This window comes from Mobula birostris, chromosome 15, assembly GCF_030028105.1.
Source record: "Mobula birostris isolate sMobBir1 chromosome 15, sMobBir1.hap1, whole genome shotgun sequence".
In the NCBI taxonomy this organism is placed as follows: domain Eukaryota; kingdom Metazoa; phylum Chordata; class Chondrichthyes; order Myliobatiformes; family Myliobatidae; genus Mobula; species Mobula birostris.
The window spans coordinates 62,728,990-62,801,078 of NC_092384.1; the positions used below are offsets into that span (position 1 = coordinate 62,728,990).

Genomic DNA, 72,089 nt, shown 5'->3' on the forward strand with positions numbered 1-72,089 from the left:
ATTGATTATGTAAAGGAGCACTGTGGAAATATTAAGGTGAAGTTATTTATGTAGAAATTGTATTTCATAGCATTTATCATTCATGGACCGATCATCACCCAGCTGAAATGTTTGATTGATTTGATATATCCAGACTTCTGTCACTCCTGCGAGCCCAACAGAATTTCAGTGCCAGGGATGCATGTAACCTCTTAATTTTTCATACGGTTATTTTTGACGCATTGCTGGGGATCTTAGACTCAACTGTTCTGAGACTACCTTCACTTGCTTGCCAACAAAAAAACATGGGTTTTAATCCCAAAGTGTTAGTTTAAAAAAAACTGTGAGGCAGTTGAGCTTCTCCTTCAGAACACCCACAATTTATAATCTGATCACTGATTTCTTCAAATCTGCACCACCATGACTCACCCCCTTCCTAGTCACCATCCTCCCCCCCACATCAATTATTTTTCTGCATATGAGCATATTCCCAGCCATATAAGCTCAGCTCCCTTATCGTGATAGTAGTGCTCCCCATTCCGTATCTGCCCACCACCTCGCTACAGTGATGACATTATCAACTCCTCTTCTACAACATTCCGGAATCCCTCACCTCATAAGTCCAGAAGACTATAAGACATAGGAGCAAAATTAGGGAATAAGGCCCATCAACTCTGCTCCACCAATCAATCAAGGCAGATTTATCTTCCCTCTCAACCTCATTTTCTTGCCTTCTTGCTTTGATGCCCCTACTAATCAAGAACCTAACAACTTCCACTTTAAGTATGCCCATTGATTTGGCCTCCACAGCCATCTGTGGCAATGAATTCCATAGCTTCACCACACCTTGACTGAAGAAATTCCTTCTTATCTCTGCTCTTCTATTCTGAGGCTGTACCCTCTGCTCCTAGACTCTCTCACTGTTGAAAATGTCCTTACTACGTCCACTCTATGTAGGGCTTTCAATATTTGATAGGTTTCAATGAGATTGAAACCTATCTTACTTCTAAACTCCAGTGAGTACAGCTCCAGGGACATTAAACACACCTCGTAGATTAACTTTTTCATTCCTGGGATCATTTTCATAAACCTCCCCTGAACCCTCTCCAATGTCAGCAAATCTGCTCACAGTACTCCAAATGTGGTCTGACCAATGTCTTATAAATTCTCAACATTACACCCTTGCTTTTATATTCTAGGCCTCCTGAATGAATGCTAACATTGTGCTTGCCGTCCTTACTAATGACTCAATTTTTCTAATTATAGAGACCTATTTCTGAGACAGTGTTAATTCAAGAGATACACAAAAATTGATATAAGCATTAAATCTTGTCATACCAGAGCTTCACAGAATAATAACTAGCAAAATAAATAGATTACCAAACAATGTACCCATAACAATGGACACTCAGTTTGGGATCATCATCATGAAGCTCTATAATGTTGGCCATTGCTGGAGTGGGCCAGTGTTAGAGTGCTCAGGCTTTGGCTCAACAGGCTTGGATAAGCACAGACACAGGCTAGAATGTAAGCTTGAGAAGTTAGAGGTATAACAAGCGTAGGCAGGATGGTAGTGAAATGCTCCTCCTGTGAGGTGTGGGATTTCAGGGTACCTATTCCTCCGCCTGATAACTACATCAGCAGGAAGTGCACCCAAATTCAGCTCCTGATTGACAAGATCAGGGAACTGGAGGTGGATTTAGATGTAGGCAGCATCATCCGGGAGGCAGAAAACTTCATAAATGAGAGTTTTACACAACCAGAGTGCAGGCTTCAGATTGTCAGTGGGTGACCACCAGGAGAAACAAAGGGAGTAAGCAGTCAGTGCAGGGTTCTCTGTGGTCATTCCCCTCAGCAACAAGTATACCTCTGGGGGAGGTGGACAGCGGCAGCAGCAGCCAGGCCAGTGGCACTCTGGCTGGCTCTCAGCCTCAGCAGAGAAGGATAGGATTCGGAAATCAAGATTTGAATAGCTCAGACTCAGCAGAAAGCAGCTGATTGGGCAATCGAGGTCAGGTGACCAAGCAGTTTGATTGGGCAATCGAGAATTGAAAAGCTCAGACAAATAAAAAGAGGGGTAAGCTCAAGCAGAGCAGCCAGTGGAGAGCGGCCAGTGAGTGAGTGGGCCAGTGAAGGAGTGGAGCTTTGAGGCTTTGGCGAGAAGAGGTGGAGGATGAGCTTGCTCCCAGAGAGGTAAGGCCGGGTAGGTTTCTTTAATTAATTCGGAAAATCGGACCATCAGGCCGTACTCCTCCTCCCGGCTTACAAACAGAAACTGAAGCGGGAGGTCACGGTGTCAAAAGTGGTGTCACGTTGGACAGAGGAAATGGATGAGGTCCTCCGTGACTGCTTTGAATCGGTGGACTGGTTAGTATTCAAGGACTCGGCAGCTAACCTCGATGAGTATGCCTCAGCTGTCACGAACTTTATTTGGAAATGCACGGAAGACTGTGAGTCTCGCAAGACGATCTGGGTATTTCCTAACCGGAAATCTTGGATGAATTATGAGGTCAAGTCCCTTTTGAAGGCTAGAGCTGCGGCTTTTAGGTCCGGGGATACCAGTCGCTACACGGAATCCAGGCGTGAACTCCGGAAAGCCATTAAGGGCGCCAAGAGGCAATATCAAGCCAAGTTGGAAACCCAGGCTAACCAGAGGGATGCTGGTAGACTATGACAGGGTCTAAGTGAGATCACTGGGCACAAAGAAAAGGCTGGGAATATCAATAACTGTGGCACTTCTCTTCCTGACGAACTTAACATATTCTACGCAAGATTTGAACAGAAGAGGAGTGTCCCGCTCCCTCTGGATGAACCGGACCTGGTGGCATCGAGATTCATCGTCACCAAGGAGGACGTTAGAAGGGCCTTCCTGAAGATAAATCCAAGGAAGGCGAAGGGCCCAGATGGCATCCCGGGATGGGTTCTCCGGGCCTGTGCAAGCGAGCTAGCTGGAGTGTTTGCTGACATCTTCAACTGCTCCTTGCTTCAGTCTAAGATCCCTTTGTGTTTTAAGAAGGCAACAATAATCTCAGTGCCGAAGAAGAACAAGGTGGCATGCCTGAATGACTATCGACCTGTGGCTCTGACATCAATTGCTATGAAGTGCTTCGAGAGATTGGTTATGGCACACAACAACCACAGCCTACCGGTCAACCTCTCTGGCCCTACATTCCTCTTTAGAACACCTGGAGAATAAAGATGCATACTTAAGGCTCCTTTTCATTGACTACAGCTCTGCCTTTAATACCATTATTCCAAATAAACTGATTCCTAAGCTCTGGAACCTGGGCCTTAGCACTCAGATCTACAGCTGGATCTTCAACTTCCAGACAGGACCCTGACTGTAAAAATAGGGGACAAGCTCTCCTCTACAATCACTCTGAGCACCAGTGCCCCACAAGGCTGTGTACTCAGCCCCCTGCTGTACTCACTGTACACCCATGATTGTGTAGCCAAGTTTCCATCAAACTCAGTATATAAGTTTGCTGATGACACAACAATTGTAGGCCGTATCTCAGGTAATGATGAATTTGAGTACAGAGAGGAAATTAAGAACCTGGTGGCATGGTGCGAAGACAATAACATATCCCTCAACATTAGCAAGACGAAGGAATTGGTTGTTGCTTCAGAAGGAGTAGCGGACCGCACAACCCAATTTACATCGGTGGTGCGCAAGTGGAACAGGTCAAAAACTTTAAGTTCCTCGGGGTCAATATCACAAATGACCTCACTTGGTCCAACCAAGCAGAGTTCACTGCCAAGAAGGCCCACCAGTGCCTTTACTTCCTGAGAAAACTAAAGAAATTTGGCCTGTCCCCTAAAACCCTCACTAATTTTTATAGAAGCACCCTAGAAATCATTCTTCTAGGGTGCATCACAACCTGGTATGGAAGTTGTCCTGTCCAAGACCGGAAGAAGCTGCAGAAGATCGTGAACACGGTGCAGCACATCACACAAACCAATCTTCCGTCCTTGGACTCACTTTACACCGCACGCTGTCGGAGCAGTGCTGCCAGGATAATCAAGGACACGACCCACCCAGCCAACACACTTTTCGTCCCTCTTCCCTCCGGGAGAAGGCTCAGGAGCTTGAAGACTCATATGGCCAGATTTGAGAACAGTTTCTTTCCAACTGTGATAAGACCGCTGAACGGATCCTGACCCGGATCTGGGCCGTTCCCTCCAAATATCCAGACCTGCCGCTCGGTTTTTTTGTACTACCTTACTTTCCATTTTTCTATTTTCTATTTATGATTTATAATTTAAATTTTTAATATTTACTATCGATTTGTAATCCAGGGAGCGGGAAGCGCAGAATCAAATATCACTGTGATGAACGTACGTTCTAGTATCAATTGTTTGGCGACAATAAACTATAAAGTATAACTTGGGAGTTGGTAATGGTGGCAGTAGATAGGGCAGTCCCGTGCGATTGTAGGATGTGGGAAGTCCGGGACAGCATAATTGTCCCTGATGACTACACCTGTAAAAGGTGCATCCAGTTGCAGCTCCTGACGAACCGAGTTAGGGAACTGGAGCTGGAGCTGGATGAGCTTCAGATCATTTGGGAGGCAGAGGCAGTAATAGTTCGGAGTTTCAGGGAGACAGTCACCCCAAAAAGTCAGGAGACAGGTAACTGTCAGGAGAGGGAAGGGGAATAGACAGAATGAGCAGAACATCCCAGTGGCCGTTCCCATCAACAATAAGTATACAGTTTTGGATACTGTTGGTGGGGACAACCTACCAGGGACAAGTCATTGTGGTCAAGCCTCTGGCACCGGTGCTGGACCCTCAGCTCAGAAAGGAAGGAGGGGAAAGAGGAGAGCAGTAGTGATAGGGGATTTGATAGTCGCCTCTGATCTGGGCCAATATTTACATGCCGGGTGGCACCTAATTAATTAGCTTGTTTATTTCAGCTTTTTTCCTTAAAGATTTGCTGGGTACGTCCCGGCTACCGCTGCACTTCTGCATGCTTTGCGGATCGGTATCGGTCTGCGGCCTGGAGGCTGGGGACCACTGCACCACCCCAACATCCGACAACTCAGCCTAACACACCATCATCAGTGTGCTCAGCGCTGTCTTCCCAATTCTGGTAAGTGATACTACATTGTACATATATTATCTCTACTTTATATAGGCTGTGTATTTTTATGTTTTATTTGGTATGATTTGGCAGCTTCATAGCTTAAAGGTTACTGGAGAGAGTGTTTCTGCCAAGAACGCTTGCGTGAGATTTTCGCTACGGTGGACAGTGCGGCAATGATTGTAGAAAAGTATTTCTACTTTATATGGGCTGTGTATTTATCACATGGTTCCTGCTTTTACTATATGTTACTGTTATTTTAGGATTTATGTGTTATTTGGCATGAATTGGTAGGTTATTTTTTGGGTCTGCGAACGCTCACAAATTTTTCCCATATAATTAAATGGTAATTGCTTCTTCACTTTACGACATTCTGGCTTACGAACCGTTTCAGAGGAACGCTCTACCTTCAGATGGCGGGGGAAACCTGTACAGGGTTAATGGTAGGTTACTTAAGAGTGTGGATGAACAGCGGGATCTTGGGGTTCAAATCCATACATCCCTTAAGGTCGCTGCACAGGTTGATAGGATAGTTAAGAAAGCCTATGGGATGCTAGGCTTCATTAATAGGGGGATTGAGTTGAAGAGTAGAGAGGTCATGTTGCAACTCTACAAATATCTGGTGAGACCACACTTAGAGTATTATGTTCAGTTCTGGTCACCTCATTATAGGAACGATGTGGAAGCTATGGAGAAGGTGCAGAGGAGATTTACCAGGATGTTGCCTGGATTGGAAAACAAGTCTTATGAGGCAAGGTTAGCAGAGCTGGGACTTCTCTCTTTGGAGCGTAGAAGGATGAGAAGGGACTTGATAGAGGTTTACAAGATTATGAGAGGCATAGATAGGGTGGATAGCCAGTACCCTTTTCCCAGGGCATGAATAGCAAACACCAGAGGGCATATGTACAAAGTTAAGGGAGGGAAGTTTAGGGGAGACATCAGGGGTACGTTTTTTACACAGAGGGTTGTGGGTGCCTGGAATGACTTGCCAGGGATGGTGGTGGAGGCTAACACATTAGGGGTATTTCAAATAAAGTGTTACGGGGTAGTGTGTGTTTAGTACGATTTTTTAAAGGAATATATGGGTCAGCACAACATCTAGGTGCCGAAGGGCCTGTACTGTGCTGTAGTATTCTAGTGTCTAGTGTATAGGAGTGTGATAGTGATAGGAGACTCAATAGTTAGGGGGATAGACTGGAGATTCTGTGCCTCTGAAAGAGAAGCCAGGGTGGTGTGTTGCTTTTCAGGTGCTAGGGTCCAAGATGGCTCAGAGCAACTGCAGAAGATTCTCAAGAGGGAGGGTAAGCAGCCAGAAGTCTTGGCACAATTGGCTCTAATGACATAGGTAGAAGGGGGGAAGAGGTCCTGCACAGTGAGTATAGGGAGTTATAGAAGAGGCTGAAGATCAGGACCTTCAATGTAGTATTCTCTTGGTTACTCCCAATACCATGTGTGAGACAGGGTAGGAATAGGATGATAGCAGAGATGAAAGAATGGTTGAGAGAGTGGTTCAGGGGGCAGGGTTTCAGATCTCAGCATCTTTGGGATCTCTTCTGCAGAAGATATGACCAGTACAAAAAGGATGCATTAAACGTGAACCTGAGTGAGGGATCAATATCCTTTAGGGCAGGTTTGCTAAAGCAGTTGGGGAGAGTTTAAACTAACTTTGCAGGGTGATGGGAACTGGAGTGATTGGGCTGAGGATGGTGTAGTTGGTATACATGTCATTGAATTGTGTAGTAAAACCGTGAGGAAGGAAAGGCAGATGATAGGGCAGAATTGCTGTCAGTGGGATGAGTTGAAGTGTAACATGGGGCCAAAGTTGAAAAGGGTGATGTATACAGGACTAAAGGTGATATACTTGAATGCACGTAGTATATGGAATAAGATAGATGAACTTGTAACACAGCTGGAGATTGGCAGTTCTGGCATTGTTTGCATCACTGAGTCATGGTTGAAATAAGATCATATTAGGAGCTCAAGATCCAAGGATACACATTGTATCAGAAGGACAGACAGGTTATCAGAGGGGTTGGGGTAGTAGTCTTGTAACATCTGACCGTAGCATCAGAATAGCGACTGTTGTCTCCCCTGTCACAGTGGAAGGAGCAATATCTGTTTTCCCCTTGTTAGTAAAAGAAGTTGCCTGTGGAATGTCAAAATGTTAGAGAGAACAGTTAGTTTTTGATGTCAAAGAACTCTCTGGGGGCTTTGCTGCTGCTTGCCTGGTGGGTGGTGGGAATTCTGAAGCTTGAGAGTGTCGGGGGGCAGAAGAGAGTATGGTTACTATTACCAAGGAGAAGGTGCTTGGGAAGCTGAAAGGTCTGAAGGTAGGTTTGTCACCTGGGCCAGATGAACTACACCCCAGGATTCTGAAAGAGGTAGCTGAAAAGATTATGGAGGCATTAGTAATCTTTCAAGAATCACGAGATTCTGGAATGGTTCCAGAGGACAGGAAAACTGGAAATGTCACTTCATTCCTTAAAAAGATAGGGAGGCAGAAGACAGGAAATTATGGGCCAATTAGCCTGACTTCAATGATTGGGAAGATGTTGGAGTGCATTATTAAGGATGAGGCTTCAGGACACTTGGAGGCGCATGACAAAGTAGGCCAAAGTCAGCATGGTTTCCTTGAGGGGAAATCTTGCCTGGCAGATCTGTTGAAATTCTTCGAAGAAATAGCTGGCAGGATAGATAAAAGAAAGTCAGTGGATGTTGTTTACTTGGATTTTCAGAAGGCCATTGACAAGGTGTCACTCATGAATCCACTTAACAAGATAAGCGCTCAGGATATCTCAGGGAAGACCCCAGCATAGATAGAGGTTTGGCTGACTGACAGGAGGCAAAGAGTGGGAATAAAGGGGCCCTCTTCTGGTTGGCTGCCTGTGACTAGTGGCATTTTGCAGGGGCCTGTATTGGGACCACTGATTTTGATGCTGGAACTAATGCAAACAATACAAAGATAGCTGGAGGGACAAGTAGTGTTGAGGAAACAAAGAATCTGTAGAATGACTTAGACAGATTAGGAAAATGGGAAGAGAAGTGGCAGATGGAATGTAATGCAGGGAAGTGTATGATCATGCACTTTGTAGAAAGAGTAAAGTTGTAGACTATTTTCTGAGCAGAGAAAAATTCAAAAACCAGTGGTGAAAATAGACTTGGGGGTCCTTGTGCAGGATTCCCTAAAGGTTAACTTGCAGGTTAAGTCAGTGGTAAAGAAGGCAAATGCAATGTTAACAACACACATGGAATGCTGGAGGAACTCAGGAGGCCAGGCAACGTTTTTATGGAGAAAAGTACAGTCGACTTTTCAGGCCGCGATCCTTCAGCAGAACTGGTGAAAAAAAGATGAGGAGTAGATTTAAAAGGTAGGCGAGGGAGAGAGAAACACAAGGTGATAGGTGAAACTGGGAAGAGGAGGGATGAAGTAAATAGCTGGGAAGTTGAGAGAGGATTAGAATATAAGAGAATGGATGCATTGCTGAGGCCTTATAAAGCATTGTTCAGACCACACTTGGAGTACTGTGAACATTTTTGGACCCCTTATCTAAAAAAAGATATACTGGCATTGGATAGTGTCCAGTAGATGTTCACCAGAATGATTCTGTGAATGATAGGAATGAAAGTGTTAACATATGTGGAGGGTTTGATGGCTTTGGGCTTGTACTCACTGGAGTTTACAAGAATGAGGGGGGGATCTCATTGAAATCTATCGAACATTGAAAGTCTTAGACAGAGTGGATGTGGAGAGTATGTTTTTTGTAGTGGGTGATTCTAGGATCAGAGGTCACTGCCACAGAATAGAGGGATGTCCATTTAGAACAGAGCTGAGGAGGAATTTCTTTAACTAAAGGGTGATGAATCTGTGGAACTCATTGCCACATTCAGCTGTGGAGGCCAAGTCATTTGGTATATTTAAAGCAGAGGTTGATAGTTTGTTAATTAGTCAGTGCCAAAGGTTATGAAGAGAAGGCAGGAGAATGAGGTTGAGAGGAACAATAAGTCAGCCATGATGGAATGGCCAAATGGCCTAATTCTGCTCCTTTTTCATATAGTCTTATTGTTTTGTGTTTTATTCAGGCTCTTCACTGAGTACTGCAGTCAGTTTTGGGTACTGTGTCATAAACGAAGCATTGCACAAGAGGTGAGATTATTCCATAATAATGCAAAAGGCACGTATTTTCATTCTCTACTTTCCAGTGCAGGGGAAGATAATATGTTCACCCTTGTTGTCAGATATTGAAAAAAGAGAAATAAAATGGAAGTTTTACCTTTAAAGCAGAACAAGTTACTGTCTAACAGGGAAGACGAGGATAAAAAGTTTCATGTCATGGTCCGGTCTGTGAAATCCGCATTCCGGTTCATGGTCCAGTCGATGTTCCTTATTCCAGGTTTTCTGGTTTTCACCAGTTTCTGTTGAGGTAGCTGATTCTTGTTTGGGCTGGCTTCATAAATAGCTTCAGGATTCAGCCTCTGGCTGCTGGATTGTTCCTGTCCATACCTCCTGTCTGAATCCCTTCCCTTCCCCTGCCTTCTGTTGCCTTGCCTCGTCTGAAGCCTTGCCTCAAGCCTTGCCTTGTCTGAAGACTCACCTGAAGCCTTGCCTTGCCTCGCCTGTAACCCTCGCTGGCACCACTGTCAAGTTCAATCGCCGAAGCAAGATAAGGAACTGTCTATAGTCAAAGCACTCAATAGGGGCTGCTGTCAGAAAGAGACCTAACCTTAGAAAGGGCATTGACCTTTGCAATATCATTGGAGACAGCAGCAAAGGATGTGTCGGACTACAGAAAAAGTGCTTAGAATATGAAACGCACAAAATGCCCCTGAGTGGTGCAAAAATCCAAATATGTTATTGAGGTGGCAAATCTTCCCATGAAGCAAATGATTGTTGGTTTAAAGAAAAAGTTTGCAGAAGGTGTCACAGGCAAGGTCACATAGAGAGAATGTGCAAATCAGGCAAAAAGCACAACCAGAGAGAAAAAACTAAACAAGTACATAAAGTGACTGAATGTGAAACTGAATCAGACAACATTGAGTCTGACAAAGGTGAGCTGTCATGCCTAGAACTGCAGAGCATTACTGAAGCAGATTGCAAAATCACAGGGATCACAAAACATATGCCTGGTGTAAAAATTAAAATGGGACTGTCTACAGGGTCATTTATGTCTGTAAATTCCGAGACTGACTACAACAGACTGTTTTCTAAGCTACCATTAGAAAAGACCTTGGTAATGCTAAGGACCTACACAGGTGAAAAAGTGTCTCCCAACTGCAAACTGAAAGTGAGTGTGATGTATGGAGGCAAAACATAGCAGTTAGAGCTTTATGTATTGGAAAGTGGAGGGCCAGCACTTTTTGGACATGTATGGTTGAGAACAATCCAACTAGACTGGCACTCAATCAAAGCTCTCAGTGTGTCATCAACAGGCAACTGCAGCCCAAATGGTGGCACTACCCAGAGACAGTCACTGTTGCTTATTGCTAATGCAATGTTGTTTGAGAAGGGTATTGGTAAACTCAAAGGCATGAAGGCCAGAATTGAACTGGATGAAGAAGCTACTCCAAGATTCCATAAAGTGTGTTCCTCCAGTGCCTTGAACACTACACCCTAAAGTGAATGCTGAACTTCAGAGCTCGGAAGCATCTGGCATTCTCTCCAAGGTTGAGTGGAGTGATTGGGCCATGCCTGTTTTTACCCGCGATCAAGAAAGGGAAGGCCAGACCTGTTCGCATATGTGGGGACTTCAAAGGAAGTATCAGTCCTGTGCTATGTACTGTGTAGCAGACCCTGATGCAAATAGAAGGCATTTTTGTGGCTTTTGCAGGTGGGGATATGTTTTCAAAGATTGACATGTCACAAACTTATCAGCAAATGAAGACTGAGGCATCAAGCAGGAAGTTCCTCACGATGGACTGTTCCAGTATAATTGTCCAGCAATTTGGCAAAGAGCAATGGACCAAGTGCTCCAAGATATCCCAGGAACACAATGTGACCTTGATGACATCATTGTGACTGGTAAGAATGATGAAGAGCACCTCCAGAACCTCGGTAAGGTTCTTACCAGGCTGTGTGAGTACAGTCCGCATACAAAAAGAGAGAAATGTGAGTTTTTTGAGAATAGAATTTCATATTATGGGCATGTCATTGTCAAGTAGGGCTTACATAAATTACAAGAGAAGATTGAAGCAGTGCTGCAAGCAACCAAACTGGAAAATGTGTCACAACTCAGGTCATACATGGCCTTGTAAACGATTACCACAGGTTTCTCCCAAATCTTGATACAGTGCTGCACCCTTTAAATGCACTGTTACAGACAGAACCAAAGTGAGAATATTCAGAAAGGTGTGCAAGAGCATTCAAAGAAACAAAGAGATTAACATCAGATGAACAACTCACCTATTATAACCCATCTTTGCCTACCAGACTGGCATGTGATGTGTCACCTTATGGCAACGGGGCCATTTTGACTATGAAAAATGGATCTGCAAGTCTGATTTCAATTTTTTCCTGATCGCTGATGAACACAGAACGCAACTATGCACAGATTGACCTCGAGGTCCTTAGTCTGGTATGTGGAAGTTCCACTTCTACCTCTATAAACAAAAGTTTACTCCAGTGACAGACCACCAGCCTCTTGTGTCCACTTTCGATCCCAGAATGGGAATCTCAGTGATGTCTGCTACCCGTTTGCAACATTGGGCACTGTTCCTAGGAGCCCACTTTCATGACATAGAGTTCAAGGGTAGGAAACAACACAACTCTGATGGCTTGTCATGTCTTCCACTGTTGACAATGAAAGAAGAAAGTCTTCATTCTGTGACCCAGTAAGAGGTGTTCCACACAGCACTGGTGGACCAGCTCCCGATAATAAATTCTGAAATACACAGAGAAGCAAAGAATGGCCCAACATTGTCAAAAGTCTATGACATCACCATGCAAGGATGACCAGCTCATGGTAATCCTATGTTTCCAGAGTTCTCACTGAGACAAGACCAACTGTCAATATGTCAAAGAACTCTGATGTGTGAATCTCTGTTGTGGTTCCCTCTAAACTGCACACCAGAGTGTTAAAGAATCTGCATGAAGGGCACCTGGGGACAGACAAGATGAAGAATTTTACCTGGAGCTACATGTGGTGGCTGGGAATAGATAGACAGATTGATTACTTGACCAAAAGATATTTGGGATGCCACAAAGTTCAAAATGCAACCCCACAGGCATCTTTACACCTGTAGGAGTGGCTTTCTTCACCGTGAAAAAGAGTGCATGTTGATTTTGGTGGGCCATTCATGAACTCCATGTTTCTGATTGCTGTGGATACTCATTCGAAGTGGTCTGAGGTCATACCAATGTAGTCAATCATCTCAGAAAGATAGTTTCCACTTTTAGGACTATCTTCTCCAGAAATGGATTATCTGAACAAATTGAGTGATAACAAATTATAATACACATCAGAAGAATTCAGACTGTTTATGGAAAATTGCATCAAACATTTCAAGCCAGCTCCTCAACACCTAGCAACAAATGAGTTAGCTGAGAGGTTTGCCAAACCTTCAAGAAATCCATTAAAACTATGGAGAAGGAGGACATTTCTCTTCCACACAAGGTGGACAACTTCCTTTTTGTGTATCAGAACTTTTCATGTGACCACAAATCAAACACCTGCAATACTGCTCCTGAGCAGGAATCTAAAATCTCGCATAGACCTCCTGAAACAACATCTACGGAGGGAAGTGCAGAATAAACAGTTCAGCCAGTTGCCAAGTAAATCAACAAGGAGTTTCAAGGTTGGACAGGAAGTCCTTGCGGATGTTGGCATTATGCATGAGGACATCATGTGGACCTGATAACAGATGCTCAGCCGAAGAACACACCTGGATCATCTGCATCCAACAACATGGACACGTTGCATCCACCAGACTTATGATCATGTCACTAACAGCAACGTGACACCTGCAACCGAGAAAGTTGTCAATGAAAAGACATCTGCCAAACCTGATGCCACTCCGCAGGTCCCGAGAGGCTATTCTGAAAGAAACGGAGTGCCACTCAAAAGACTGGGTCTTCAGTGTAGTGAAGTTAGATACAAACTGTTATTTTAAAAAAATCGAGCAAACACTGTTATTGTGAAAGCATGTTTATTGAACGTGGTCTGTAAAGGGAAATTGAATGTTTTGTTACATATACAGTTTTATATTACATTAATCTAAAGGTGAGGAAGTGTAACAAACAGATTCATTTTTTGAGCACAATGACTCCCTTTAGATTGATAACTTACCCATGTGCATTGATTTGTTGTTCTCTCTACAAAGTGAATATACAAGTTAAATTCACCTCCGAGTGCGTTTTCTTATTTATTTTATATGTAGTCGTATGGACACAACAAATACCCTTTTCTTAGACGATGTAGCCCCTTTTTCATACTGTAATGCACTGGATTGCTGGAAAGGTTTTGCTTTGTACCTGTATGCTGCAAACTATAGTTGAGGAAAAAATTTGTCATTGGATACTAGTGCTAAACAGATACAAGAATATTGGTCATCAGTTTTACTTGGAACTGAATTTGCGGAGGGAAATACCACTGGAAACTAAAGGCTAATTTCTGTCCACTGAAATATTCTCTGGAGAACGAGAGAATTGTTAGCCACTCCTTTTGTGCACAAAAATTTCACTTATCTTGTTCTTTTGCAGTTAATCCTGTATTGATCCACAATAAATTGGATCCATTACTAGAGTCACAGAGCCATAGAACATGGAAACTGGCCCTTTGTGCCACTGAGTCCACAGTGAACATTAATCATCCATCTTCACTAATTCTATATTAATCTCATATTTTATTGCCTTTATTTTCTTAATTCACTCCTTTTAGATTGTACAATCACCTACTGTGCATACCAATTGTGGGAGGAAATTTGAGTACTCAAGGGAAACCTGTGTAGTGACAGCATAGAAGCTCCAAGCAGACTGCACCAAAGGTCAGGATTGTACCCATGTCTCAGGGATGACGAGGAGATGACCTTACTACCTCCACAGCTGTGCCAACAATGAACCTCTCTCCCTGTCAGGCAATAGAACAGCGGTCTCCCATTTGACAAGCAGGAATACTATCCCCTGTACTAACAAGGAACCAAAATATTCTTTAGCAGTCCCATAAGACCATAAGATATAGGAGCAGAATACTGATATTTGACCCATCAAATCTACTCTGCTATTTCATCATGGCCAATCCATTTCCCACTCAACCCCAATCTCTTGCTGTCTCTCTATATCCCTTCATGCCTCGACCAATAAAGAATCTATCAGCCTCTGTCTTAAATATACCCAATAACCTGATCTCCCCAGGTGCCTGTGGCAACAAAGTCCACAGATTCACCACTCTCTAGCTAAAGAAATTCCTCTTCACCTCTGTCATTTAATTAAGTTCTGTCTTTATGATTACAGGCAATTTCTCCTTTACTAAATGCTCATAAAATAATGTAACCAATGATTTATAAAATACCACTATAAACAATTTCCTAGATGTTATTTGTGAAGAGTATTTGCAGATAATCAAGCTGTTTAAAATTACTGTTTCTGCTTCCTAACAGAGTGCTGATTAATTAATATTGTATTTAGGTTCAAGTATTTGGCCAATTTTCAATACGTTAATTTTACATTATTCCAGATCCCTATTCATAAGATTTTTACATTGACATTAATCAAATGTATCTGTATATAGAAAGTCCATTTGAAAACGATGCACCAGAGACTCCTATTGAGCTAAATTATTTGGCTCCTCAAGGGTTTCAAGGAAATCTATCAGGCATGCACTGTGCTTTTATAAAGCATGAATCTACTCGGTCTCCTCTCCCACAATCCCTTTTCCCACAAATCATCCTTTCCCTAATATCTTCCCCCAATCCTCAGGCTTAACCCAATTATCTTATAACCTCTTGACCCCCCCAATTTAGTTTCCAAGTCATTTCCTCCACTTTACAATGACAGGAGGTTGTGGAGGAAAGGGATTTATGTGTATTTAGTGGTGTAAGGCCTATTTCAATACAGTCAACACTCAACAGATCAAGCATCGAGTACAATAGAACATATAACCCTGGGGGCCTCCAAAAAAAAACGGTGAAAGTTCTCAGCATCGTATCACTCTAACACAAGGTTTTAGGCACACTATGATTTACCTGACACAGGGAACACAGTTACCACCTCATGTAGCTCAGAGAAATTAGTAAAGTTCAAAGAAAATTTACTATCAAAGTAAGTATATTACCAAGTACTACCTTGACATTTATTTTCTTGCAGGCATTTACAGGAAAAATTTTAAAAAATACAATAGAATCTATAAAAGAAAGCATACATGAACAAAGAATGGCAAGCAAATAATGTTCAAACAAAGACATATTGTGCAAATAAAAGAAATTACTGAGAGCATGAATTGTAAAAGAGAACTTTGAGGTGAGTCTGTAGGCTGCAAAATCAGTTCAGAGATATGGTCAGTGACTTGTCTTGTTACATACACCTGTTAGGGTGCATTCTCCAGATACCTTTTTAGGTAACCGTAGCCTTCAGCCAGGAGCAGGTGTCATCAGGTGGTTCCCAACCTTCACAGGGTGTTTTGACCCTTAACCGTGACACTCTCCAGTTGGTGGGCTGGCAGTGGTGGCCAAATCACTGCCCATCTGCTCCTGGCTTCCAGCTTCCTTCCTCTTGCCTACTCCAAATCCAACAAGAAGCTCGTTCTGCCTCTTCCCCCATCCTACGAGCTGCTTGTTTTTTGTTCCTTTCATCCAGGCCCAGTGCTGACAACAACCGCCATGCTGATTTGACTGGGAAACCTCTGCAGCCAATCTCCACAGGGAACAACCATGCCTACCATCCCTTGTCTTTACACTCCTGCACTAAGGGCTGGTACTTCAAGGCCTTTCTCTCATGGGCCTCTTCCCATCCCTCCTCCCATGGCACAGTCAGCTCAACCAGAATTATTTTCCTGTCTTCAGTTGACCACAGTACAATGTCCAGCCGTAGGGTTGTGTGCACCACATCCAGGAACTGCAACCTCCTTCCCACATCGACCCTCATCTCCCAGGACCTGGTCGTTAGCAGCAGATTGGGCTTTGGTTGTTTGGTTACGAAAGGCCTAGCTCCCTCTTTGATGAAGGTGATGGCCTTCCTCAGATCTGTGCCAGCCATTCTCTTCTTGCACCTGTCTCGCTCTAGTATGTCAGCAAGAGCCAGAAACACCTTATTATGGCACCACCTTTACCGTCCTTGAGTTAGAGCTGTTTTGCACCCAGACAGTATATGAGCCAGTGTCCCCTTTTGACCACAGAGCTTACAGTATGGGTCCTCTCTCATCCCCCATGTGTACAGATGTAATGGTGAAGGAAGGGTGTCATACACGGATCACAAGAGGAAGGAAATACGGAAGGGCTCCAGTCTCCATAACTCTGCCCATGAGATCTTGCGCTTAGGCAGATCCCATTTTGTCCAGGCACCCTGGGACCCTTGTCCCACTGCCTTTGACATCTGCTTCTCTTCCTCACAGACCCGTACTTCTGCCTGTACCATGTCTCACCTGTCCCTTATGCTTGTGTTTCCCCAAATCTACACCATTTCAGGAGCCTGATGATTGTCAGGTAATAACTATTCCTAGTGTGGGACCTAAGACTCTGGTGCCTCCTTCCCGATGATAGTCGTGAGAAGAGAGCATGGTGGAGATCTTTGGTGATGTATAATCCATTTGCAAAACCACAGTTATAGAGTTACAACTTCAGCTAAATGAAACAACGCGATTTACAGTTCTAGATAAATATTTTCAGTGGAATGGCATAGGGTTAGATTGTACCTGGTTCAGGAAAATATGATAGCTGGCACTTGATACAGAGAAAACGTTGAAGTAGTGAAATCATAAATAAATCTTGAACACTTCACTTTATTTGTTTTGCTTCTTAAGATTCTCTGTTAGCAATGTGTATCTTCCTCTCCAGCTACCAATATTTCTGGGCTACAAGTTGGGATCATGGTTGTCAGACTCGGCATTAATCAGCCTGCAATATTCTAGTATCTGTGATGCTGAGATACATCCTGGATGCACCAGAACACATCAACGGTGATGTACCCCGGGGTCATCAGGTGCTTCAGGTCTTTCAACATCAAACACTCTTGCCCAGGTGACACAGCTCGGTTTGATCAGGCCCTGGCTTGTGTCCCATGAGTAATGGACCATGGGTCACACCTCGTGATCCATAGCCATCTGGAGGCTTGCTCAGCCGCCTCTGTGATGGACCCGGTGGATCTTTCCTTTACAGCCCCCATAATGCCAAGGAGAGAGTAGATTCTGCACAGTAAGCAGCCAGTAAAACCTCTATACCCCACCTCTATAGGCTCGCATCACACCCTCCACCCCCAGCTCTGGCACTGCTCTATCTGCTTCTGGTATATTGCTTTCTTACATTCAAACACTTTCTCAATCTGGACTTCCTAAGGAACTATCAGTTCTACTATGACCTCTTGCTTTGAGGTGGCCATGCAGAGGTAAACCTGCAGAAAATTTCAGCTCACTGTATAAAGCAGGACATAGCACGTTAACTTGGGATGGGGTAAGGAGAACGAAAGCGTGATTGAAGTGAAGGGATGTAATAATGTTCACTCTCTAATTTGATCACTAAACAGTGTTCAGGTAGAGTTTCAGAAAGAACAATGTTTAATAAAGCCTCTTTGTAACTCAGAGTTGCAATCAAACATACCATTTTATTAGGTACACCTGTACATCTGCTTGTTAATACATTTGTATAACTATCTAATCAGCCAATCATATGGCAGCAACTCAGTGTATAAAAGCATGTAGACATCCCCATGAGGTTCAGTTGTTAGACAGACCAAACATCAGAATGGGGAAGAAATACGATCTAAATGACCCTGACCATGGAATAATCATTGGTGACAGACAGGGTGGTTTGAGTATGTAAGAATCTTCTGACCTCGTGGGATTTTCACATACAACAGTCACTAGAGCTTACGGAGAATGATGTGAAAAATAAAAAAAACATCCAATGAGCAGCAGCTCTGTGGGTGAAAGTGCCTTGTTAATGAGAGGGGTCAGAGGAGAATGGCCAGACTGGTTCATGCTGACAAGAAAGCACCAGTAACTCACCTAACCACGGATTACAAAAGCCATGTGCAGAAGAGCATCTTTGTACATGATGAACTTTGAAGTGGTCCGGCTACAGCAGCAGTAGACAACAAACATACCCTCTGTGGCCACTTTATTACATACATGAGGTACCGAATAAAGTGGCTACTGAGTGTAAACTTTAGAGTAAAACCCAGAGTAGAACTCTAACATGTTCCATTCCACAACAGATGTTCCTGCATAACTAGAACTGCAAATTCAAGTTTTAGTCAAGGTTATTGTTTGTGTGCACAAGCAGTGAGGTACAGATACAATGAAAAACCTGCTGGCACGAGTATTGTAGCACATCAGTGCAGACAGCTCACTGAACCTGGTCAGGTCACAGATCTCTCAGTGGGTGAGCATCTGGGGGACAGTGACCACCGCTCCCTGGCCTTTATAATTATCATGGAAAAGGATAGAATCAAAGAGGACAGGAACATTTTTAACTGGGGAAAGGCAAATTATGAGGCTATAAGGCCAGAACTTGCAGGCGTGAATTGGGATGATGTTTTTGCAGGAAAATGTACTATGGACATGTGGTCGATGTTTAGAGATCTCTTGCGGGATGTAAGGGATAAATTTGTCCCAGAGAGGAAGATAAAGAATGGTAAGGTAAAGGAACCATGGGTGACAAGTGAGGTGGAAAATCTAGTCAGGTGGAAGAAGGCAGCGTACATGAGGTTTAGGAAGCAAGGATCAGATGGGTCTATTGAGGAATATAGGGAAGCAAGAAAGGAGCTTAAGAAGGGGCTGAGAAGAGCAAGAAGGGGGGCATGAGAAGGCCTTGGCGAGTAGGGTAAAGGAAAACCCCAAGCCATTCTTCAATTATGTGAAGAAAAAAAGGATGACAGGAGTGAAGGTAGGACCGATTAGAGATAAAGGTGGGAAGATGTGCCTGGAGGCTGTGGAAGTGAGCGAGGTCCTCAATGAATACTTCTCTTCGGTATTCACCAATGAGAGGGAATTTGATGATGGTGAGGACAACATGAGTGAGGTTGATGTTCTGGAGCATGTTGATATTAAGGGAGAGGAGGTGTTGGAGTTGTTAAAATACATTAGGACAGATAAGTCCCCAGGACCTGACGGAATATTCCCCAGGCTGCTCCACGAGGCGAGAGAAGAGATTGCTGAGCCTCTGGCTAGGATCTTTATGTCCTCGTTGTCCACGGGAATGGTACCGGAAGATTAGAGGGAGGCAAGTGTTGTTCCCTTGTTCAAAAAAGGTAGTAGGGATAGTCCGGGTAATTATAGACCAGTGAACCTTATGTCTGTGGTGGGAAAGCTGTTGGAAAAAATTCTTAGAGATAGGATCTATGGGCATTTAGAGAATCATGGTCTGATCAGGGACAGTCAGCATGGCTTCGTGAAGGGCAGATTGTGTCTAACAAGCCTGATAGAGTTCTTTGAGGAGGTGACCAGGCATATAGATGAGGGTAGTACAGTGGATGTGATCTATATGGATTTTAGTAAGGCATTTGACAAGGTTCCACATGGTAGGCTTATTCAAAAAATTAGAAGGCATGGGATCCAGGGAAGTTTGGCCAGGTGGATTCAGAATTGGCTTGCCTGCAGAAAGCAAAGGGTGGTGGTGGAGAGAGTACATTCAGATTGAAGGATTGTGACTAGTGGTGTCCCACAAGGATCTGTTCTGGGACCTCTACTTTTCGTGATTTTTATTAACCACCTGGATGTGGGGGTAGAAGGGTGGGTGGGCAAGTTTGCAGACGACACAAAGGTTGGTGGTGTTGTAGATAGTGTAGAGTATTGTCAAATATTGCAGAGAGACATCGATAGGACGCAGAAGTGGGCTGAGAAGTGGCAGATGGAGTTCAACCCGGAGAAGTGTGAGGTGGTACACTTTGGAAGGACAATCTCCAAGGTAGAGTACAAAGTGAATGGCAGGATACTTGGTAGTGTGGAGGAGCAGAGGGATCTCGGGGTGCATGTCCACAGATCCCTGAAAGTTGCCTCACAGGTGGATAGGGTAGTGAAGAAAGCTTATGGGGTGTTAGCTTTCTTAAGTCAAGGGATAGAGTTTGAGTCGCGATGTAATGATGCAGTTCTATAAAACTCTGGTTAGGCCACACTTGGAGTACTGTGTCCAGTTCTGGTCACCTCACTATAGGAAGGATGTGGAAGCATTGGAAAGGGTACAGAGGAGATTTACCAGGATGCTGCCTGGTTTAGAAAGTATGCATTATGATCAGAGATTAAGGGAGCTAGGGCTTTACTCTTTGGAGAGAAGGAGGATGAGAGGAGACATGATAAAGGTGTACAAGATAATAAGAGGAATAGATAGAGTGGATAGCCAGCGCCTCTTCCCCAGGGCACCACTGCTCAATACAAGAGGACATGGCTTTAAGGTAAGGGGTGGGCAGTTCAAGAGGAATATTAGAGGAAGGTTTTTTACTCAGAGAGTGGTTGGTGCGTAGAATGCACTGCCTGAGTCAGTGGTGAAGGCAGATACACTAGTGAAGTTTAAGAGACTACTAGACAGGTATATGGAGGAATTTAAGGTGGAGGCTTATATAGGAGGCAGGGTTTGAGGGTCAGCACAACATTGTGGGCCGAAGAGCCTGTACTGTGCTGTACTATTCTATGTTCTATATAAATTATACAAGACAATGATTGGGGAAAACTGTGCGGAAATAAAACATTAGTGCAAACTAAAGGGACAAGTACAAGTTACAAAATTACCCCCTCCTGTATTCCCCACTCTGACCTTTTACTTCTTTGCATGTGCACATTATTTTCCCCTGGGTACCCTTCTCCTTCCCTTTCTCCTATGGCCCAATCTCCTCTCCTTTCAGATTTCTTCTTCTCCAGCCCTTGACCTTTTCCACCCACCTGGCTTCACCTATTAACTTCCAGCCAGCTTCCTTTCCCTCCCACTACCTTTTTATTCTGGCATCTCCCCCTTCCTTCGCAGACCTGAAGAAGGGTCTTCGCCCAAAACATTGGCTGTTCATTCTTTTCCATAGATGCTGCCTGACCTGCTGAGTTCCTCCAGTATTTTATGTGTGTTGCTTTGGATTTCCAGTGTCCACAGCTTTCTCGTGTTTATTAAGTTCAAGGTAAGGCAAAAGGTGGTCGGGATGTTCCATTGCTGAGGTAGGGTTGTTGCTAAACCTGGTGGTGTGGGACTTCAAGGAACTTCTATATTTGAAAGACTATTTCTTCATCCACAGCAGTGCTCCCAATACATTTCCACTCCTTATACACTTATTGTTGCAAATTCATCTTAATCAAATAGCCCCAGATTTGGGCTTTCCCCATTCATTCATCTGCTTATTCATGTTTAGATGCCTCGGACAACTTTGTTTATAATACCTGTCACGCAAGACTAATAGGTATGAGGTCATTTTCATTTTTTCACATCTAACAAGGGAATTTTCAGAACAGTATAAATAGCAACACATTGTACTATTAAATGAAATGGCTTTCAGAAGTTATTTTACCCTTATTTAGGCATTTTTGGGGAAAGTAATCAAGTAGATATTTTAGCTTATGCAATTATACATTCCAGTTTAATATATATTGTAGGGAACTTGTGACACAGTAGGCTAGAATACAATTACTTCATGACTTGAACCTGAGTTGCAAGAGATAGGATGAAAATCCATCTCGATTGAAGTACCATAAAATAACAGAAAACTCTGAACACAAATGATTGTGGGTTTGAGTTAAAGGCATAATATATAGTGTGTAAATAACATATGGTAATTGGAAATAATTTGGCAACATAACTTTAGAGCCGAAATTATGCTTTGCTTCATTGTCTCATTATATGCCATGTTGTATGACATCGGCAATCATGGTCTTTCCATGACCATGATTGGTCTTGGCAAATTTTTCTGCAGAAGTGCTTTGCCATTACCTTCTTCTGGGCGCTGTTTTTATAAGATGGGTAACCCCAGCCATTATCAATACTCTTCAGAGATTGTCAATAGTCACATAACCAGGACTTGTGACATGCACCAGCTGCTCGTATAACCATAACCTTAGCTTAATGGGAATGGATTTAAATGAGAGTTACTTTCTCTCCTTGGTTGACTCAAGCTGAAGAATATCTGACAGCCCACTACATGCTGAGAAATTGATTTTATTTTTTTATTCATCCTATTTGCAGGATCTGGCAATCACAGGTGGGGTCAGCATTTATTCCACCATTTCATACTGCTCTTGAGTAGCTGGAGGGGAACCACTTTATAGAGTTGCTTCTAGTAAAGCAACTCCAATAGTGCAATTAGGCACAAGGAGTTCCAGGAATTCATCTTGGTAATTAAGAGAGGACAACATTCCAGGGTGCCATGCAAGTGGGAGGGAACATTCAGCTGTTAATGTTACCACTCCACTTTAATTACTTGTCTTTCTTGGTCGTGGAAATCAGGGTTTTAGAAAGAGCTGCGGATCTATGTATTTCAACAAACACATGGAAATCCTGCAGAATACATGTAGCATGGTGCATGAATGAGCTGAATGGCCATTTGTGCCGTCAAACTGGCACGCAGTGGGTTAATTCAGATAAGGAACACAGCATTGTCTGTGGTGAATTGAGAGTGCGGAGGTAATAAAAAGCTGATGTGCTACACAAAGAAAGGCTGATGACTACTTTCCCCTCTTTCTTTTATTATCCTTGTCCCTGTTTTCCACTCAAAACACAAAAGAGAGCTGAAATTTATTTTTACAATCTGCTGGTGTTTTCTCAGGCTCATCGGAACCATATGAACAAGCTTAAAAAGCAATACTGGGCCACATCATGGTTGACTCATCCAAAGGCTTGTGTTCAATCCCTGCAGGGTACTTGTTGTCATATTTTGTTATCTACAATTGTGTGGCTCTCAACAACCTCAAGGCCTTGCAACCATTGCCATTCAGTGAAGTGAAGCAGATTGAGGTGGCACATCTGAGGCTCTGCCTATGGACCATCCTAATGGCTTTCTGCAACTCATGCTGTCAATGAATATCTACTATCTCTAACCAATCAGTTAGCCAATTTGCAACTAAGTATTGATAAGATGTTATAAACTCAATGAAAACACAAGTGAATTTCTATCTCATACCAGTTTGGGAAAATGGAAAAAAAATTCTCTTGCATACTTTATAGAAATAGATTGCACTGCAAATTTTACTCTCAACCAAATTTTTAATCCACATTGTACTCAATATTGGGCTGGTGTAAAACTAATACTCATCTCCATTTCATCAATTTACTGAACATTGTTACTTCATGAAAATTATCCTTGATACTGAACTCAACATTAACATACAAGTAAAAAACTATCCATACAATTTGAGTATATATCAACAAAGGTTTGTGTGCCATTCTATCACTGTAGGAAATGAGGACTCAATGAACAAAAATCTTCTTAGGATATTATTGTTTGCTATTTATTCTGATTTTTTTCACTTTTCAAATCCCACTTGGTCCTTGCATTATTTCCTAGCACACAAAATTACTGTAATTAAAAGCTACAGGTTCTGAAAAATTGAAAAAAAGCGCAGATAATTCTGAAAAGATTCAGCAGGCCAGGCAGCATCTGCAGGGAGAATATTAGAGTTAACATTTCAAGTCAAAGATTGATTCCTGGGATGGCAGAACTTTCATATGATGAAATACTGGATCGGCTAGGCTTATACTCTCTGGCATTTAGAAGATTGAGGGGGATCTTATTGAAATGTATAAAATTCTAAAGGGATTGGACAGGCTAGATGTAGGAAGATTGTTCCCGATGTTGAGGAAGTCCAGAACGAGGGGTCACATTTTGAGGATAAAGGGGAAGCCTTTTAGGACCGAGATGAGGAAAAACTTCTTCACACAGAGAGTGGTGAATCTGTGGAATTCTCTGCCACAGGAAACAGCTGAGGCCAGTTCATTGGCTATATTTAAGAGGGAGTTAGGTAAGACCCTTGTGGCTAAAGGGATCAGGGGGTTTGGAGAGAAGGCAAGTATAGGGTTCTGACTTGGATGAACTGCCATGATCGTACTGAATGGCGATGCAGGCTCGAAGAGCTGAATGGCCTACTCCTACACCTATTTTCTATGTTTCTATGTTTCTAAGACCCTTCGTTAGACACATATTGGACTAAATGCCTATTCAGAGTCCTTGGTAATAGACAAACAAAGATATATGAGTTCAAACTAAGGTTTAATCTCTTCTTAGATATTCCCTCTGATTTGGTGCTGCATTATTTGCATCAAAGTCGGATAATTGAGCATTCAAGTCCCACATCAGAGATATCTGTACATAATCATAATAATCTGAATTGAATGACATCAATGCAATGTTGACAAAGTGTTTCATTGTCAGTGTCTGTTGAAAGAGAAATAAAGGGAAATAAAAGAATAAAATAGGTACAATTGTTTCCTTTCTATTAATAGAAATGACTTGCTTTGCTTTTTATTCCACAGAAAGAAAACTAAACTTTCAAAGGTTTCAAAACAGTATCATTAAGGAATCATAGAATTCAAAATATTTTATTATCAAGATGTATGCATGATACAACCCTGTGATTCATCTCCTCCACAGGCATCCATGAAACAAAGAAAACCATGGAATGTGTTAAAAAAAAAAAGAAAAAAAAAACATATAAAGACAAACATATAAACGTACAACAAATAAAGGCAAATTTTAAAAAATGTTTTTCTGAGCAATAATCAGCTGCACAGAATTTGAATATGTGCTCTGAAGATGCACATTAGAAAAACAAATACATGGAATTTTCATATTTAAATTGATTGATATAAGCTCCTTCTACAAAGCAAACCCTTCAATGAGAATCGAGAATTGATTGTCACAAAGTATTAAGTCAAGATGAAGCCTTAGTTTAGAGAGTAAAATTTGTCTTAAATGTAAAGGAGACTTTATTTATTCAGGCTATTTTTTTCATTATTTTCACTAGACTCTCCAATGGCTCCCATTGTAGTTGAAAGACTTGAAGAAAATTAGGCACTTATTATGCCTTTGGAAATCATACTATAGCTAATGAAGTCAAAACAAAATGGCACAAAAATAGTCCATTCCATTCAGTGAGTCCATGCCAGCTTAGTGCAAAGCATTTTCCCATTGCCTCAGCTAACCCTGAAGGACTGCAAACTATTTTTTTTAAATTTTGTTCAAATGTCCTGTTGAAATCATCAATTATCATCTTTTTCACCACGCCACAGGCAGGAAGCTTCAGGTCTATAGCATTTACCGTGTAAAATTATTTTCTTCTTCAAACATCCACCTTATCTCTTCGAGAACCTTAATTTTATGTCATAGCTCCACCACTTCATATTCTTCATTGCATGGAAAGAGGTAATTTCATCCCTTCAAGTCAATGCCAGTTTTCAGATCAATCCCAATCCACTATTAGCTTTCCCTCCATTCTATTCTCCCTCCTGAGTTGAACACTCATCTGCACAATAGGGCAGATTACAATAATTTATAATTATTATTTCTTTATTTTTGTATTTGCACAGTCTGCTGTCTTTTACACACTGGTTGTATGGGGTGTCAGGGAGGGGTAGCATCTCTGGTGGGGGAACATGTCACGTCCTTTTCAAGGTGGTTAGTCCACTTTTGGTCCCCACCTGGCACTCAGTTTTCACCTGTGGCTCCCCATAGCTGTTTGCATTCGACAGTGGCCACACCCCGGGCAACGGCTTTGACAAGCCAGCTAAGCCAGGTGAGGATAGCCGATGGGTCGTAAACCCTCGGTGAGATAGGGAGTTGTCTACCTCAGCATGTGAAGATAGACTCCGGTGGATTGAGCAGATGAGACCAATGAAAGGTCCAATGGTCAAGATGGCGGTCTCTGCAAGCGTCGTGGAACGTGTAGAGCAGGACAAGACACAGAAGACGTCCTGGTCATCCACTGCGCCTAGTCCCCTCTCCAGCCGTCTCGACTCTGTCTTGCCACTGGATCCAGATGGGAATTAGGAAGAGAGAGTGAGACTGATGCTGCACAACTCACCCTCATTTAAATCCAAATCACGCACTAGTCTTGACACCATCATACTGGTGTCGAGGTCCTCATCGACGTTGACGGTGGACGAACACACACTGGTTGTACACCCAGTTGGTGCAGTTTTTCATTGATTCCATTATGATTCTTGAATTTATTGAGTATGCCTGTGAGAAAATGAATTTCAGGGTTGTATATAGTGACTTATATGAGCTTTTATAATAAATTTACATTGATTAATATGTAACTGTAGTTAACTTCCTCCCAAAATGAAGAATACCATCTTCTCCAACATAACCCTGTCAATAAAAACTCTCAGCCCTAGAATAATCTAGTATATAGGGTATACAATTCATGCTCTCAAAGGAATTCACATACTTTTGAAAGTGCAGTGACCAAAGTATAATATTGCTGTAGTGCAAAACACAAAGCCACATTGAGCACAGCAAACTTCCAAATTAACAACCTGATAATGTTGAATAACACAGAGTAAGGGATACATATTGGGCAGCTCACCAATCGTGGTTCCCCTTCTTTGCTTTGAAACAGGGATATGGGATCTTTCACATTCATCTGGGAGAGCAGTACCTCAGCTTAATATCTCATCTGAAAGTCTGCGTCTCCAACCACGGAGGAATGCAATAGTCAAGCTAGTTTTCATGTTTAATTTTTACAAATGGATTTGAACCTATTGCTATTGATTCTGGAACCAGACTAAAATAAACAAAGCTTCAGATGACCGATATAAACATGAGAAACGCTCCAGATGCTGGAAATCTAAAGTAACGCACACACAAAATCTGGTGGAACTCAGCAGGTCAGGCAGCATTTATGGAAATTAATAAACAGTGATGTCTCGGGCTGAGACCTGGGGGTGTGGAGGGCAAGGAGGATAGCTAGAAGGTGATTGGTGATACCAAGTGGGTTGGAAAGATAAAGGGCTGGAGAAGAAGGATACTGATAGGAGGGGAGAGTGGACCAAAGGAGAAGGGAAGGAGGAGGAGACCCAGGGGGAGGTGATATGCAGCTGAGAAGAAGTAAGAGCCCTATCAGCTTTCCCTGTGTCCTTTCTCCTTCCCTATCTCCTATAGTGCAATCTCCTCTCTCGGATTCCTTCATTTCCAGCCTCTTACCTTTCCTATCCACCTGGCTTCACCTATCACCTTCTAGCTATTCTCCTTTCACTCCCCCAACCTTTTTCAGGCATCTTCCACCTTCATCTTCAGTCCTGAAGAAAGGTCTTGGCTTGACCTGCTGAGTTCCTTCAGCATGTTGTGTGTGTTGCTACAGATGACTGATATATTTGTTCTCCGAGTGTGGAGAATTTCAGACACAGGCCAGTCAATGGCCCAACATTCTTTACCACCATGCCACCACTAATTAATTGCACAGCTGAACATGCTTGACATACAGGGGCCAAGGGAACCTGGCTTTCTGCTGTTATAAATGGTGAATTGTAAAAGTGCATTGCAAATGTGACCACATTTTGCTGTTACTTCACAACAGCTTGACTGTGCTGCTTTGAGCTAATGCATGGTCACGGCTGAAGGCTCTTGAACAGCTACAAACCTACGTGCAGAGTCATGTGCTTCCATTTCATGACAGAGCTGGACCTGTTCATTTATCACTACTTACATCTTACCTCTTGATATAAATTTGGTCAGAAATTTGCAACTTGCAACATGTACTGTATGTATTAGGTTTCAAACAATGGCTGCAAACAACTTGGCTCGTTTGAGGCACCAGATTTCCTGTTCTTAATCTGTAGTGAGTAAGCAATGCTGAAACTTTTTTTAAAATGGTTCTATCATTTACGTAAAGCTATTAAAAAAATCAATTAATAGTTCTAAAATCTGATATATGTACTTAACTTTTCTGAGTCTTTCACAGTTGTATTTTATCCAGATGGAAACTCTTATTGTCCAAGTGCAGAAATGCCAAAAATGTGAGCAATTGGACATGCCCAGTTTATTTTGAGAACACCATAATGAGATAATTAAGACAGTTAGGAGGACATATTCTGCTAAACCATCAGTTTAGTCTTAAATTGAAAGAATCCAATTAATCATTTTATCATTGATGAAAACATTTGAAAGTATTTGTGTTTCTAGACTATCATACACACAACGTTGGAATATGCCGACAGCATTGGAACCACATATCTTATCCCTTCAATAATATTATTTGAAAACTCTTTCTTCAGAATCAGAATCAAGTTTACTATCACTGGCATATGCCTTGAAATTCATTAACCTTAAGGCAGCAATAAAATGATAAACAATGATAAAATAAATACAAAATAACTAAATACAGAGAAAGAAAATGGAATTATAGTAAGTACATTAAAGTATTAAAGAATGGTGTCTATTGAATGGTTAAGCTAAATTAAGTAGTGCAAAAAAAAACAGAAATAAAAATATTCATGGGTTCAATGTCCATTCCGAAATCAGATAGTGGAGGGAAAAAAGATATTGCTGAATCACTGAGTGTGTGTGCCTTCGGGCTTTTGTACCTCCTTCCCGGTGGTAACAATGAGAAGACGGCAATGTTGTATAAGGTTTTGTTTCAAAAAGTATTTGCTGATAAATAGTTGAAAGATATCTGCAGATTTAGCTTAACCTAATTAATGGTATTCAGGATCTGTTTTTGGAGATTCCAAAATGGAAGATCAAAAACTCATAGTGTTGGACATCATCAAAGGTAAGATCATGAAAGAAAATGGCATGGTTCAAGATTAAATATAATAGTGAAGTAGCTAGTGTACAGGAGCAGCATCTTAGCATTTGATCACTAATGCCAGTATTAGTTTGCAGTAAAATTTCAGCTGGTTCATGAATGTCCGTTAAAGGAGGATGTCTCCTGTCCTTAACAGTTCTGTCTTCTACGTGAATCCAGGTTCATCAATGTAGTTAATACACAATTGCCCCTGGCAGTAGTTGAGCAAGCCATGTAATTCAGATAATGGCAGTAAATTGACTGAATAATTATGTCCCATGACTGATTTTTTTTAAAACTTCAGCATGCTCATTAGGAGCATGTAGAATTTAAGATGTTGCAAGGCAGGTGGAAGTGATGACACCTATCTTTTTTGGAAAGGAAACTAGAAGCACTTAGTGAGTAGAAGAAGACAGATTAACAGGCAGAAGTTCAAAGTTCAAAGTAAATTTATTATCAAAGTACATATGTGTTACCAAATACAACCCTGAGATTTATTTTCTTGTGGGTATACTATAGAATAACAACCATGACAGAATGACCATAAGATTGCCCAACTTGGGTGTTCAACCAAAAGGCAGAAGACATCAAACTGTGCAAATACGAAAAGAAATAAATATTACTAATAATATTGAAAACATGAGATGAGGAGTCACTGAAAGTGAATCCATTAGTTGTGGGAATATTTTGGACAAGTGGAGTGAAGTTAACCCCTTTAGTTTTAGAGTCTGATGGTTGAGGGGCAACAACCATTCCAGAACTTGGCTGTGTGAGTCCTGAGGCTCCTGTACCTTCTTCCTGATGGCAGCAGTGAAAAGACAACATGTCCTGTGTGGTGGGGATCCCCGATGACTGATGCTGGTTTCCTGAAGCAATGTTTCATGTAGATGTGCTCAATGGTTGGGAGGGCTTTACCCATGATGGATTGAGCTGTATCTACTATGTTTCATAGAATTTTCCATTCAAGAGCACTGGTGTTCCCATACCAGGCTGTGATACAGCAAGTCAATGCTCTCCACTACACATCTACAGAAGTCAGTCAAAGTTTTAGATGTCGTTCCAAATCTCCGCAATCTCCTAAGGAAATAGAGGCACTGCCGTGCTTTCTTCATAATTGCACTTATGTGCTGGGCCCAAGACAGGTCCTCCGAAATAATAACACTGACAAATTTAAAATTGCTGACCCTCTCCACCTCTGATCCTCTGATGAAAAGTGGCTCATGGACCTCTGGTTTACATCTCCTGAAATCAATAACCAGCTCCTTGGTCTTGCTGGCATTGAGGTGGTTGTTATGGCACCACTCAACCAGATCTTCAATGTCCCTTCATACCTGCTGATTCACCACTGCCTTTGATCAACTATATTTTCTTCACCATTGATTTGCTTCAGAAGCAGTCTGCGTTCCCAGCATTTCTTGTTTTTGGGGACAAACAGTAGGTTAACATAGAAGGCTGCAGAGTTTTTGATTTGGTCCAGTGAGGTGAAAAGAAAAGTCATAGAATCATAAAGCTATACAAAATGGAAGGAGGACCTTTGGCCCCATTCATCCACACAACCAGCTTGCCTAGTTTAGCAAGTCCCACTTGCCTGCGAAATACCCTATTGCTTTAAATCCTTCCAATTTATTTAACTGTCCAATGCTTTTCAATGTCATAATTGTACCTGCCTCTACCACATCCTTAGGAAACTTGTTCCATGTACTCACTGCCTTCTAAGTGAAAAGTTTCTCCACATGGGTACCTTTTAAATCTTTCCCTTTTTACTGCAAACCCATGCCCTCTAGTTTCGGACTCTCTTAGAAAAAGCCTACAGCTGCTCACTTTATCTATGCACCTCATGATTATATAAACCTCGTTATGGTCTCCTCCACTACGAGGAATAAAGTCCTATCCTATACAGCCTTCTGGTCCTGCTAACACTCTTGTAAATCTTTCAACAGCTTGTGCAGCTTATAAGGTAAAAAGAAAGTCAATTGTAGATTCCTGTAATTGCAATCAACATGATACACACTTTTATAATACCTCTTTATCATTCCTTCCAGTTCATAGTAAATAAATCTTTAAATTTATCAAAGAATGTTTTCAGCCCTTGCAAGACCTGTGTTTATTGCTGATCCTTAATTGCCTTTGAACTGGTGCAGTCTGTTCTGGAGGCACACCCAATGTACTGCTAAGTAGGGAATTCCGAGAATTTTCCACAGCATCAATGAAAGAATGGTGGTACATGTCCAAGAAAAAACTAAACAAGCCAATCAGGTCCTTGTAGAATTGTGTGCTATTTTCTTCATACCCTTTTTTTAGTTACATGCCTTACAACCAAATGGTACAATTATATTGATGGTTGGCAGGTCTAGAGGTACTTTTGATGAAACGTAGGATTCATTCCAACCACCAGCTTGTGTTGGAATCCTTTCAGGTCTTACAGAGGATTAGAAAAGGGACAGTTGTTAAAACGTGAGCAATATGGCATGACTAGTCAGTGGTTTTCTATGGAGACTCTGTTCTGAGTAGTAATCCCTTGAGCTGCATTAACTTGTAGAATTTTTGAAGTAAGAGAAGTTTAACTGATGGTTAAGTTGAAGGCTCTACAACCATTGTCATTGAGATGTGAAGTTTTCAGAACTGGCTTTTACGAAGATAAAGTACTGTATCTCAATGGGATGCTAGAGTGGGCCTTTATTTTATTGTACTTATTCCCCCTGGAAGTGATGTAGGTAAGTCAATCCAGTTGTTCAGGTTGACATAAATCATGAAAAGATTTTTTATTTCCCCCACCCAGCTTGTAAAGCTCTGAAGGTCTGACCATTGGGATTACACTCTGATATTTGGAGTTCATTTTCATCCACGTTTATTCTTAAAAGAAAATCTTTTGGGGTGGCATGGTGGCATGATGTTTTACAATACTCGCAACCTAGATTCAATTCCTGTCACTGCCTGTAAGGAGTTTGTATGTCCTCTCCATGGCTGCGTGGGGTTCCTCCAGGTGCTCCGTTTTGCTCCCACAGTCCAAAAATGTACCAGGTGGTAGGTCACTGTAAATCGTCCTGTGGCTAGGCTGGGGTTAAATCAGGGATTGCAGAGTAGCATGGCTTGAAAGGCCGGAAACACCTAGTCTGCATGGTATCTGAATAAGTAAATAAATTTTGAGAGCAATCACAAAATGCAGTCAATGCTGGTGATGCCAACATCTATTGTCCATCCTTAATTGCTTCTGAACTGAGAAAGCTGTCTAGAGATTATTATATAACTGGATCTAAAGTTGCACGTAGGCCCAGGCAAGTGAGGATGGCAATTTCAGTCCCTGAACAGGATTATTGAGAACCAAGTGCATTTTTATAACAGTTTCAAAGGTTTCAAAGGTATATTTAGTGTCAGGGAAATGTATACAATATACATCCTGAAATGCTTTTTCTTTGCAACCATCCACAAAAAACAGAGGAGTGCCCCAAAGAATGAATGACAGTTAAATGTTATAACCCCAAACTCCCCGCCCCCAGCTCCTCTCCTTCCTGTCCGTAGGCAGCAGCAAGAAACAATCCCCCCTCCCCCCACCGGCAAAAAAAGTAACGGTACCCGCCACCGAGTACTCAAGCGTAAGCGAAGCAACAGCAAAGACACAGTCTTGCAGTACTCCAAAGATTTCTTGTTTACCCGGTTTTCAACATACCACAGGCTCGCCCTCTCTCCCTAATAAGGGAGAAAGAGATGTCTCTGTTTCACAGCGAGAGGGGAGACATAACAAACAACTGGCTGGTTTTACGATGTTAAAAGTCTGTTGAATCGCTTTTTCTGGGCTGTGTTCCCAAAGATCTCAGGTCTCTGGGCACACAGCCTTGGATATTCCATCTCCCACAACACACTGATCTGCCCGTACACCGACCTTCGATCCACCCGTCTCTCAGAGTTTGATACAGTTCCTTGCTTACCATTATTAATGCCTTCTTTCAACTTAGTTGTTCACTTGAACTTCAATTCTTATCATTGGAATGGAGGGAGGGTAAGGATTGTTTGAACCCGTGTCTACATCTATGATCAGGAAATAAGGGACTGTAAATGGAGTAAATCTGGAGAAGATACAAAATACAGGAGGAAATCAATAGGTCAGATAGCAGCTGTGGAGGAAAATGTCCAAATGAAGTGTGTCGACAGATACTGCTGGACCTGTTAGGTTCCTCCAGCACTTTTTTTTTGTTTGTTTTTTCTATGATTTAGCCCTTTGATTGATGGTGCAGTCATTTAACTAATCATGCCTGCTGAAAGAAAATTCCAACAACCTAGTTGTTACATGATACATTGTGATGTAGCTTTAACTGTACTTCTGAAGGGAAAGGACTCAATGTTGTGTTGGTTACCATGGGGTGTGGTCCTGGTTTCCAGATAGAACTTAGCATACTTCAGGTGAGCTAGTTTCAATGAGGTATTTATGTGGTTGCTATGGCTTTCTTTGGCAAACAAAGGGTTTGTCTATAATTAGAAATAATGCTGGTCACATTTGAGGTACTGAATACTGCTAAAGGCTTGTTTAAATTAATTGAATAGCAATTTTATTCAGCAAATAGCATTCAGTAGTGTAACTAGATTACTTTCTGAAAATAACTTCACTGCCATCTGACACATCTGTCCATGGCCTCCTCTATAGCCATGCTGAGATCAAACTCAGGTAGGAGGAACAACACCTCATGTTCCGTCTGGGTAGCCTCCAACCTGATGTCAGGGTCCCAAATAAACAGTGGCAGGCATCCAAATTTTGTCATTCCAGTTCTCTGGAGTATGGTTAGCTGCTGCGGTCCCTTAGTCTGCCGGTTATTGCCTACCACAGTCCTTCATGGAAAGCCTGTTTTAAAGGCTTCGTGCTGAGCACTCAGTGCTCAATTGTAGGAGTTCCACTTCTAGTACTATTGCTTGCGGTTTTGCCTTTGGATTTTGTTTGCGTTGTTGTGTTTATTCTGAATCTGAGTTAATTCTAGACCTTATTCTGCACTTGGGTTCACACCATCCATAGCTCTCTTTTTCCACATTTCCCTATCTTCTGGTAATTTCTCCCCCTTCCCTCCTCTCTTTTTTGCATTCCCCATTCTGGTTACCCTCTCACCTCTTCTCACCTTCCCAACAGCTTCCTCTGGTTCCCCTCCTCCTAGCTTGTTACTTCATTCCCTGCCCCACCACCCATCTTTCCCCTCACCTGCTTTTACCTATTACCTGCCAGCATGTACTCTTATCCCCTCCCCCCACTTTTTATTCTGGCCTCTGCCCCCTTCCTTTCCAGTCTTGACTTCCAGTGTGTAACTTCATGGGGGCTGCTTTGTATTTTGGTATCTGAGGCAGCCAATGACTTACCTTATCATCCAATGTGATCTTTCCCTGGAGTTAATACATATCCTCCTACCTTACTGATGTTTAATTGCTGCAGTTACAGATGTGAGGAATGCTCATGTAGTTCACTTAGTGTTTCAGCTTGTGATAAAGTAATTGTTAAATGTGATGGATATCTCTGAGAGCCCATAGCCAGGTACAGTAAATTGAATTGCTGACTGCTAATTTAATAGACATTTGAAATAAATCAACAATTCCATTAAAATGGCCACAAGATACCACACAAATATCTATTAGGTGATTGTTGGCAGTAGTTTCTAGCTGATGAGAATCTGCACATAATTTGGAAGCTTGTGCAATGTTGCACAATATATACTTTTTTAAAGGGTACTACAAAATGCAAGCTGTTTGCCCAACCATAAGGAAAATTGCTCAGGTATGTTCTGTTTATAAGAAGAAATCCATCCTAGCTAATTACTTCCCAATCAGCCTGCTTATAATGATAGGCAAAGTGATGGAAACCACCATTAACAATGTTATTAACTGGCACATTCCTACTCCTGACGCCTAGATAAATTTTGCTAAGGTTATTTCTCTCCAGACCACATCATAGCATTAAAGAACTAAATAATGGCGGATGTAGTGATAGCAACTACTCAACATCATTTTCAGGCAGCATTTGATAATGTATGGCACCAAGTTGCCTTAATAAAACTGAAGTCAATTTGCATCTGTGGGAAAGTACTCCAGTTGATGAAGCCATACAAAGGAAGACATTTGTGGTTGCTGGAGGCCAGTTATCCCATCCCCAGCAAGTTACAGCAAGAGTTCTTTGGGTAACCTGACTTATTAATCATTATTCCATTAACCATTCTTCCATCATAAAGTCAGAAATGTTGATGATTACACAATTCCACTGGAAATTTCTCAGCAAATGAAACAGTCCACATCCGTATGCAGCAGGACCTCAACAAAATTCAGCCATAGGCTGGTAAGTAGCAGGTAACCTTTGCACCACAAAGTGTCAAACAAAACTGTCTCGAACAAGAGAGACTCTAACAATCTTCTTTTGAAATTCAATGGCATTAATATTGCTCAATCCTGCACTATCAGCTTCCTGGAGCCTCTAGCAACCAGAAACACAAATGGGATATCTATAAATATCATTGCTAAAAGAGCATGTAAGAGACAGGGTATCCTGTGGAGAGTGACTCATCTGCTGACACATCAGGCCCTCCTTACCATTATAAAACACAAAATCAGGAGGGAGATAGAATACTCTCCACTTCCCTGGATGAATGCATTCTCAGCAATTGTCACGAAGCTTGATCCCTCCAGGTGAAAATGGCCCATTTGATTCGTACCTTAACAATCACCCTAAGCTTGTATCTTCTTTACAGCTTTTACACTGTATTGTTATTGTTTTAACATGTTCTGAGACAATGCACTGTGTAATGATCTGGTCTGTTGACGATAATGAAATAATGCCAATATCAGTACCAATACCAGTATGGATAAGTACTCAGTCCATCAATCACATGTCGTGTGTAACATCTGAAAAAATGTACAACATTTATTCCTCTAATAGCACCTCCAGACCTGTGACATGTAACAGTTTGAAGGATATGGTAGAGGGGCAGGGTTCCAAGGTTCATTTGTTATCAAAGTATACATCTCTGAAATTCTTCCTCTCCAGATAGCCATGAAACCAAGAAAGAAAGAAAAGGCACATGATCCTCAACCCCCAAATCCCTCCTCCCCACGCAAAAAATGAAAAAAAATGGAACAGGCACATCAGCCCCCAAATCCCCCTCCTCCACTCATAAAAAGCAAGAAAGATCTATAAGACTGAGAAAAAGTCTATAGTCCAAGTCCATATCCAAAACGCAGAAAACCTGGGTAACATTCCTCAGCCACAGCAGCAGTTCTTTCCCACCAACAATCAAAAGGCAGGCAACCGGCACTCACCTTCTACATTCATCTCGTTATTTCAATCTCCCTCATCGCTTTAATCAGTGAAATGGAGTCGAACATCAGCTCACATCCAGCAACTATCCTGCAGCCTTCTTACCATGAGATTTGCGTATGCTGCCTCTGCCTTCCACGGAATCATCTCAGAGACTGCAGAGCGCCGAAACACCCGAACGATCTCCACTGCAAATCACAGGCTTCAACAGTTTCAGAATCACATTCAAGAAGAAAAACAAACGTAAAAGACACTATTCACCACAGCTTCCCTCTCCTTCAAGTTGTGCACCATCCCAAATTTCCATTCCTGAATTATCAATGGACAGCCATGAGCCTCAACTAGATTAATTTTATATAGCCATGTAATTTGATTGAGAAATGTTGTGCTCTGCTGTGGAAAAACTGACTTTCTGACATGTAGACCTGAAAAGAAATGACGTACATCTAAATATCTATACCATACTAACAAGGACAAAAGCATAAAGTGAAAAATTATTTTGTACCTATCACCTCTCAGATTCAACTTCATACCCCCTTTCCCTCCCACCTACTAACCCCTTCACCTGGCTTCACCTATCAGCTTCCAACTTGTGCTCCATCCCCTATCCCACCTTCTTATTCTGGCTTCTTCCCCCTTTCTTTCCAATCCCATTGAAAGCTCTCAACCTGAAACACTGACCTTTTATTCCTCTCCATAGACGCTGCCAGACATGCTGTGTTCCTTCAGCATTTTGCGAGCAGTAGTCTGAATTTCCAGCATCGGCAGATTCTCCTGTGTTTAAGATTTATTTTTTTAGTTTCTGTTAGGATTTCTCTCCACGTCCTGCACGAGAAGATGCTCTGATGAATTTAATGAGAAAGAGCACAGGATGGATTTGGCTCATCTGCATCATCTGAGTCTAAGGCATATGCACTGGAAGTCTGCCCTAGTCCAGGCCCTGAAGTCAAATATGCATGATATTTACATCTGTTTTCAGCATTGCACTTCACTATTAGCCAAGGAATAAGAACATAAACATCAGAAGCAGGACAACTTTCAACATTCAGTGAGATCATATGGTAACACAGTGGAACAGAATGCTGCAGTATAGTCACTGACTGGTGAAGCTAGTAAAACTGCTGCCTCACAGCTCCTGTGATCTGGATACAATCACAACCATTGGAACTGTCTATGTAAAGCTTGCATATTCTCCCTATGATCGTGTAGGTTTATCCCAGGTGCTCTGAGATGTGGGGAATATAGGTGACAGGAAAAATTAAGGTTCAAAGTTCGAAGTGTGTATAAATCATGCAAACAATCAAAGAAAGCAGCAGTATTCCAAACCAATTTGAGACCATAGACCTGAACCCTGTAGCAGCCAGAGAAGGCCCATAGCCTTGGTCTCTGTTCATCACAGAGTGGGGAAAAACACCATGAAGCTCACAGCCAGAGCAGACTCACAGTCATAGCCTCAGCGCCTAGGCTGTGGAGTAAAGCATCACAGAGCAGAACCGACTCAATCCTTGTCTCCAGTCCTAACATCCTGCCTTTCAAGTCTATTTGACATGGCGTTTAAATTGCCCATACACTGGGTTGTCCAAGAGGAGGAATTGAATTGTTCAGTGAGCCAACTTAGCTTTAGTGGGTCGAAAGGTCTCAGAACGTAAGAAGGAAATACAGAATTATGGAAATGGTTCACCCTTTGCAACAACCTAGCATTTTCTTATCCATTTACCATATCCACCAATGACCCTTGCATACAAAAGTCTACTGGCTTCAGCCGTGACAATGACCTTGGCATCCGTTGATCCCTGAGACAATGAAGCTCCAAAATAAAGCTGTATCATGGCTTGTGGATAATTACTTCATATCAAAATCATACAACACATTCATGATCGATGCTGGATGAGCCTATGAGGCTATTTCAATGGGTCATGAGCTAATCTGCTGGTAAGCTGTTTCACTTATTATTTTTAAATTTAAATGAATGTGTCAATAGTCAGACTACAGTGGAATGCTGAAATGAGCAGTTCTTTGCAAAGAGAAAGTGGGTTGCTCTGGGACACACTCCAGTTGGCTATAAAATTCCATTAAAAATAACACATTTTGACATCTAAAAAATGTCCAGCTTTTACATCCGAGTGATCCTTTGATATGTTTCTCACATCATCAGAGCTCAACTGCGTAGATCTGAGTTGCAAGTAGACTGTTCACATCAGCTTTTCCCAGTGATATTTCACTCCATTCAGCAGATGTTTGCAGTGACATCTGTATTGCTTGTAAACTCTTTGATGAGCTACAGATGTTTTGCATCCAGTGGGGATGTGTATGCACATTCACAGATAGGGGAACATCTGTACTGACTGTTCAGTGTCAACTTCTTGTGAGTTCTCGTAAAATCATTTTACTGCACATGAAAGACGCAGTGGGCTGAGGACTTCTCTGGTCATGTAAGAAGAATGTGAATGCCGCCATGTACAGTTATTTTTGGTTGCCAGCAGTAAAATATATCATTTTATTTTGCCACTTTTATAGTTTAGTCATAGAACACAATGTGAATAAATTTATCGAGGACCTCATATTTTTTATGACACATTCAGTCTATTGAGACTATTCTGGTTCATAGAGCAATCCTATCAGTCCCATCCCCTCACTTTCTTTCCTATTCTGTCTCACATGTTCATCAACTTCCCCTTGATCCCACTACCACCACCTACATGAGGGATCATGTATAATGGGTAATTAACTAAAAGGGATAACTTCATTCAACTTCACTATTGAAACATTCCCACAACCTATGGACTCACTTTCAAGGAATCTTCATCTCAGGTCCTCAATATTTATTGTTTATTTAATTAATATTATTATTTCTTTCTTTGGGTATTTGTACATTTTGATGTCTTTAGCACACTGGCTGAAGACAGTTGGCGCTGTCTTCCGTTGATTCTGATATGGTTATTATTCTATTATGGAGTTATTGTGGAACATGTATATTTCAAAAACAAAGGATAGGAACAAATGTAAAAAATCATTGTATCTCAGTCAGAGGGGTGAATCTATGGAAAAGTTCTAGTGAGAATTTAAAAACATGCACCACACTTAACAAGTTTAAAAAATTATTTTAAGATAAATTAATGAACAAATATAAAATACGTGATTTAAAATGAATGAGAGTAATGTAAATAAATGATACTTGGAAATGGATTTTGTGTTAAAAGATTATGAATTTTTTTGTTTTGTTGTAATGATTGACACTAAATATGTTGTATAAGTAAGAGGGGTAGGCGTAATAAGCTGTAGCTTCAGCCTACACTCTTTCAGTCTGTTTTAAAGAATATCTATGCTTTTTTTGTTGTAATTTTGTCTTATGAAATCATCGCTATGAAAACATCATTGAAAATGATGCTTTTTGTTACGTTTGTACTGACCAAGATAAATTTCATTCATTCATATCATATCATATCAATATCAGTATCAATATCAATTATCAATTGAGTATACCCACAAGAAAACGAATCAATGTATTTTGATAATAAATTTACTTTGAACTTTGAACAGTGAACTCCCCTGTGCCCTACTACTCCTCATGTAAGACTGGTTAATCCTTCCAAAGTGCAACATCTCTCAATTGTCTGCATTAAATTCCATCTTTCATTTTTCAGCATTTTTTTCCAGCTGATCCAGATCCCACAGCAAGCTTTGATAGTCTTGTTGGTTGAATGCTCAAGTTGGTGCTGTCTTTCATTAATTCTATCATGCTCATTATTCGATTATGGAATTATTGAATATGCCCAGAAGAAAATGAATCTCATGGTGGTATATACGTCCTTTGATATTAACTTTACCAACACATCTTTGGGAAATGGGAAGAAACCAGAGTATTAAGAAGAAGTATACACAATCACAGACAGCATGTGCAAACTGCACTCTGGTGGTCAGGATCAAATCTGGGTCAGTGAAGTTGTGAGGAACTATCTGCTGTGCCATTGTGCATTGAAGCTAAATATTTGCTAGAGACATTCAAATTCCTGAAAAATTAACCTGATCGTGAGTCCCAGTCTTGTTTCCCATCGGATGAACAAGGGGAATCAAGATCATTAATATACTGGAAGAAATGTGGAAGAGAAGAGTTGCTCCCTTCTGCTTTGTTCAAGAAGACTTCCTGATGAAATATTATTGACACCAGCCACAGTGATAAGCATCCACCTTCAATAAAAATAGGACAATATGAATTTAAGAGGCAAAAATAAGGGAAAATAACAAAATATAGCTCCAACACGAGGAAATCTGCAGATGCTGGAATTTCAAGCAACACACATAAAAGTTGCTGGTGAATGAAGCAGTCCAGGCAGCAATTCTAGGAAGAGGTACAGTCGATGTTTCTCGGCCCGAAATGTCAACTGTACCTCTTCCTATAAAATATAGCTCTTATCTTTTCTCTTCCCCGTAATTATTGCTGAAATATGAACCGGATAGTTCAAGAATTATGAATTTGAAAACAGCTAGTTCAGCCTTGGCTGGATCGCTATACAAGGAACAATGATTCACTGTTGTTCCCAGTCCTAAGATCTGATCCAATTTTTGAAACCATGGATGTGCTAATGTTACACATTCTTCCTTTCATGATCCATGCTGTTACTCAGGATGAGGTCAACTTATCTCACTGTGTGGAACGTATTTCAACCATGAAGTATCCCAAAGGGAAAGCCTGCAGTGTACATCTGAAGGTTTTTTACTGATCTACTATGAGATTGGGATGTCGGGAGCTCTCCAGAGTCCTCTGAATAGGCAGCCATTACACTCATTTTCCAGTGACTGTACCACACAGAAATTCACAAGAAGAGGCTGGGAAGAGAGAAAAGATTGCAATTAAATTAAGACTTTCACATTTTCAAGGAAATGTAATCACTGTTAATTTGCAGGCACTGTAGCTGTAAATTTGGTCACAATTAAGTCCCATGTACTGATGTAAGAGAAATAACCTTTTGATTCACCTATTTTGCAATGGTGATTAAAATTGTAGAGTCATGGAGTGTGGAATCCTTCTGCTCATCTAGACCACGTCAACCAAGATGGCCATTTAAGATAGACCCATTTGCCTGCACTTTGCCCATAGCCCTCTAAATCTTTCAATACCATGTATCTGTCCAAATGTCTTTTAAATGTTATAACATAATGAGATGGGTACATGTTCAGTATTTACTGGCAAGTATGCATTGGCACAAATACATAAGTCCATGTTATCCATCAACTGCCCATCTACATTAATACCAAATTATTCTTCCCACATTCCTATCAACTCTCCACTGATTTCACCACTCACTTATACATTGGGACAATTTACAGCGTCCAATCAACCCACCAACCTGCACATCTTTGCAAATGGGAAGAAAACTGTGCATCCAGTGGAAGCAAGCAGCACATAGGCAGAGGTTGGGGTTGAATCCAAATCTCTGGAGCTGTGAGATCACGCCTCTCTGTAACTATAAGACTGCATTCTGTACAGTATTCCATTATTGCTTTTCCCTTGTAGTACATAAGACCATAAGATCAGAATTAGGCCATTCAGTCCATTGAGTTTGCTATAACATCTATCAAGGTTGATTGATCATCTGTCAACCCCAATTTACTGCCTTCTCCCTATAACCTTTGCTATCCTTACTAATCAAGAACCTCTGTTCTAAAGGAATGTCCTTCTGTTCTGAGTCTATGTCTTCTAGACCTAGATTCTCCCACTATAGTCAGGTCAAGTCAAGTTTATGGTCATTTAACTATATGCATGTATATAATATATATAACTATATAATGTATTTAGAAACGAGATGTTACTTTGAACCAAGGTGTAAAGCACAGTAATACACATAACACATGATAACTTATGAAGGAAAGGATAAAATCTACAAATAAATCACACGTAAATAACAAACTAAAGTGCATTAATATAAAATATTGTAAGGTACAGAACAGATTAACCAGTGACACATCGAATGTGATGCATCAGGGAGTTCAGAAGCCTAATGGCCTGGGGATGAAAGCTGTGTCTCATCATGACCATTCTTGTTTTTATGCATCATAGTCTCCTTCCTGATGGTAGAAAGTCAAAGAGGATGTTGGATGGATGGGTGGCATCCTTAATCCTAAGGGCCTTGTGTACGCAGCGTTGGCTGATAAATGTCCCCGATGGATAGTAGAGAACTGAATGATCCTTTCAGCTTTGTAGGGACATCCGATCTGATGCTTGACTGCTCGCCTACCAGATGAAGATGCAGCTTGTCAGAACAATCTCTATGTGCTCCCGTAAAATGCAGTTAAAATGGGGGTGGGGGTGGTTTAGGCCTTCGTGTTCAAAGGTGTGATAATAAGGGACCAGGTGAGGTCATCCGTGATGTGAACTCCCAGGAGTTTGATGCACTTAACCCTTTCTACAGAGGAGCCATGTATTCGCAGAGGGAGGTGGTTTATCAGCACTTCCCTGAAGTCCACAATAGGAAACTCCCAGTCCACATCAACTCTATTTAGGCCTTTTAATATTCAATAGGTTTCAATGAGATCGCCCTTCAGTTTTTTAAACTCCAATGAATACACGCACAGAGCTATCAAACACTCCTCATACATTAACCTTTTCATTCCTGTGAGCATTCCTGGACCTTCCTCAAAACCTTCTCCAATGCCAGCACAGTTGTGCAGGTTGGTTTAAGAAAAAAATGGGTGAACGGAAGCAGCTGTTCCTGAATTTGCCTTCCTTATCACCAACTCAACTTGCAAATTAACATTGAGGGAATCCTGCTCAAGGACTCTCAAGTACCTTTGCACCTCGGATTTCTGAAATAGCTCCCCATTTAGAAAATAGCCTATGCCTTTGCTCCACTACCCTGTAATCCATCTGTCACTCCTTTGCCGATTCTCCTAATCTAAGTTCTTCTGCAGACTCCCTGCTTCATTAACATTACCTCCCCCTCCATCAATCTTTGTATCCTCTGCAAACTTGGCCACAAAACCATTAATTCTGCCATGCAGATCATTGACGTATAATGTGAAAAGAAGCAGTCACAACACTGACCCCTGCAGAACACCTCTAGTCATCTGCAGCCGACTAGAAAATGGCTCACTTTATTCACCTGCCAGTCATTCAATCTTCTCAGTCTTCTGGCATCCTTCCTGTAATATCATGGGCTCCGATCTTCTTTAGCAACTTCATGTCCAGCCCCTTGTTAAGGGCTTTCTGAAAATCCAAGTAAACAACATCTACTGACTTCCCTTTGTCTATCCTGCTAGTAATTTTCTCAAAGAATTCCAACAGATTTGTCAGGGAAGATTTACCTTTAAGGAAATCATGCTGACTTCAGCTTATCTTATCATGTGCCTCCAAGTACCCCATGTACTGAGGTGATGAAATAATGATAAGCAAAAGGAAGTTTCTCATTGTGTGCTAGTATCAGTGTCAATTATAAACCAATTTACCAATTTAATTATTAACAATTATAAATTAATTAATAATTAATTTAACAACATAGATAAAAAAAGGAAGGAGGTCCTGAAAACAGACTACAGGAAGTTAGGAAGGAAGTTGAGAAGCAGGACTTCAAAAATAGTAATCTCAGGATTACTGCCTGTGCCACACAACAGTGAGTATAGGAATAGAATGAGGTGGAGAATAAGTGCGTGGCTGAAGGATTGGAGCAGGGGGCAGGGATTCAAATTTCTGGATCACTGGGACCTCTTTTGGGGCTGGCGTGACCTGTACAAGAAAGACAGGTTGCACTTGAATCCGAGGGGGACTAATATCCTGGCAGGGAGGTTCACTAAGGTTATTGGGGAGAGTTTAAACTAGAATCGCTAAGGAGTGCGAACTGAACTGAAGAGATGGAGGAAGGAGCGGTTGGCTCACAGATAGAAAAAGTTTGGAGACAGTGCGAGAGGGAAGATAGGCAGGTGATAAGGAAGGAATGCACTCAGACCGATGGTTTGAGATGTGTCTATTTTAATGCAAGGAGTATTATGAACAAAGTGGATGAGCTTAGAGTGTGGATCAGTACTTGGAGCTATGATATTGTGGCCATTACAGTTGGATGGCTCAGGGGCAGGAATGGTTACTTAGAGTACCAGACTTTAGATGTTTCAGGAAGGAAAGGGAGGGAGGCAAAAGAGGTGGAGGTGTGGCACGGCTGATCAGAGATGGTGTCACGGTGGCAGAAAAGGAGGAAGTCATGGAGGGGTTGTCTACGGAGACTGCGTGGGTGAAAGTTTGGAACAGGAATGGGTCAATAACTCTACTGGGTGTTCTTTATAGACCACCCAATAGTAGTAGGGACATCAAGGAGCAGATAAGGAGACAGATTCTGAAAAGGTGTAATAATAACAAGGTTCTTGTGGTGGGAGATTTTAATTTCCCAAATGTTGATTGGCATCTCCGTAGAGCAAGGGGTTTAGATAGGATGGAGTTTGTTAGGTGTGTTCAGGAAGATTTCTTGACACAATATGTAGATAAGCCTACAAAAGGAGAGGCTGTACTTCATCTGCTATTGGGAAATGAACCAGGTCAAGTGTCAGATCTCTCAATGGGAGAGCATTTTGGAGATAGTGATCACAATTCTATCTCCTTTATCTTAGCATTGAACAGGGATAGGAACAGACAAGATAGGAAAGCATTTAATTAGAGTAAGGGGAAATATGAGGCTATCAGGCCGGAACAAATGTTCTCAGGGAAATGTACGGCAGAAATGTGACAAATGTTCAGGGGATATTTGCATTCAGTTCCGCCTAGCTACGTTCCAATGAGACAGGGAAAGGATGGTAGGGTACTGGAACTGTGGGGTACAAAGTCTGTTGTAAATCTAGTCAAGAAGAAAAGAAAAGCTTATGAAAGGTTCAAAAAACTAGGTAATGATGGAGATCTAGAAGATTATAAGGCTCACAGGAAAGAGCCTAATAATGAAATTAGGAGAGCCAGAAGGGGCCATGAGAAGGCCTTGGCGGACAGGATTAAGGAAACCCCAAGGCATTCTACAAGTATATGAAGAGCAAGAGGATAAGACGTGACACAATAGGACCAATCAAGTGTGACAGTGGTAAAGTGTGTATGGAACTGGAAGAGAAAGCAGAAGTACTTAATGAATACTTTGCTTCAGTACTCACTACGGAAAAGGATCTTGGCATCTGTAGGGATGACTTACAGTGGACTGAAATGCTTGGCCATATTGATATTAAGAAAGAGAATGTGCTGGAGCTTTTGGAAAGCACCGAACTGGATAAGTCACCGGGTCCGGAGGAGATGTACCCCAGGCTACTGTGGGAGGCGAGGGAGGAGATTGCTGAGACTCAGGCGATGGTCTTTGCATCATCAATGGGGATGGGAGGGGTTCTGGAGGATTGCAGGGTTACAGATGTTGTTCCCTTATTCAAGAAAGGGAGTAGAGACAGCCCAGGAAATTATAGACCAGTGAGTTTTACTTCAGTGGTTGGTAAGTTGATGGAAAAGATCCTGAGAGACAGGATTTATGAACATTTGGAAAGGCATAATATGATTAAGAATAGTCAGCATGGCTTTGTCAAAGCAAGTCGTGCCTTACGAGCCTGAATGAAATTTTTGAGGATGTAACTAAACACATTGATGAAGGTATAGTTGTAGATGTAGTGTGTATGCATTTCAACAAGGCATTTGATAAAGTACCCTATACAAGGCTTATTGAGAAAGTAAGGAGGCATTGCTTTGAGGATTCAGAATCGGCTTGCCCACAGAAGGCAAAGAGTGGTTGTAGACAGCTTATATGTTGCATGGAAGATGGTTACCAGTGGTGTGCTTCAGGGATCTGTTCTGGGACCCCTTCTCTTCGTGATTTTTATAAATGACCTGGATGAGGAAGTGGAGGGATGGGTTAGTAAATTTGTTGATGACACAAAGGTTGAGGGGTGTTGTGGATAGTGTGGAGGGTGTCAGAGGTTACAGCAGGACATTGATAGAATACAAAACTGGACTGAGAAGTGGCAGATGGAGTTCAACTCAGATAAGTGTGAGGTGGTTCATTTTGGTAGGTCAAATATGATGGCAGAATACTGCATTAATGGTAAGACTCTTGGAAGTGTGGAGGATCAGAGGCATCTTGGGGTCTGAGTCCATAAGACACTCAAAGCTGCATGCAGGTTGACTCTGTGGTTAAGAAGGCATACGGTGCCTTGGCCTTCGTCAACTGTGGGATTGAGTTTAGGAACCGAGAGGTAATGTTGCAGCTATATAGGACCCTGGTCAGACCCCACTTGGAGTATGTGCTCAGTTCTAGTCACCTCACTACAGGAAGGATGTGGAAACCATTGAAAGGGTGCAGAGGAGATTTACAAGGATGTTGCCTGGATTGGGAAGCATCCCTTAAGAAAATAGGTTGAGTAAACTCAGCCTTTTCTCCTTGGAGTGATGGAGGATGAGAGGTGACCTGATAGAGGTGTATAAGATGATGAGAGGCATTGATCGTGTGGATAGTCAGAGGCTGTTTCCCAGGGGTGAAGTGGCTAGCACAAGAGGACACAGTTTTAAGGTGCTTGGAAATAGGTACTGAAGAGATGTCAGGGGTAAGTTTTTACGCAGAGAATAGTGAGTGTGTGGAATGGGCTGCCAGTAACAGTGGTGGAGGAGGATATGATAGGGTCTTTTAAGAGACTTCTGGATAGGAGGGTGCATAGAGCCTAGAAAAATAGAAGACAATGGGTAACCCTAGGTAATTTCTAAAGTAAGGACAAGTTTGGCACAGCACTGTGCTGTAGGTTTTCTATGTTTCTCATTCTCATTGAATAATATTGCATATGAAGTGGTGTGAGGGTGGAGGTGCAGTGGAGAGTGGTGAGAAAGATTCAGCTCCATGATGGATGGATTAAAAAATGCATTACATACTGTGTACAGACTTGAACAGGCCTGAGGCAAAGATTTCCTCTGATTGTTCTGTATCAATGAAATCATAAATGGAGTGCAAAAAATTTCTTTCTTTGTCATGTCTATTGCAAAATCATAAGTCTATCAGGAAGAGCTCTTTTTTTATTTCAGTTCCAACTATCCTCACCCTTCTCACAGATTTATTTTTTAACTCACTGAAGCTGATGTTGCAGGCAATTGAAGGAGGATCAGAGCAAAAGACAGCTGAAAAAAACTGGAATACGTATTTAGGTGGCATTAGTATCACAGGAAGGGGACTGGAGCGAAAACAGACTGGAAAGGAAAGCAGAACTTTTAGAGGATCCTATTACTTATTAGAATAATATCTTACAATATAGTATCAATAATAAGATAGCATAATTAGTAATAAGATGATAAGGAGCCTCAGGAAGAAAATACAGGAGCTTCAGGACTCACACCACCAGGTCTACTCCTCAACCATCAGGCTCTTGAATGAGAAGGAATAACTTCACTCAACTTCACTTACCTCATAATTGAAATGTTCCCACAACTAATGGACTCACTTTCAAGGACTCATCATCTCATGTTCTTGATGTTTATTTTATATTTGTTTGCTATTATTATTTCTCTTTTTTTGTATGTGCATAGTTTACTGTATTTTGCATGCTGTATTTGTATTTATTTTATTTCTTACATCCAAGGGAGTAAAAATCTTTATGTTGCACTCTGTCACATTGTACTAGCAATGAAAAGGGGAACATGGGAGGATATCACCCAAACACGAAGATTGCATACATAATTGTTTTGTATACATGTATGTACAGTCAGGTACACAATCAGATCAATGTACAGTCAGATATGCAATCAGGCCAATGTTTATTGATAAATCAGATGGGCTTGTGAAACAAGCTGTCCCAGAGCCTATTGGTCCTGGCTTAATCCTGCGGTATCACTTGCCAGACGATAGCAGCTGAGCGGTTTGTGGTTGGGGTGGTTGAAGTCCCTGATCATCCTCCAGGCCCTTTTCATACATCTGCTGCTGTAAATGTCCTGAATAGAGGAAAGTTTACATCCACAAATGTGCTGGGCTGTCTGCACCAGTGCCCTGCGATTGAAGGTAGTACAGTTCCTGTACCAAGCGATGACACAGCCAGTCAGGCTGGCTGGCTTTCAGTGGTGCCGCTGGTAGCAAATCCTGAGGATTTGGGGACTTACGCCAAACTTCTTCAGCTGTCTGAGATGGAAGAGGTGCTGTTGTGCTTTTTTCACCACACAGCCGGTATGTACACTCCAGGTGAGATCCTTTGTGGTTGTATACCACAGAACTTGAAAATACTCACTCCTCAACTTCAGTCCCATTGATGTCAATAGAAGCTGTTCAACACTGGTTGAACTCCCAAGTTAGTACGGTCTTTTATTGATTTTGTTATGGTTATTGCTCCATAGATTTATTGAGTATTTTCACAAGAAAATGAATCTCAGAGTTGTATATGGTGATATGTACAGTATGTACTCTGATAATAAATTTACTTTGAACTTTGAACTTTGAATAGCAATAAGATGGTATTACTATTACTACTGAGTACAGTCACTTTAGGTCCCACACCAGCAGGTTCAGGAAGATCTATTACTCTACAACCATCAGACTCCTGAACCAGTATGGACAACATCATGCATCTCAACACTGAGATGACTCCACAACCCATAGATTCACTTTCAAGGACTCTACAACTCATGTTCTTAGTGTTTGTTTGTTTGTTTGTCTGTTTATTTATTTATTTATTTATATTTATTTGCTAAATTGGTCTTCTTTTGGCTGTTTGTCAGTCTTTGTTTATGTATAGTTTTCCATAAATTCTATTGTATTTATTTTCCTGTAAATGCCTGCATGAAAATGAATCTCAAGGCAGTATTTGGTGACATATCTGTACTTTGATAATAAATTTACTTTGACTTTGACTTCATAAGTGACTTTGACTCATGAGAATTGATCTCTGAAAAGGTTGCCGTAGAAGTTAATTCTCTAGAATAGCCGTACATCATTGTCAGGGTGTTATACTCCTCTCCAAAAGTCACTCCACTAACATCAACAGAAGCAAGGCACAATTCAGTGTGGATTCTGATCAGCTGAGCATTAGTCTGACATGAGGAGGGCAATATCATTTGCGTGTACAATGATCAATCTTGACACCCTATTAGAACATGAAATAATGCAGCACAGGAACAGGTCCTTCAGTCATAGTGTTGTGTCAAATTTTCAACTAAACAAATCCCATCTGCCTGCACAATGTCCATACCCTTCTTTCCAACACATTCTGTCTAAGAGCCTCTTGAACACCTCTAATGTACTGTATTTGTTTCCATCACCATCTTAAGCAGTGCATTCCAGGCATCCACTGTTCTCTGTGTAAAGGACTTGCCTCACATATCTACTTTGAATTTACCCCCTCTCGCCTTCGATGCATACCTCCCCAGTTTCAGCATTTCAACCTCAGAAAAAGATGCTGGCAATCAATATGTGCTTCTCATAATCTTATAAATCTCCATCGGATCTCCCCTCAGACTCTGCTGTTTCAGAGAAAATGACCCAAGTTTGTAGCACGTGTCCTCTAATCCAAGCAGCATCGTGGTAACCTCTTCTGTACCCTCCCCAAAGCCACCACAGCCTTCTTGTAATGGGGCAACCAGAAATGAGTGTAATACTCCAGATACAGCTCAGCTCTGAATTTTATAAAACTGAAGCATAACTTCCCAACTCTTGAAATTAATTCCTCGACTAATGAAGGCAAACATGCCACATGCCTTCTTTACCACTCTGTCAACTACTGGAGCCACTTTCAAGAAGCTAAAGACTTGGAATCCAGGATCCCTCTGCAAATTAACTCTGTTAAGGGTCTTGCTATTAACAGGATATCATATCTTTACGTCTGATATCTCAAAATGCACCACTTCACTTTGGCTGGGTTAAACCCTCAAACTTCTTGCCGAATTGGAGATCATCTGAAACCAGATAATTTAAATTATTATGTAATTTTTCAAAACCATACACGGACAATTTTGATATATTTATTGGTTTGACAGCTAAGAAACTTTCAGTAAGACTTGATGTATGGACAAAGACTTAGGCAAGGGAGTATTTTGGAGTATTTGTGGATCTAGAGTTACTCTTAATGTTTCTAAATCAGTGGGTAACATATGTTTCAATTTTCACAAATAACATACCATGTGCTTGATTTACAAAGGATGTGAAGGTGTTGTGATGGTTTGTCAGAAAGACGGTGAGACGGTCTTCATCGTGGTCATTTTTTTCACCAGCAAAACCCAACATCTCAAATTGTCATTTACTATTATTGCTATTGCTTTGTTATTAGCACATGTACCAAGATAAGTGAAATGCTCATTGTTCATACAGATCAAATTATTACACAGTGCATTGAGCGAGAATAAAGTAAAACAATAACAATGTACAATAAGGAATAACAATAAAACCTACCGACAAAGTGCAGTGCAAGTAAATGATAAAGTCCAAGAACATAACGAGGTAGAGTGTGAGGCCAAGAGTCCATCTTATTGTGTAATAAGTCCATTCAAGAGTCTGATAATAGTGAGTTAGAAGTTGTCCTTGGTCAGGGTAGTACTGCCTTTCACACATTTATATCTTCTGCCTAGTGGGAGCTGGGTGAAGAGGAAATGTCTGGGTTGGTGGGATCTTTGATTATGCTGGCTGCTTTACTGAGGCAGCGAGAAGTATAGACAGTGTCTACAGAGGGTTGTCAGGTTCCTGTGATGTGCCCAATTTTGTCCACAACTGTTATGCTTTGTAACTCCAAAACATAAAACTCATTGAAAGAAAAACACGGAACAGGGAATAACATGTCTACTTCATTCTTACTTCAGTCAGGCATGCACATATGATGTAGTGGCATAATGATGTATGTTGTAGCATAATGACATGTGTCATTCACGTACTTCTTACATATGACCTGCAATGAATTATGTAAGCAAAGAATGCTTAATCAAACAATATGTTTGCAATATTACTCAAATATTATTGAAATATTAAGTACACAACTCTCTGCAGTTTTCCCAATCATGTGCAGAGCAGTTGCCATACTGTGCCATTATGCATGTAGACAGAAGACTTTCAAAGGTGCATCATTAAAAATTAGGAGGTGTGAATGGGGATTTGCCAGATTTCTTTAGCCTCCTGAGAAAGTAAAGGCATTGGTGAGCTTTCATGGTCATGATGTCAACATAGTTGGATCAGGAAAGGCTATTGATGATTACCACATCAAACAGTTTGAAGCTCTTGATGCTCTCAAGCTCGCACTGTTGATGTAGACAGGAGCATGTGCACTGCCTCCCCCTCCCTCCACCTTCCTGAAGTCAATGATACCTTCTTATGCTTTGTTGACATTGTGGGAAATGCTGTTATCATGACATCATGCCACTAAGCTCTCTACCTCCTTCTTGTACTCCAATTCGTCATTATTTCAGATACACCCACTGCAATAGTATCGTCTGCAAACTTGTAGATGGAGTTAGAGTAGACTCTGGCCACACAGTTATGAGTGTACAAGGAAAAGAGTAGAGAGCTGAAGACAGAACCATGTGGAACAGCAGAATTTAGAATAATCTTGGCTTAGGTGTTGTTGCTTATCCTTATTAAGTGCAGTCTGTTGGTCAGGAGGTCAAGGATCCATTTGCAGAAGTGTCTGGTGTTTGGTGATGACTTTGCTCAGAATAATACTGAAGGTAGAATTATAGTCAATAAGCATTAGTCTTACGTAAGTTTTTTGTTGACTGATACTCTAGAGATGACAATAGGGCCACAGAGGTGGAATCCACCATAGACCTCTTTCAGCAGTAAGCAAATTATAACATGTCAAGGTTGTCTAGAAAGCTGGGGTTGATATGTGCCATAACCGGCCTCTGGAAGCACTTCATGATGGTAGGTGCTAGAACGACAGAGTGATAGTTGCGTAAGCATGCTGTCCTGTTTTCATGGATACCACAATAACAGCGGTCTTCTTAAAGGAGGAGAAACCACAGACTGAAGCAGGGAGAGGTTTAAAATATCTGAAGAAACCCTCTGCCAGTCGATCTGCACAGCATCTAAGGACATGACTGGGAACAACATTTTAGCCCAATGCTTTCCATGTGTTTACCTTCCGTAAGACTGAACTATGTCTGCACAGGTGACTACAGATCCAGGTGCACTGGTGACTGTAGATCCAGGTGCACTAGTGACTGCTGGAAAGAGTAGTGAGATTCCATTCCCTTCTGTTCAAAACTTCTTAGGATATGTTAAGCTCAGTTGGAAGGGTTGTGCTGTTGTCAGCAATGCTACTTGACTTCATTTTGTAATCCTTTATAGTATGCAAGTCCAGCCACAGGTGATGGCTGGGTCTCTGATAAGTTTATGAAGGTTATAGCTTGATTTCTTGTAAAGGTTACAGACATCTGATTTGAATGCTGCGGACCTAGACTTCAGAAGAGAGTGGCTTTCTTGGTTCCTCCATGGTTTCTTGTCTGGAACACTCAGATTGTCCTCCTTGATACACAGTCCTCAACATAAAATCTGTGATGGTAATGACATGCTCGTCTTGGGTGACAGTTGAGTCTTTGAACATGAACCAGTCTACCAACTCAAAGAAAGTCATGTATTCTGATATACAATATAAGTTGAAAGAGTGCATACCAGAACAGCACTTCAGCAGCATCTTAAATGTCTCCCTCTTGTTGCATTATCGGATGTAATAGATGCTATTTTGGACATGGAAACATGCTAGCATCATTACAGAACTAGTGATCTGGAAGCATAGATGAATGAATAGTTGTGAGACCTAAATTCAAGTTTAGAAACCATCATGATGATGTGTGTTTATTAGGCTTTCATGAAATCAACAGGTTCTTTAGTGTCATATATGGAAAGAAATCTGGTGTCCTTGCCCTGCCCGGTCTGTAATTCACTGCATAGCAAAGCACTTAACTTGACTGCCTTCTGAAATGTGCAGTTGACTAAACTAAAAGACTTGGGCAATACTGACAACTTAAAAATGGGGAAGAAGAAAACCTTAGTGTCGACGACTCCATTCCTCTTAACCAACAGTGCAGAGAGATAAAACAAGTTTGGAAATGGTCAAATTACATCAAATGAAAATGCTGAATGAATGGCCTCCAAGTTTTTTCAAATTTAATGGAAGGGTCATAAACCGCACTTCCATTAAATTTGAAAAAACTTGGAGGCCATTCATTCAGCATTTTCATTTGATGTAATTTTTTTCCAAATTCAAACACACCATAGTTTGTGAAAACCAATGAAATACAGTAGGAGGGTTAATCCCTTTCCAATTCAGCAAAATGGATAGTTTTTTGGGGGGATGGGGTTTGCTTTATTTTCTATTTTTTTCTTTTTCATGATTTTTCTTCAGTTTTTTTTTTGGCTTTGTATTATTCATTGCTATTCTACACGATTGGGAGCTTTGTCAATTTATACTATTTGGTCTTACACTCATTGTAAGTGTAACAGTGTATCTCCTACTATTTGTATTATTGCTATGTTATGTTTTCATTCTATGAAATTAATAAAAAGATTGAAAAAGAAAGAAAGAAATGTGCAGTTGGGGGTGTGCAATAACTGGTACCTTTACCAAGTTGGCTGAAACCAGTGATGGAAAACCTCTGAAAGTAAATTATATCAGTGTCAGAAACAGTTGCCCGTAATTGTGCATCAACTAGATTTGTCATTTTAAATCCCAACTAATAAGTAGCCCATGATTGGTACTATTCAGTATATGAGTTAATTTTCTCAAGGAGAGAGAATCAGGATTCATAAGAATCTAAGTAAGCCTGCAGATTAAATGTTTCCACGTACTGTGTGTCATAGAGTGATATTAACACAGAAACAGATACTCCAGCCCACACAGTCCATGCCGATAATCAGGTATCCATCTATGTTCATCCTACTTGCCCACATGAGGTCTGTAGCCTCCCATATCTTGGCAATTCAAGTGCTTGCCCTTTGAAATTTTGTAATACTGTTTTTCACCACATTCTCAAGCAGTGCATTCTTCATTACAACTATCCCCTGAGTGAAAAACTTTATGTTCTCCTCTAACCCTCTTTTTCCTCACCTTACATCTATGCCCTCTGGTTTTAGACAGCTTTGTTATTGGGAGAAGTTTCTCAACATCCTGTAGTACTATATGGCCTTGTATTACCTCAACCAGGTCTCCAGTTGGCCTTCCCCAACCCAAGGAAAACAAATCCAGACTACCCAGTCTCTCCTCATAACCGAAATACAGTATTCCACTCCAGTTGTATATCTCCTCTACATCGTCTCCAGTACAATCAGATCTCTCCTCTCATGTGGCAACTGGAATTGTACATAGTGATCCAGCTGTGGCCTAACCAATGTTTTCTAAAGTTCTTTTTTTTTGATGAAGAAGATCAAAACTAACAACTATAAGGCCTCAATAATCAAACAGGAAGTTAACAGAAAAGTTTTCACTGAGGAATATCTAAAAAATGCAACTTGTTACCACATAAGTAGTTGAGGAGAATAATATATTCACATTTAAGCATATAAAAGAGAGAAAAAAATAGAAACTAATGGTGATAGATTTGGATGAAGGTTTGAGTGCAGAGACTCGTGGAGTATAAACATAGAACAGACTAGTTATACTCATTGCCATATTTCAGTATGGGACATGTTGTGTAATTATGTACACAATGGAACAAAAATGCAAGTTTCGACTTTGTAATTGAATGCATTGGGTTTTAACATTTACAATTAGTTTACAGCCAAAAATCAGAAGTAAGGTAGCCATATGCTGAGTATGATACAACTAGAGGATATATATTTAGGGTAAGATGGTAAGAGACTTAGAGGGGATCTGAGGGGCATCTTTTCAGCCTAGAGAGCAGTGAGGGCCTGCAGAGAGAGTGGTGGATGCTGAGACAGTGATACTATGTATTGGATACTGTGTATTCCACGGACCAGCAAATGCCAGCCGGTTTAGCGAGCAGAGCAGCGGACACCCCTGCTGAAATACGGAGGAAAACACATAGAGGATGCAGAGGGGGATCACAAAGCTGAGGAAAGAGGACCGGGTCGAGACAACAGAGATTTTTGGAGAAGAGGAGTTCGGTCGGTAATACCATTCAGGCTGACCGGAAGTGCACTGAGAGTGGTAAGCGTAAAGGAGTTGGGTGCTTACTGATCTGGTTAACAACAGGTGGTGCAATCCGGGGCATATTACGATCGAGGAACGTGTTTGTAGACCGGATATTGAACTTTTTACTCTTGGACTTCAGCCACATTCCACCGTGATACAACACTTGGCAGCACGGGAGGTAGTTCCTGCCTGTGGCCATCGAACGTGCAGCTCCTCCCGTGGAGAGTCAGACACCCTGAGCCAATAGACTGGTCCTGGACTTATTTTCCATCTGGCATAGTTTGCATTTTGTTGCTTGATTGTTGGGGGTTTTTGTATTGCTATACTTACGCTCTATTCTTGGTTGGTGTGGTTGTTACGAAACCAAATTTCCCTCAGAATTAATAAAGTATATCTATCCATCTAAGAAGAATCTGAACCAGCATTTAAAATAGGGCCAAGTGCCAGAAGATGGGATACATACAGATTGGTGTCCACTCATCAACATGGAGGTAAAGACCTGTTTCCATGCTGTACGACTTAGACAATGTGAACCTTATGTTTACTGTGATTGAAAATTACCAATTCCAATGTATTTGTGTGTGAATCTTCTTTGCTTGAAGAGTGTTGTTGGAAATGAGGAAATAACAGGAGGCTGGGTGCTTTGGATTGCAGAGATGGGTTGAAGATGTTGGTAAGTGAAGAAGAAGAAAGAAGCAGAAAAAAAATCACAGAAAAAATTTTCCAGTCGTCTGGTAGATGTATTTCACAAGTCACTCTCCTGACAGCAGACAACATGAAGACTTTTGCAAAGCAGATTAATGCAGGTCTGAACAAGAGATCTGATTTATTACAAAGTCCTATTACCATTTGTTAAAGTGTTGATTGTTAAGTCTTAAAAGCATCATCCTGAATCACGAACTCTGGCTTATTATGATAGTTCAAGGACAGTTGGTATGCTCTCCTGGGGAACCATACAATTAAGCCTTCCTTCCAACTTAACAAAGCACACCATTATATCTTGCTAGCTTTCTACATCCAATTCCAGAAAAAAGTGTCTAAACGTAAAGTAAATACAAATCTCTCACAACCATCAACAAAAGGGAGAGAAAAATGTTTGGAGTTTCTCATATATCATATTTCTTCTTGTATTTGGTGCAAACTTGTGTCTATTATTTTACTGCAAGTGTTAATATCTTTATTAAAGCAAAATTTTTGACAGGCTGCTCAAACTGAATGATCAGCTTGGGCTGAAGTACTGCCTAATCAAATTTCCAGTCTTTTTCTACCTCCATATATATTAAGTGTAGATGATAGTTATGCAAAAACATAACTAAAAAATATTAACCCTTGCTCTTAAAGTGACAGAAAAGTGAAGGCATCAGCATATCCATAAATAAAGCTAGATGCTAAAATTTCCAAATATTAATGCATTACAGCATTATAGGGAGTCCTGGCAAAGAGGATACATTCTTTTCATTGTCAATTGATTGAGATGTTTTTGAGTTTCACAGTCCTCAATTTGCAAGCTACTAAAATCTGAAAGAATTCTTGGCTCCTTTCTTTTTCTTTGGGAGATTTGCCAGATTCAGACACTCTAATTCACGAGCAGATTTTCTTTTGGGCACTCACACAGCTAGTCACCCTGACTTGCCAATGTGTTCCAAGATTGCCTGTCCTGACAGCATTATGCGATTAACAGCTGACAAACAAAACCTCACTTGGGAGCTCATTCATACGCCATCTTTCCAGCCGCTCAGCAGAGGAATTATTTGCTTTCAGCGCTTCATTTAGTAACATGTCATTTTGACTTTGTTGAAGCTTCATCCAATTCCACAGGGCTCAATGCAAGATGAGTCATATAAAATGCAGAGAAAAGCACTTAATATGATCTGGATAGACAATATAGAATGACTGCCAAGTGTATTTTGCTAGATGGCAGTGTTGTAATATTGATGTTTTTGATAACTATAAATAAATTGGTGCATGTATAGTGAAAAACATGTTATTATTTTTCAAAACACTGTGACCTAAATTCAGGTGAAGCACCACCACATGTTGATGATTTTAGTAATGACATAACTGAGTGCTCACTAAGGTAATTAAACACTTTAGGTATTAAACAAGATTACTATTGACTCTCTTAAAATTCAAAGCTCAAAGTAAATTTATTATCAAAGTACATATGCAGTATGTCACCACTCTAAGATTCATTTTCTTGTGAGTATTTGTAATAAATACAAAGAAACGCAACAAGATGGACAAACAACTAATGTGCAAAAAACAACAAACTGTACAACCCTGGTTGAGGAGTAATGACTGTTCCCGAACCTGGTGGTGGGGGTCCCGTTCCTCCTTCCAGATGGCAACAGCATCGCCAGGGGGCCCTTAATGATGGATGTTGCTTTCCTGCGACAGTGTACCTGATAGATGTGCTCGATGGTGGGGAGGGCTTTATCCATGATGGACTGGGCTGTATCCATTACTTTTTGTGGGTTTTTCTATTGAAGTGAATTTGCATTTCCATAACAGGCCATGATGCAACTAGTCAATATACTCCCCACCACACATCCATAGAAGTTTGTCAAAGTTTTTGACGACATGCTGAATTTTTGCAAACTTCTAAGAAAGCAGAGGTGCTGCTGTGCCTTCTTTGAAATGGCACTTACCCTGGACAGATCCATGACAATAATAACACCAAGGAACTTAAAGCTGCTGACCCTCTCCATTTCTGATCCCCTGATGAAGACTGGCTTATGTGCCTCTGGTTTCCTCCTCCAGTACTCAATGATCAGCTCTTTGGTTTTGCTGACATTGAGTGAGGGAGGTTGTTGTTGTGGCACCACTCAGCCAGATTTCCCTCCTATATGCAGATTTGTCATCACCTTTGATTTGGTCAAAGACAGTAGTGTCATCAACAAACCTAAATATGGCATTGAGGGTGTACTATTTGGCATGCCAAAGCCTCGGTCTAAGATTTCGGCGCAGTTTCAGAAGCCTAGAATCTCAAGTAATTGGGGATGGGTGAATCAAGGATCGATGTCGCCACGGGAGATCTGTGTGTCGTTGGGAGAGTCGGGACATCTGCTGTGTGCCTGGGGACCCGGGATCCTTGCGATCTCCAGTCACAGATCTTGGAAAAAGTGACGTAACGGACTTTTAATATCGTAAGCCAGCGAGTTGTTTGTTATTTCTCCCCGCTCGCTGGAAAATGGAATGGAGTCACCTCTTTCTCCCTTATTAGGAGAGAGAAAGCCTGCAGCATGTCGAATTATCAGGTGAACAATGTAGTCTTTGGGGTAACTGTAAGTCTGTGTCTTTGCTATTACTTTGCTCACGCTTGAGTGCTGGTAGCGGGCGCGGTTTACTTTTGCTAGTGGGGGAACGGGATTCTTGATCGCTGCTGCTTACGTGCGGGAGGGAGGGGAGCTGGGGGGGGACTTTGGGGTACTAACATTTAACTGTCATTCATTCTTTGGGGCACTCCTGTTTTCATATATGGTTGCAAAGAAAAAGCATTTCAGGATGTATATTGTATACATTTCTCAGACATTAAATGAACTTTGAACTTAGCTTTATAGTCATAACGTGAGTAGAGCTGGGGACTAAACACACAACCTTGTGGTGCACCTTTGCTGATGGTGATAGTGGAGGAGGTTTTATTGCCAATCTGAATGGACTGGGGTCTGCAAGTGAGGAAATCAAGGATCCAGTTGCAAAAGGATGTATTGAGGTCAAGGTCCTGGAGCTCATTGATTAGTTGTGGGGATGATAGTATTGAATGCAGAGCTGTAGTCAATGAAGAGCAACTTGAAGTATGCACCTTCACTGTCCAGATGTTCTAGGGTTGAGTGTCTCATAAGAAACACAAGAAGGAAATATAAGATTTGGAGAGTGATCGACAAGGAAGATGATGAGATGCTATTTCTTCCACAGGTGAATTGAGAAAAAAAGTATGGTTTAAAATAAGGTGTATTTCATTTTGGACTGAGATAAGTAAACACTTCTTTATCCATAAGATCATAACCCTTCTGAGTTCTCTTCCTCGGGGGTGCTGTAGATGAATAGTCAGAGAGAATAGGGCAGCACAGTATGAATAGCAGTTCACATAATGCTATAACACTGCCAGTGACCTGGATTCCATTCTGCTACTGTCTGTAAGAAGTTTGTATATTCCCCTCATGACCACATGGGTTTTCTCTAGTGTCCCTGTCTCTCCCCAAATTCCAAAGACATATGGGTTAGCAGGTTAGTTGGTTACATGGGTGTCATTGGAGGTGTAGGTTCATTGGGCCAGAAGGACCTGTTACCAATGTGTCTCTAGATAAATAAATTGCTTTTCAAGAGTGAGATCTTGTAAATTAAGAGAATTAGGAAAGGACAGTGGATGAAAAAGTGGATCAAGATACCACTCAATAAAATTATGTTTACCTTATTGAGTGACAGAGCAGCTTCAAGTGGCTCTATGCTTTTCCACTTCCTTTGCACCTATGTATGTCCTTATTCAGCTCAAATAATTATACTCTGCCTTTGGCTTTTGAATGCATTAATGGAAGAATTTTGTATCATTGAAAAATCTATATATAAATATTCTTCTTGTGGTAATGATAAAATAAATCAAATCTGTGTGCATGAATGACCATGCAAACATCTAAATCAGCTATAGAAATAGACCACTTAATCTCTTGGACCCAGGCAACAGCTCAGATTGTTAATTCAACTTTGTGTTATCCCCCTCCATTATTAATCTTATACCCTCTCACCCACTGAAAATCAATCTATTTCTGCCTTAAAAATAGTCAAAGTCTCTATTTCCGTTGATCTTTTTAAAAGGAGTTCCAAAGCCTTACAACACTCTGGGAGAAAACTGCTTACCGTCATCTCCGTCCTCAGTGGGTGGTACTTTATCTTTAAACGTTCACTTGCAGTTCTAAATTTTCCCAAAAGAGAAAACACCATCTTCACATCTATCCTTTGAAGAGTCCTATTGATTTTACATGCTTTAACCATTTATAAAGCTGCATTTTATCATGCTTCAACATTATAAAATCCAGCAGAAATAAGCCTAGCTTGTCTAACTTTACAACCCAAGACAGGTATCAATCCAATAAATCTTCTCTGAACTGCTTCCTACATATTTATATACTCCTTTAAAGAGACCTATGATGTACACTATATTTCAGATGTGGTCTCACTAATGCACTGTATATCTAAAGCATAATGTCCATCACTTTGAATTCAATTCTCCTCAGAATGAGTGTAACATTCTGTAAACTTGGACTTGCATATCATACATTGGGACACCTCATCTCTTTGTATCTCAGAGCTCTGCAATAGCTCATTTAGGAAATACTGCATGTTTCCATTCTATTTTTCCTGCACACTATTGTATTTGACAATCAGAAACAGACTCAGCTAAGCCTGCTCTTCGTTTCCAGTTAGCTAGCCAATCCACTATCAATCCCAATCTTCTGCATCATGAATTCCTATTTTTGCCACAACCTTTAATGTGATATTTTATCAAATATGCACAATATGCCAAAATTCCAAAGAGAAATTGGTTAAATGTCACTTGATAAAATGCTCTAAGTCTAGAAATACTTATTTTTTGAAAATTATTTGAATAAGAGCTTGAGGTCTTGCTTTTAGACCATTTTTCGGGAAATAATTAGAACTGCTTTTTAAACAGTGAGACTGTTTCATAAATAAATGGAAATGACTGACAAAAATTACAATATTGGTAAATGAATAGCTTTAATTGAGTGATTATGGAGTACATTATAGAGATCCTGTGAATATCTGTAATTAATTGCTGAATGAGAAGGACTCAATAAATTTGAAGATAATTCAGCAGCAAAAGGAATCTCCTAATTTAAGCTCTGTATATAAAACATATGCCAGCCAGGGGTGTAGTGGCATCTGCATTGGACTTCAAGACAAGGGGTCCCAGGTTTGAATCGGGCCAGCTTCTTGCACACATTCCATCCGTGCTGGGTTGAGTGTCAAGCCTGAAAATTTCCCTTGCAAAATACAGACAAATGATAAAGAAATGGCAAGACTGCCACCTGATATGCCACAAGGTGTGAAGAGGATCAACAAACAAACAATATAAAACACATATAAAAGTTTAATTAATACTGGTAAACCTGATATGTCTCACAGCCCATTGTAAGCATGTCTAGTGTTCCTGCCCACCTCATTTCATTCCAGGGAACCAAAAGGCAAGTCTCCTATTTCTACCTATATGTAAAATCCTCTTAACAATTCTGCCACAGTGTAATGATATCGTATCAAGGGATTGTTCCATATTGTACATCATAATGATCATCCTCAAGGCTGCAAGATCCCTGGATAATTCTGGATAATTATTGGCTCAACTAAAGCAAAGGATGATACCCACTCAGGTAAAAGGTATGTGTGTCATTCCAGGGGTAGTTATTCATCCTCTGCTGTCTGTGTGATGAAATATGCTCATTGAATTCAATTGTTGAAATGTGCTTCCATTGAAAATGCTACAATATTTATTTATGGTATTATGGTATCCATACATAATTCCATGCATTCTGTTAAATTAATCTGTTCAGTTCAGTTCTGGTCACCTCATTATAGGAAGGATGTGGAAGCTATGGAGAGGGTGCAGAGGAGATATATCAGGATGTTGCCTGGATTGGAAAACAAGTCTTATGAGGCAAGGTTAGCAGAGCTGGGACTTTTCTCTTTGGAGCGTAGAAGGATGAGAAGGGACTTGATAGAGGTCTATAAGATTATGAGAGGCATAGATAGGGTGAATAGCCAGTACCTGTTTCCCAGGGCATGAATAGCAAACACCAGAGGGCATATGTAAGAGTTTGGCACAGACTAGAAGGGTCGAGATGGCCTGTTTCCGTGCTGTAATTGTTATATGGTTATATGGTTATATGTGCAAAGTCAAGGGAGGGAAATTTAAAGGAGACGTCAGGGGTAAGTTTTTTACACAGAGGGTTGAGGGTGCCTGGAATGACTTGCCAGGGATGGTGGTGGAGGCTAAAACATTAGGGGTATTTAAGAGCCTCTTGGACAGGCACATGGATGAAAGAAATATAGAGGGTTACAGGGTAGTGTGGGTTTAGTACTTTTTTAAAGAATATATGGGTCGGCACAACATCAAGGGCCAAAGGGCCTGTACTGTGCTGTGGTGTTCTAGTGTTCTAGTGTTCTAGTGTCAACAAAACTAAGCCAGTCTGCCTCAACTTTATCTGTATATCTGATAATTCATTTATAGAAATTTTCTTTCCCTTTGGGCCCTAGGGGTTACAGACACAAAATAAATCCTGAATTCTAATATTATTTGGGTATTTCTTCCCTTCATTTCCCTCTCCCCTGAGATTAACCCTTGTCATGCTTTACTATCCCTCCTGATCTTCCTCTCAATGATCCTGAATGATCAATCTTCCACTGAGGCTTCATCTTCATTCCATTATGTCCCTCCTCAATGTTTTCTGAGTTCAACATGGCATTGGTCTCTTCTTTTACTCTGCCTGTTTCTTGGGCCAGGGGGTCTTCACTCAAAACTGTGGCCTCATTCTCCCCTTAGGCTGTTTTGGAATCTCTTCTCTTCCCTTTTCAAATTCTTTACCTCAAAAACTGTGAACAAACTTTGAGCTTATTGATTGCTCTCCAGATATCAAGAGAATCAAGCAACATAGGGGAAATTTCGACACCAGTACTGAGGTCAAATATTAGCTCTGATCTTACTGAATGGTGAAACAGGTTCACAGAACCAGATGGCCTACCCCTGCTCCTATTTCTTAGCATTTTGCATTTGTCAGTCATTCCAAAGGGTGGCAGATTGGAGATACATCTCCACTAAAGGAAGTGTAATGCGCTCCTTCCTTCTGCTACCCTGCAGGTCACCCTTGGGGTAGGTGCAGCACCAGCTTTGCCCCCTAAACAGCCGCACTCAGTGGGAACAGGTGGTGGATGGTCGTATGAGCAGCTGATGCATATCTCAAGTCAATAGGCAATAGACAATAGGTGCAGGAGTAGGCCATTCGGCCCTTCGAGCCAGCACCACCATTCACTGTGATCATGGCTGATCATCCACTATCAATATCCAGTTCCTGCCTTATCCCCATAACCTTTGATTCCACTATCTTTAAGAGCTGTATCCATCTCTTTTTTGAAAGCATCCAGAGACTTGGCCTCCACAGTCTTCTGGGGCAGAGCATTCCACATATCCACCACTCTCTGGGTGAAAAAGTTTTTCCTCAACTCCGTTCTAAATGGCCTAATTCTTAAACTGTGGCCTCTGGTTCTGGACTCACCCATCAGCGGGAACATGTTTCCTGCCTGCAGCGTGTCCAAACCCTTAATAATCTTATATGTTTCAATAAGATCCCCTCTCAGCCTTTTAAATTCCAGAGTATACAAGCCCAGTCGCTCCAATCTTTCGACATATGACAGTACCGCCATCCCAGGAATTAACCTTGTGAACCTACGCTGCACTCCCTCAATAGCAAGAATGTCCTTCCTCAAATTTGGAGACCAAAACTGCACACAGTGGTCTCACCAGGGTCCTGTACAGCTGAAGAAGGACCTCTTTGCTCTTATACTCAATTCCCCTTGTTATGAAGGCCAGCATGCCATTAGCTTTCTTCACTGCCTGCTGTATTTGCATAATTGCTTTCAGTGACTGATGTACAAGAACACCTAGATCTCGTTGTGCTTCCCCTTTTCCTAACTTGACTCCATTTAGATAATAATCTGCCTTCCTGTTCTTACCACCAAAGTGGATAACCTCACATTTATCCACATTAAACTGCATCTGCCATGCATCTGCCCACTCACCCAGCCTGTCCAAGTCACCCTGCATTCTCATAACATCCTCCTCATATTTCACACTGCCACCCAGCTTTGTGTCATTGGCAAATTTGCTAATGTTACTTTTAATTCCCTCATCTAAATCATGAATATGTATTGTAAACAGCTGCAGTCCCAGCACTGAACTCTGTGGTACCCCACTGGTCACCGCCTGCCATTCTGAAAGGGACCGTTAATCGCTACTCTTTGTTTTCTGGCAGCCAACCAATTTTCAATCCATGTCAGTACTCTGCCCCCAATACCATGTGCCCTAATTTTGCCCACTAATCTCCTATGTGGGACTTTATCACAGGCTTTCTGAAAGTCCAGATACACTACATCCATTGGCTCTCCCTTGTCCATTTTCATAGTTACATGCGACCACTGACACCAGGCAGACAATCTCTTAAGAGTATTAATAATGGATGGGGTCACCATCTTGTAAAGACAGCACCCAGAAGAAGGCAATGACAAAGTATTTTTATAGAAAAGTTTGCCAAGAACAATCATGGTCATGGAAAGACCACAATCACCTACATCATACAACATGGCACATAATAAACAAAGAAGACATTCCAAAACATCTCTATTCAGTTACAAGTGTGATCCTGAGCTTCCAGTAGCCTATCACTTCAATTTTCCAACTCACTGTCTCTAATTCTTTCTGTCTTTGGCCTCTTATGTTGCTCTAAGTAAGTCCAAAGTCAGCTCAACAAATGGCATTTCATCTTTCAACTACTCACATTAGAGCCATTGGAACTTAATGTTGAATTCAATAGTTCCATTTATGCAGCTTTTCCTGTTTGAGTCAGAACTAGGTCTTTCTAATAAAAGGTCATCATTCTACAGTGTAACATTCTTTGTGTTTCTCTTACCAGAGACACTGCCTGACTTGCTGAAGGTTTTATTTATTACTTTTGTCATTTCAGATTTCCAGCATCTGCAGTGACTTTTACCTCACAGATCCACAGGTTTGTTTGCTTTTCTTTTTCTGTATTCATTCATTGCTGTCTGTTTCTACTTGCTTCAAACAGATCAGCTGCAATTAGAACATAGAATAGTACATTCTGTAACAATTGGGTATGAAGTTCATCCAACCTTGATGCCAATTATAGTAATGGTCCTCTTCCTGTGATACATCTATATCCTTCCATTCCCTTCATATTTGTGTGTATATTTAAATGCCTCTTACATGCCACCAAACTGCCTACTTCCATTAATACCCATAGTAAGCTATTCCAGGAAGTTATCATTCTCTGCCTTAAAATCTTGCCCTTCACATTGCCTTTAAACATTCCCCCTCTAATCTTAAAAGCATATCCAAGTAACAGTTGAGGCCAGTTCATTGGCTATATTTAAGAGGGAGTTAGATAAGGCCCTTGTGGCTAAAGGGATCAAGGGTAATGGAGAGAAAGCAGGTACAGGGTTCTGAGTTGGATGATCAGCCATGATCATACTGAATGGCGGTGCAGGCTCGAAGGGCCAACTAGCCTACTCCTGCACCTATTTTCTATGTTTCTAAGTATTTGATATTTCTACCTGGGGAGAAGATTCTGATGGTCCATCTTATCTATGCCTCTCATAACTGAAAAAAAACCCCTAACAAATCTACCCCCAACTTCTGGCACTCTAGGAAGCTCAACCCAAGTTTGTCCAGCCTTCCCCTTTAGTTTATACCCTTTAATCCAGGCAGCATCCTGGTAAACTTCCTCCGCACCCTCGCCGCAGTCTCCGCATTCTTCCCACAATGGGGTGACCAGAACTGTGCGCACTACTCCAGGTGCAGTCTAACTGAAGTTTTGTATGGCTGCTGCATGGCTTCCTTACTCTCACACTCAATATTGAAGAAGGTAAGCATGCCATATGCTTTCTTTACCAACTTATCCACTTCAAAGTTCAAAGTAAATTTTATTATCAAAGTATATATATGTCACCATATGCAAACCTGAGATTCATTTTCCTGTGGGCAAACTCAGCAAATCTGTAGAGTAGTAACTATAACAGGATCACTGAAAGATCAATGCAAGAACTTGCCACTTTCAGTGAATTGTACACCTGAACCTCAAGATCCCTTTGTACCTTAGGGTCTATTATTTTTTATTTTCATTTGACAGCCCAAAATGCAATACCTCACACTCATAGAAACATAGCAGCATAGAAAAAAACCTACAGCACAATACAGGCCCTTTGGCCCAAAAAGTTGTGCCGAACATGTCCCTACCTTAGAAATTACTAGGCTTACCTATAGCCCTCTATTTTACTAAGCTCCATGGACCTATCTAAATGTCTCTTATCATATCCGCCTTCACCACTGTTGCTGGCAGCCCATTCCACACACTCACCACTCTCTGAGTGAAAAACTTACCCCTGACATTTCCTCTGTACCTACTCCCCAGCACCTTAAACCTGTGACCTCTTGTGGAAACCATTTCAGCCCTGCGAAAAAGCTTCTGACTATTCACACGGTCAATGCCTCTCATCATCTTATACACCTCTATCAGGTCACTTTTTTCATCCATCACTCCAAGGAGAAAAGTCCGTGTTCACTCAACCTATTCTCATAAGGCATGCTCTCCAAATCCAGGAAACATCCTTGTAAATCTCCTCTGCACCCTTTCCATGGCTTCCACATCCTTCCTGTAGTGAGGCAACCAGAACTGAGCACAGTATTCCAAGTGGGGTCTGACCAGGGTCCTATACAGCTGCAACATTACCTCTTGGCTCCTAAATTCAATTTCACAATTGATGAAGGCCAATACACCTTCTTAACCACAGAGTCAAGCTGCGCAGCTGCTTTGAGCATCCTATGTTCTGTCACTCTCATGGTCCGGTCCATGAAGTCTGGATTCCGGTTCATGGTCCGGTCCATCATTCTTTATTCCAGGTTTTCTGGTTTTCCCATTTTCTGTTGGGTGCTCTAATTGAGGCAGCTGATTCACATTTTGGGCTGGCTACATAAATAGCTCCTTCGTTCTGCCTCAATTAGTTATCTTCTTTTTCTTCATATAAGTATAAAATGTTTTCAGATTCTCCTTGATCCTGCTCATCAAGGGTGTTTCATGGTCTTCCTAAGCCGCCTTAATTGCCTGCTTGAACACTTTCATATAAACCTTTCTATTCCGCAAATGTCCAGTCTGATTTCAGCTTACTAAACATTGTATCATAGAAACATAGAAACACAGAAAGTAGGTGTAGGAGTAGGCTATTCAGCCCTTTGAGCCTGCGCCACCATTCAGTATGATCATGGCTGATCATCCAACTCAGAACCCTGTACCAGCCTTCCCTCCATACCCCCTGATCCCTTTAGCCACAAGGGCCATATCTAACTTCCTCTTAAATATTGCCAATGAACTGGCCTCAACTGTTTCCTGTGGCAGAGAATTCCACAGATTCACCACTCTCTGTGTGAAGAAGTTTTTCCTAATCTCGGTCCTAAAAGGCTTCTCCTTTATCCACAAACTGTGACCCCTCATTCTGGACTTCCCCAACATCGGGAACAGTCTTCCTGCATCTAGCCTGTCCAATCCCTTTAGGACCTTTAGTATCCTTTCTTTACCTCCCTGAGTAGGTTCTCTCTTGAGATTAAGGAGGAGCTGGTGCTCGATCTTCTGAAAATCATAAAAGTAGGTTCTCTCGGCTTATCCAAGGTTACCTTACTATCCTTGTCCTTACTCCTTACTAGAACATGGTGATGCTGAACTCAAATCAGTTTGCCTTTGGTCAACTCCCACACAACAGATGTTGTCCGACCACATTTGCTCCAAGTCAATGCCCCTTAACTCCTGTAATTTTCCCTTCCCTAATTAAGCACCTTTCCACAGTATCTGATTTTATCCTTACACATAACAATTTTTAAACGCAATGAGTTGTGGTCACTTTTCTCAGAATATTTGCCCACTATCAAGTCTGTCATCTGGCCTGACTCATTGCCCAAAACCAGTCCAGTTTATTTTCCCTTCTAGTTTGACTCTCCACATACTGTTTCAGAACCTTTCTTGGATGCAGTGAAGAAATCCTGCCCCCTCTAAGCCTATTCTTTTAAGGAAACTCCAGTCAATGCTGGGGACACTAAAGTATCCCTTTATGATATTCCTACTGTTCCTGATCTCTTTCATAATCTGTCTACAAACTTGTTCCTCCATTTCTGTGTGGCTTTCATTTAAAAAGCATTCATTACCCTCTCCCAGCCAGCAACAGCCACTTGTACCATTCAGTCTCTCTTTGTCACTGAACGTCCACAGATGTTCCCACCCTTCCCCCTTTTCTCCAACATAAATGTTGTCAGATGAAGACAGAAGACAGGGTATTCAAATAATAACTGAACTAAATCTGGACACAAAATATTCCACAGATGCTGGAAATCCAGAGCAACTCACATGCAAAATGCTGGAGGAAGTCAGCAGGTCAGGCAGCATCTATGGAAATGAATAAACAGTTGATATTTCGGGCTGAGAGTTTCTTCAGGATTGGAAAGGAAGAAGGGGGATGGTGTTCACCACCAGAATAAAAAATTTGGGGGAGGGGAAGTAAGAATAGCTATAAGGTGATAGGTGACGCTGTAGGTGGGAAAGATAAAGAGCTAGAGAGGAAGGAATCTGATAGGAAAGGAAAGTTGACTATGAGAAAGGAAAAAACGCGAGAAACAAGGGGTGATGATAGGCAGGTGAGGAGAAGAGAAAGGAGTGGGGAATGGAAGAAAAAGGAAAGAAGAAGGAAAAAAAAACCTGAAGGAGAAATTGATGCTCATGCCATTAGGTTGGAGGCTACCTAGACGGAATATGAAGTGTTGCTCCTTCATACTGATCAAGATGCCCATTGAAGGCAGTCCCATTTGCCTATACTTAGTCTAGAGCATCTGCAAAGAAAAGACACGTATGTTTGATTATTGTTTGTTGACTACAGTTCTGTCTTCAATTCTATAATTCCATGCAAGTAATTTCCAAAATCCCAGACCTGACCTTCAACCTCCCCCCCCTTTTGCAAATGGATCCCTAACATCCTGACCAACAGACAGCAATCAGCAAGGATAGGCAGCAAGCTTCCTCCACAATTATTCTCAACACTGGCATCGCACAAAGCATTGTCCACAGCTTCCTTTTCTACTCCTGTATATTCAGAACTATGTTTCTAGATGCTGATCTAAATTTTAATATGATTGGAGGACTGAGCTATAAGGAAAGATTGAATAGGTTAGAACTTCATTCCCTAGAAAGTGTTCCATCAATGAACTTTCAGATGACACTAACATGGTGGGTCAGAATACAGGAAGGAGTTATAGAGACTGGTAATTTGGTGTCATACAACAACTTTTCCCTCAATGTCAGCAAAATAAAAGTGAGCTCGTCATTGATTTCAGGAATGTCGGTCCTAAACAGAGTGCTGTTTACATCAGTGGTGCTGAGGTTGACAGGATTGAAAGTCTCAAGTCCCTTATACTGGACATCACCATTGCTATTCCCTGTCCAGATGCAACCACATAGACACAGTAGCTAAAAAAGTGCACCAGTGCAATACTTTCTCAGAAAGCTAAAAAAAAAATTGGTATGTCACCCTTGATCTTCACTATTTTTTGTTTCTGCACCATAGAAAGCATCCTAAGTGGATGCATCATGCATCAACAGGAAGAGGAGCTTACGAGGATTAATGGGGCCTAACGGTGACCCCTTTGCTTGCATCTTTGGAAACAGCTCGATTTCCGTCTTTAGTATCTGTATTTTTCCCTTTCAGGATTCTTTTGAAGACCCTGACCTGGAGTTACACGCCTACTACGGTTCTTTGCGGGAATGGGACCTGCTCTCGGGGTTGCATGACTGGCTGTTATTCAGCACACCAAGGGCTCGGCCTAAGATCTCATGGCTCTGGAGACAGGCGGATTAAAGGTCAGTGTCTGGGCAAATTGGTGTGTCGTGGGAGATGGAAGATCTAAGGCTGTGTGCCCAGAGACCATCTTTAGGCACAGAGCTCGGAAAAAAAGCAACACAACAAAATTTTAACATCGTAAATCAGCAAGTTGTTTATGTCTCCCCTCTTCCTGTACAATGGAGACATTTCTTTCTCATGTATTAGGGAGAGAGAGAGAGCCTGTGTTATGTTGAATACCAGGTGAAACGCAAAGTCTTTGGGGTAACTGCAAGTCTGTGTCTTTGCTGTTACTTTGCTCATGCTTGAGTGCTTGGTGGCGGGTGCCAATGCTTTTTTTTGCCGGTGGAGGGAGGGGGGATCGTTGCTTGCTGCCGCTTACGCACGGGATGGAGGGGATTTTGGGGTTCTAACATTCCAATTCATTCATTGGGGGCACTCCTCTGTTTTCGTGGATGGCCGCAAAGAAAAAGCACTTCAGGTTGTGTCTTGTATACATTTCTCTGACATTAGATGGACCTTTGAAACCTTTGAAACCTCTCAAAATGACTTTTAAGTGTTGTTATTGTGTCTGCTTCACCCAGTTCCTATGGTAGCTCATTCCAGGTGTTGTTTTCCAGACATACAGTATTTAAAGGTCTGGAGGAATGGTCATGATGCTTGTAGCAATGGAGCACAGGGAGATCACACAATTTTGCATAATGAGCTGTGGTGGAGCATTAAAAGGAAATCTAGTGTTGGACAGAAATGAAAATGATGAAATATGGATCTGGTTCTCTGGCGCCTGTTGACAGTAAGGACAGCAGGGAGACGTTAAAGCACTTGGATGAGGGATTTGGAAAACACCAAGTCTGCTACTATTGATTTATAACGGCCTAACATATCTGCAAACACTAAATGTGGTGCTTTGTAATTGATTCCTGGTGTGTTTTCGGTGTATATAACATCTGCAGGCTTAATTATTGAGAATATTAGGCCAAAAATTAGCTAACAACACAAAAATAGGGGAGCTGTACATATAGTTCAACTAAGGTAGAAGTCCCATGAATGCAGTAAAACACTTTGATTGGAGTACAAAGGGCTAAAGCGAGGAAATATGGCAAATATTCTTAAGTGCTTCTGTTAAATAATAGGGTAGATAAAAAGGAAATTTTCCTTCTGGGATTAAGTCAAAAACAAAGAGGTACAAACTTAAACTTAAATGAATGCTATTCAGGACTAGAACATTTACATTCCTATGATATAGAAATTTGAAATTCTTTCTCCCCTCCTCCTAATCCTTACCAATTCAATAAATTATTGAAGACAGAGTTGTTGTTTTTGAGATCGAGCTAAAATTGAAGTTTGTTAGTTGAGTGTTTTGTGTGATGTCAAGCAAAGGTGAGCAGAAGGGTTTCTGCTGCTTGAATTCAGTTTAATTGTGAGGCAATCTAGAGGAGCTGCATGGACTAGTCCTGGTGGTTTAATTCAATTGTGCTCATGACAGCTCATTGAAAGAAATTTCAGATTAGTTTCACAAACCTTATGCTTATACCTCAGGATCAAGCATGACACATTTCCAATCTGGTTCTGTGAGTTCTGAGCTGACTGATGAAACCAATGTGAATTCTGGAGACTCTGCCACAGGTAGGAAAGTATTTTGGAATATGGTCACATCGCTTCAATATTTATGAGAGCTTTTGTGTCATTCAGTGGGTTTCCAAAATTCTCAGTGCCAAAAATTCCATCCCCACTTTGTGCAGTCATTTGTCAGGTCTCACTGTGGATATTGCAGTTTCTTTTAAGGTGGATTTAAGAATGTCCCTGAATCTTTTCCTCTATCTAAGACAACTGCACTTCTCCAAAGAGTGCTATATGAGGTCATTCTTACCCTCAGCCATTAGTGAGTCAACCTATAGCTGGGGGAGTGATGACTGCCTCCTGTTAGACTGTTTGTTGTAACTTATTTTTTATTCTTTCTATTTATCTTCTAATATTTATAACTGTGCACTTATAATGCTACTGTGACGCTGCAATTTCCTCTGGGATCAATAAAGTATCTATCTATCTCCCTGGTAATCTCTTGCTGTGGTATAGTTCAAAACTGTGTGTTTGTTTTGGGATACACAATATTGAGTATACGAGTAACGTAGTCACCTTTGCAACTATTAAATCTGCTTTCCCAATCCTTAGCATAGCGCATTCCATATTATTAAAA

At 41.3% G+C, this 72,089-nt stretch overlaps 1 long non-coding RNA gene across 1 annotated transcript; it reads right to left on the reverse strand.

The window, feature by feature from the left end:
- Positions 1-36,193: 36,193 nt before the first annotated feature.
- On the reverse strand, positions 36,194-37,966 carry LOC140210318 (uncharacterized). The gene is made up of 3 exons (XR_011889213.1): positions 37,890-37,966; positions 36,854-36,946; positions 36,194-36,360 (listed from the first exon to the last, which is right to left on the reverse strand). It is a non-coding gene; the product is annotated as an uncharacterized lncRNA (long non-coding RNA).
- Between the last annotated feature and the right edge of the window lie 34,123 nt (positions 37,967-72,089).